Here is a 72,089-nt window from a genome sequence, read left to right on the forward strand (position 1 = left end):
GACATACCTTTACAGGCTATTCATCTAGGACGACCCGTATGGGCAGGTACTCTATCTCTCACTTGTAGCGAGCATAGTAAAATTCTATGGTCAGTATATCTCCTTTGACTCAGATTATGTGCATCCTCATGTATCACCCTCAATGACAGGTACATCTAGTGCTACTCCAGAATGATTTGATCCCTTTTTAGTTCCTGGCTAGAAGGACTGACCTGGTAGATTCATGATTGAGCCGAATGGATCATCGTAAGTTTATTTTGTTATCTATTTGTTAGTTTATTTTATTTATTGTCCTATACTCAATATATTATTCATGAACTAACATATTTATAGCGTGTTTTGAAGGTTACATACAAAAAAGGGTGTTACCTGGGCTTTAAAAGACTCTGTTAGAAGACTTTAAACACAAGTTAATCACTCTTGGGGAGAGATCCCAAATTAGTATATGTGAGGCGATGTTTAATAACTTTAAGGTATATCTTTTTAGTTAAGTTTAGTATACTTTACTTTTTTACCATCGATCTCATTCACGTTACTCAATTTTTTATTTAGACTATGTGTACTTGGAAGTCGAGGTACAATCAGGTCATTAAGAGCACATTTGAGAGGAAGGCATCCTCCATACTGTGTACTTGGCTAAAGAAAGTTCAGGATAGTGTTGAACGTCCGGATTTGATGTTGCCGCACGTTTTTGATGAACTGGGTCCGTATTGGAACACATACAAATTTAAGGCAATATCAGACCAAGCAAAAATGTCTAGATGTAGTCTTAAGGGTGGCTCGCTGCAAACTAGAGGTGCAAAGTCTGCTGAAATAATTACAAGAGAGATAGTAAGTTCTAATGCAAACTTTTAAATAAATAATTAGTTTATTTATAACAATTTGAATTTCAGACTAAAAAGCGGAAAATAATAAGTTCGACGAGTAAGAGAATGTGTTTAACCGATTCAAAGCATGATAAGAGACAGTAACGGTATAACGAATAGGGTAAATCATTTAACTATAAATCACTGATAGTGTAACACCCAATATAAAAAAGAGACCAAAAACAAGCTTTTCAGAAAAAAATATGTAGGTGCAACCAACGGTGGCATCGACTGACCATATCCTGACCCACGGTCCATCTTGCATATCTATCAATGGGGTCAGAAACTCCCAAAAATCTCAGCCCAGGAAAATAGGTTAAGTCTTGATCGATCGACATACCTATGGTCTGTAGGTCGGACTACGGTCCGTATTCCGTGACCGTCGATCGACACCCCATTCATCCACTGTTTGACAAGATCCACGGATGAACAGCACGGTCCGTAGGTGGAACCACGGCCCGTAGGTCTGATCGTAGGTGGGAACTAGCAGCCAGTTAGGGGAGAAATGCAGTAGGGTCACTTCAAATGATTATAAATCTTAGGACAAAATGTGTTGGGTGTACCATGACACATCATCAGATAGATAATTGAATTAGCTTTCCATAGCCACCAACCTTGCTAAAATCAGACCTTCGATCAAAAAGTTTTGCATTGAAAGAGGGTCGATTTATTTTTATCGCACACCACTCTAGGCAGTCTTACAAACGTCTGTAACACTCAGCCTACTTACACCCACGAAATTGACTAAGTATAGAAATACTTAAACAGAAAAGTCAAACAGCAAGCAGAATTTACAGGAACCTGTGCCAACCTTTATTAATCTGTAATTAATACAAAGGAAGGCTTCACGAATTAGTCTAAGGCTAAAAACACTCTGTCTAAGCCTTAGACAAATTTCCACCTTTAAACAAAAATTCTGCACAATGACAGTTACATGCGGCAGTTAGAAATGACACCTGTCCGACACTTGTCATCACAGGGTTCAAAACTAACATTCTAACATCTATATTTCTAACAGATAGAATCTAATTCAAATTACATTTTTATCTACACGAAATACAAATATTCTAACACTTCGAATATTTCAGGCTTCATTCCAACACTTAGAATATTCCTGCCAGCTTCCAACACTTAGAATATTTTAGCTGTCTTCCAACACTTAGTTTTAGTTCACCAATTCGGGTGAACTGCCTTTGTTCTTGAGCCTCTTGAATAGGCCCAACCTACGGACCAACCTACGGACCATCCATAGAACGACATACTGTCAGTCCTGGTTGATTTTTGGACCGAGAAAAACATACCCAGGGGAATTTTTGTCTTTTTCCACTTCGTTTAAACCTTAAGATACGTTGTTTTGATCCCAAATCATGGATTTTAGTTATGTCTGTTTTAGTAAAGGCCTGTTGAACAGTCCCTACCTACGGACAAAACGATAGACCATCGATAGAACGACGGACCGTCAGTCCTAGTTGATTTTTGGATCGACAAAAACTTACCCAGAGGTATTTTTGTCTTTTTCCACTTCATTTAAACCATAAGATACGTTGTTTTGACCCAAAATAATTGATTTTAGTCCGTTCAAGCCTAGAAACATAACTAATATTTACCTAAGTCAAATCATAAATCAAACGTTAGAAAATTAGAAGCAAAAAAGGAGAAAAAGCTCAAGAACCCTAGTTCAAGAATGCAACAAGTTTCCAGCAATTCAAGCCCCAAAACCTAAGTATTTGTTCGTGAATTTCATCACCAGGTATCTGGGATCTTACTAGTGGGTTCCTTTAAACCATTGGGTCCCTAGTTTCAGTCAGTTCTTGATTCTCTTATTATGATTAAACCTAGGGTTTCTAAAACTTCAACAGAACTTCATGAAATTTTAAGTTATATGTTCAAAATCAAATTATCATGTTATTATTTAGTTTATCGCATGAATTTCAGAAACCTAGCTATGTATTTCTTTTGTTCTTGAATTACACATGCTAGGTTAGATATTTCAGTTACTTCAGATAAACATGCCTTAGTTATAAATGCATAATAACTAGATTAATTGTTGCATTCTCAGTTTGCATGTTTAGTTTTGAGCTATCCAGTATTTACAGAAACTTAGTCATAATAATTTATTTACGTAATTCATTGGGAGTAGTATAATACTGAGTTGGACTAGGGTTCAGCGTACCATTAGTCCCAGATCTACTAGCCAAATAGGTTGTGAGTCCCCTTTGTGGGTAATCAGTTTAGTGATCACGCCAACATGTCTTTATACCTATGGAAGGGTATATTGGGTCCTCTCGATGAGACGTATACATCGGACTCCACATTTAGATCAAGTAGTTTTATTGTCGGTTATTAATAGCTCTCATAGTTAAGTTAGACTCTGTTACATTAACCATTTATCAATATATTCAATATTCAATTTTAGCTTGTTATAAATTTGTCGTTACATCCAGTTATCTCAGATTTTAGTATATCATGTACAAATTATTATACTTACTTTAGTGCTTGATCAGTTATGGTATATTTTCAGATTTACTCTATCCTACATGCTCACTACCTCCAAGTATATGAATCATACGTGCGCTACATATTCTCGTGATGTAGGTTCAGGATCTCAGCTTGCTGGTCACGTATAGATCAATTTCTGATCTCCAGTTTAGTAAATTCTGTGGTGAGTCCTCATTTTTCGAGGACAACAGTCATGAGTTTTATTTAAGTCTTTTAGTCATTTAGTTTCACTTTTGCTAGATTTAGTAAGGGCTTCTCCCAGTATTTCTAGTCCAGTTTAGAGGGTTATTTCAGACATAGTTAGTTTCAGCTTAGAGTTGAGTTGATATTTTCTTTGTATTAAACTCATCATTTTTCATCCATCTCAGATTTAGCATATGGATATTCCCCATATTTTCATTTTAAGTATGATTTAGCTTCCACAACAGTTTATTATTCTTTAGTACGCTCATGATCGTGCCAGCAGGGTTAGCTTGGGATCACTTTTGGTCGTAGGTTCCATGTCCGCGTCTTAGAGGTAGCTCGAGGCGTGAGCACTAGGTTTAAGAGTCTTAGGATGTTTGAAAATCCGCACTAAGTAGAGTCCTTTTCATGGGTGTGAAGTGCACCACATGTAATAAGAGGGAGGCTATGAAGTGTTTTAGGAAAACTTCACTTTGTTGTCACTCTAATCGTGCGTAAGGTATGATCAAATCTCATTCTAAAGAGACGTTCTACATTTTAGATCATGCCTCTTTGTAGAGCTAACGCTAGGAATGCAAATTTCAGGAGTGCAAACACAGCTCATCCAATCCCAGATCAAGAAGTCTCCAATGCTGAGTTTAGAAATGCCATAATGATTTTGGATCAGAGTATGACCCATCAGAACAATTGGGTTCAGGCTCCTCCGAATGAAATTGCTGGATAAGAACAAGCAAGGGTCCGTCACTTTGGTAGGATGAACAGACTTTATGCTCTTCAGGCTCGCTGTTATCAGGAAGGTTCTCCTGATGTAGTCACTGGTACGCTACAAGTATTTGACCTTGATGTTTAGATCCAGGGGATACTCTTTCTTTTGTAACTCCTTGCACAACAGTCTAATTAAGTGTCAATCCAGAAACTCTCTCAGAATCTTTCTTAGTATCTACTTCAGTTGGTGACCCATTTATATCTAGACGGCTATACATATATTGCCCTATCACTGTCTCTCAGAAAGTCATCTCGACAGATCTAGTAGAGTTAGAAATGGTAGACTTCGATGTCATTATAGGCATAGATTGGTTACATTCATGTTATACCTCAATCGATTGTAAAAGTAGGATTGTTCTTTATTTGTTTCCAAATGAACCAATCTTAGAAAAGAAAAGTAGTAGCTTAGAGCCTATGGGTTGATTTATTTATTACCTTAAGGCCAGCATGATGATCTCTAAGGGTTATCTCTATCATCTAGCTCGGTTAAGGATTCTACCTTTGAAACCCCAACTCTTGAGTTAGTTTAGTAGTCAGTGAATTTCCAGAAGTTTTCCCGTAGATCTTTCAAAAGTTCCTCTTGAAAAGGAAATCAACTTTGGAATTGATAAAATTCTAGATACCTAGCCTATTCCTATTCCACCTTACAGAATGGCTCTAGTAGAGCTTAAAGAATTGAAAGAAATGTTGAAAGACCTTCTAGATAAGGGTTTCATCAAACCTAACATTTCACGATGGGTTTCACCAGTGTTGTTCGTAAATAAGAAAGATGGTTCTCTCAGAATCTGCATTGACTATAGGCAGTTGAACAATAGTACAATCAAGAAAAAGTATCCCATTCCTAGGACTGATGACTTGTTTGACCAACTTTAGGGTGCTAGTCATTATTCAAAGATAGGCCTAAGATCGAGTTATCATCATCTCAGAGTCAGAGATAGGACATTCTAAAAACATCCTTCAGAACTCGGTAAAATCATTATGAATTTGTAGTTATGTCGTTTGGACTAACCATTGCTCCTGCAGCTTTCATGGATTTGATGCACAGTGTGTTCAAGCAGTACTTGGACTTGTTTATTATCGTCTTCATTGATGATATCCTCATTTATTCTAGGAATGAGAAAAAATATTTGAGTCATTTGAGAATTGTTCTACAGACTCTCAAGGATAGCTAGATATTCTCTAAGTTTAGCAAATGTGAGTTTTGGTTGCAATCTGTTGCTTTCCTTAGTCACATTACGTCTAGAGAAGGGATTCGAGTGGATTAACAAAAGATAGAAACAGTGAAACAATGGCCTAGACCTACCTCTACTATAGACATCAGAAGTTTCTTAGGTCTAGAGGGTTATTTTAGAAGGTTCATGGAAGGATTTTCATCCATAGCCTAACCATTGACTAGGTTGACGGAGAAGATGGTCAAGTTTCATTGATCAGATGATTGTGAGAATAATTTTGTGAAGTTGAAAACTAGATTGACTACCGCTCCTGTTTTTACTCTACCAGAGGGTTCAGATGGTTATGTGATCTATTGTGACAGAGTTGGCCTTTCGTTTTGTGTTAATGTAGTGAAATAAGGATATAACTTATTCTTCTACTTAGATTAAGGTGCAAGATAAGAACTATCCAACTCATAACCTCGACTTTCATCAATGGTGTTTGAACTCAAGATATGGAGACACTACTTGTATGGTGTTCATGTAGATTTGTTTGCTGACCATAAGAGACTTCAGTATGTTTTCAACAAATAAGAGTTAAATCTTCTTCAGAGGAGACTGCTTGAATTCCTTAAGGATTATGATATGAGTGTGCATTATCATCCTTGTAAGGCGAATGTAGTTGCAAACACTCTTAATAGACTATCTATGGGTAGTGTAGCCCATGTTGAGGAAGAAAGAAAAGAGCAAGTGAATGATGTTCACTAGTTTGCTTGCTTTGGAGTTTGCTTTATGAGAATATCAGACAATGGTGTAATAGTTCAGAATGGGGCAGAAACTTCTTTGGTAGTGTAGGTTAAGGAAAAGCAAGGTAGTGATCCAATCTTGCTTGAACTAAATGGTGCAGTCCACAATCAGAGAGTGGAGGTTTTCTCCCAAAGGGGAAATGGTGTACTTCGCTACCAGGATAGATTGTGTGTTCCTGATCTGGGCAAGTTGAGATAGCATATTCTTGCAGAAGCCCATAACTCTGGATATTATATTCACCCAGGTGCTTCTAATATGTAACGTGATCTGCGGGAAGTCTATTGGTGGAATGCAATGAAGAGGGATATAGCAGATTTTGTAAGTAAGTGCCCCAATTGTCAGCAAGTCAAGGTAGACATCAGAAACCAGGGGGTATGACTCAAGAGATCGACATTCCTACTTGAAAGTGGGAATTAATCAATATGGATTTCATCAAAGGGTTACCACATACTCGTAGACAGCATGACTCCATTTGGGTGATAGTTGATCCGATGATTAAGTCTTCTTGCTTTTTTGGCGGTCATGACAACAGATTCGGCAGAGGGATATGCAAAGCTTTACATTAATGAAATTGTGAGGTTTCATGGGGTTCCTTTGTCTATCATCTCAGATAGAGGTCCTTAGTTTACCTCTTTTTTCTAGAAGTCGTTTCAGAAGGGTCTTGGTACTCAAGTTAACCTTAGCACATAATTTTATCTGCATACGGATGAACATGCAGCGCGTACTATTAAGACCCTAGAGGATATGTTGAGAGCTTGTGTGATCGATTTCAAAGGTAGTTGGGATGATCACCTTCCTATGATTGAGTTTGCCTACAATAATAGCTACCATTCTAGCATTCAAATGACCCCTTTTGAGGCTTTGTATGGGCTTAGATGTAGATCTCCTATTGGTTGGTTCGAAGTAGGTGAAGCAAAATTGATATGACCAGATTCACTCCTTCATGTTATGGAGAAAGTTCAAATCATTAGAGATAGACTTAAAAAGACCCAAATTCGTCAAAAATCTTATGCAAATGTAAGGAGAAGGGAACTAGAGTTCCAAGTTGATGATTGGGTTTTTCTGAAAGTGTCACCTATGAAAGGGGTGATGAGATTTGGCAAGAAAGGAAAACTCAGTCCTAGATATGGAGTCCCTTACAAGATCATGAAGAGGATTGGCAAGGTATCATATGAGTTGGAGTTAACAGCAGACTTAGTAGTGGTGCATCTGGTCTTCCACATCTCACTCTTGAAGATGTGTGTGGGTGACCCAGCCTCTATAGGTCCATTATAGTATGTGGCGGTGAAGTATAGTCTTTCTTATGAGAATGTACCAGTTGAGATTCTTGACCGTCAGGTTAGAAGGTTGAGAAATAAAGAAGTCGCTTCAGTCAAGGTTTTGTGGAGGAGTCAGTCTATAGAGGGAGCTACTTGGGAAGCAAAAGCAGCCATGAAATCCAAGTATCCTCACCTCTTTCCTTCCTATTATACTCCATCTTGAGGTAAAAGTTCTTCTTTAGTTTTCCATTCATTCATGCTTGAATTCTGTCTTAGAATCATCTTTCCTCAGTTTGTACTTATATTTCAGTGTATTTGCATGTTCTCGGAACTCAATTTAGTCAGAAACTCAGTTCTCCATTTTTAGTAGTAGGGTTTTCAACTCTCACCCTGTATTCTAGCTAGTTAAGTCTTCATTCGAGGACAAATGTTCCCAAAGGAGAGATAATGTAACACCCCATATCCAGAACAGACCAAAAACAAGTTTTTCAGAAAAAAAAATCATCAGGTGCAACAAACGGTGGAATCGACGGACCGTAGTCTGACCCATGGTCAGTCCTGCACATCCGTTGATGGGGTCAGAAACTCTCAAAAATCTCAGCCTAGAAAAATTGGTTAAGTCTTAGTCGACGGAAGGACCTACGGTTTGTAGGTCAGACTACGTGTTGACACCTAATTTTGACTCTCCTCTATAGTAATTAACTAGCAATCTTCTTGAGTTTAAAAAATTTAAAATAATTAATTATATATATATAAAATAAGATAATAATAATAAATTTTTAGCTTTAAAAATATTTTGAATAAGTTTTTGACACCTTTATATTGTTTTAGCTAATGTATATGTCTTACGTAAATATTATAATTTTATCAATGTTCAAAAATGAAAAAAAGAATAATAATAATAATAATAGTAACATTTTGTTTTATATAAATATTTAGTTAATTATTTTTAGCTTATATCTTGAATCTTTAGTTTATATTCGGATTAATTATTTTATTTTGTTAACCTTAAGTATCTTGTTAATAAATTATATTAATTCTTCTTATTTTTAAATTTGAATCAAATTTTCCAATTAGATTTATTTATTTGGCTAAATTTTCTTAACTAAAAGACCAATTTTGGACCACTTATTGGCCAATTTCCAATCATCCTGTTTTTCCCCATTTCAAATTTTCGGAACCCTATTAATCCCCATCCTCATCCCTTTCTTTACGCCAAAATAATCCAACCTAATTCAATTCAATTCCAGCCCAACCTTTTCCCCATCAGCCGCCCCAACCCAAATATGTTTTCCCTATAAAAAAATCAAATAGATCAAAACAGTGCAGCACCCACCCTCTCCTACACGTTAGTGGCAGCCTCACAGCGTTCCCTCAGCAGCGATGCGTGAGCAGTAAAACGACCCTAGCGGCACTCGCGACTTCGCGCCAGTCACGTCAACTTAAACGACAAGTTCACGTCGCGTGACGATCGTATCCTTCTTCATTTTGTACAGATTTGCAGATTTCTGTAAATTCCTGCTACCCGTTTTGCTGAGCAAGCTGCACAATTCCTCCTTGCGAGCCAGGATATGGTGACACGTGGCTCAACAAAGACACATGATCAATCCGAGCCCTCCATGTGATTTCTAGCCGTTCCATTTGAGAAAATTATTTTAGGGATATAAATTTAGATTTTTTTTGAACGAAAATCTCTTGGGTCTGAATTTGATTTTGGAGACCTTTTCCCTTTCATTTTGAACCCTAAGTGATCCCTATATATTATCTCTTTGGCTTTTTGAATACGGTGTTTCTTTTTTCTGGAGTGAGGAGGAAAATCTTGAATTGGAAAGTTTTTGATTTTTTTTGGAAGATTTTTTTGGATTTTAATCGGAGATGGTTATAGAATATATATACAAAAGGGGTTTGTCAAGAATCCTAAGGATCATTTAGTGTTGGAAAAGAAAAATCACAAAGAGGCTAGCAAAAAAAAAAATCTCACCTTTATTCAGTCTCGGTCATTTTCTTATTTTGTTTGCTCACCCAAGGCAACAAAGTTGCATTCTAGTGCTGTTAAAGTCTCCTCAACTTGTTATCGGTCAAGTTCGCTTCACCCTGAAAGGTAATATCCCCTCCTCATAATGCCTTCCTCATCTTTTCTTTTATTTAAAACTATATTTTTTTTTGTGTGCAAAGAAGTATGTGTTCCATGGATGTATTTGTTTGAGTTACCAGTGGTTTGATTCTTGCTTGCAACATGAGCTTTTTTGTTTGTTATTTTGAGAGTTTCTTTAGTAAAGATTGATAAATTTTGTTTTAGGAGGTTATTAGCTCGAGACAGGTCGATTGAGTTATATGTCGGTGGTCTTAATTGCTGAAATCAATGTTTTTCTTTATCGCCTTACCGTTTGGGGTTCCTCCATTATTGCTTTGTCTCTAAAATGTGATTAAGTTTTGAGGCTCAGGATCTTTTCCTATGGGAGGTTCCAACGTCACTTGGTTATATTTTCTTTGTTGCTCAGCCTTATGGAAATTGGCCAAGTTCTAGTTGTCAAAATGTCTATTTAGAAGGCCGTGACGCTCCATCTCTTTTACTTATCATTTTTATGTGTTTCTGAGATGCTATTTAGCATTAGTTTATTTATTTCCATCCGGATCGACATATCGTATGCCTACTGCATCTACTATAACATTTTAAAATTGATTTCTGTTTTTTTTAGCTTAGCTTAAACCCCTTTTCACCACTAAGCTTCCTTTTTTTAAAAAATGATACATCGTTATGATTAAGCTTACTCATCATGAATATCGTGTTGTCTTAAGTTGGTGTTGTAGGTTTGGCCTTGTTTCATCATGGAAGATGTGAGTTAGAGTACAAATTTTGTTGGTTTTGTCTTATGAGACTAATAATTTATTTATATTTTATGTGTTAAGTATGTGTCCACCATGATTTTATTTCGTCCCCTTTACCTTGATGGAATTTGTAGAACGACATGTTCACTGGTGTTCTAGCTAAATGAAAATTTGTCCAAAATGCATCTTTGTCATAAGTATTGTTTGCCACTTTGCCTCTTATCTCTTAATAACTCTAGGCTTCCTCTCCTAGGTATTATAGTTCTTGTAGACAAATAAAAAGTATACATGAAAAGTACTTCATGATTGTCAGAATTTTGGGACAGCATATATTTATCATTTTCCTTTGTTCTCTCAAGTTCATAAGATGATACACCCCTCTAAATTCTTTTTTTATTTTGTTATGATTTACTCTCTTGTTTACATCTGTTGTTAAACGGGCTTATAAAGAGTTTGTTCAATCCTCGTTTTGTCTGTTAATCATGTAATCTCTTTAGTTCTAAAATAATCTCGCCAGCAGTTAGTCAATTTGTTTAACTTCCAATGATAGGTTTACTTGTTGGAAATTTGTTTAAGTGATATCTAAGTACTAATTCTTATCTTTATTTTATTTTGTTCTCGCATGTGAAATCCACTCGAGCGCATCATAAACTCCCACCTCCTTTGAATCTCGCGAGAGTCATTAAGACTCAATTCCTCTTATTCGAGTAAAGCAACCCAAATCGATGGATAGGTCCCAAATTGAAAGAAATCGAGGTAGCGAAAGTCGAATAATTTAGGCCACAAGAGCCTAAAATTTATTTTTGCCGATTTTGTATTTTGTTGTTTTTGGGGCCTAAGCCATTGTTATATTTCCTTTTGTATTTGTTTTTTTAAATTTAGTTTAGGACAGGTGGAAATGGGCCAAAAAATTAAAACAGGTGGGTCCAAATTCCAGTCAAGACGGACAATACTCGGGTTGGAACTAATCTCTCTCCCTCTCTCTCTCTCTCTCTCTCATCGTATATTTGTTTATATTTATGTGCTATTAGTTCTAAATTTAGAATAATCCAATCCCCGTAGAACGTCGTAATATTTTGGCAACTTAAGATTGAATCAAGTTAAAAAAAATTAAGATAACAAATTTTTCAGTTAGGTATTTCACTTAGATAAAGTGCTAAATCCATTTCAAACAACTTATAATAAATATTCAAATTCAAAAATTTAAGTTAGACATAAAGTTTTAGCCAAATATTTTAGTTGCCAGAAAACCGCAAGTAGACAGATATTTTAGGTGCTTAACACCTTCCTAGAATATAAATGTGAATCCCCGATCCATTTACATGTTTTGACTAGATTTTTCTGTTAAGTCTTTTGAAAACTAAACAAAGGTTTTCTTAATTTTCTCAAAATTTAGTGGCGACTCTAAAAAGTTGAAAACTCTTACAAAAAATATTTTTTCAATAAAATAGAAATGGCAACTCTGCTGGAGATATTAGAGGATTCTAACCTTAATACTAACGTGTTTGGCTATGTGATTTAACTGTTTATCTGTTTATCGCTTTATTGAATTGTTGCATTCATGGCATATCATAACTACGTCAAACGACGATTATTTCATTTCCACTAAAAGGACGTTATGCGGGTTCGCAGTCATTCATTAAGTAAAAAATTTCTCGGGGAACCCTGACGAGTGTAGTTGGCTACTGTATAGTCAACGATCATTAACTGTGCCAGCCCAAGTAGTCCTCTTGGGTTACCCTTTCCACTCTAAATACAAACCACTCCTAGTTAATCTAAGATAGAGCGAAATCCAATCCTAAAAAAATAGCGCATTGGAATAAGACGACCCAACATCCAAGCAGTGTTGAGGCCATTAAAAGGACCGCTTTGAGTCAAAATAGCACATTGGAATAAGACGATCATGTTTGTGTGTTAAATCTAAAGGATGAGTTGCATGTTTATCTGTTTGTTGTATCGTGGGGGGTGGAAATTAACTAGTTGTATGTCTTTTTAGATGTCGAGTCAGTTCCTCCATTTCAACATGGTCACCAAGACACCAGACATCCTCCGCATATAATGGGATAACCTAAAATATTGTCAAAAGAGAGAAATCTCGATTTACCTGGGTCACTTACCTTCAATAATGGACTTCAAGGTTTGGATCATGTTTATCGAGGTTATCACCTCGTTCTGGGATGATAAGAAGATGGGTTTTTGATTTGGAAATGTCAAAATAACACTAACACTAGATGAAATTAAGGATTGTTTGGACTCTATCGGGACATGTGGCAACAGGAGAAAATGTCACGATAATCACATCCTTATGCCAGATAGGTCAACTAGTGGATAACTAAGAGATATGTTGTCACTGGTAAGGGCTAACGAGTTAGATTCTCAAAGTATACCACTAATGAGATTTTTCTAAAGATGGGGGCACGGTAGCTACTTCGCACAATTTCTAAATGAATTTCAATCACAGTACTTGGAGACAAACTCAAGTCATTGCGTTCTCTGCCTGCTTTTTAGGAACAATGGTATTCCCTGAAGATGAATGAAAGGAGATCAACACCAGGGTCATGATGGTAGTAGACACCATCTTCAGAGGAATTTGTAAGAAACAAGAAGAAAAGAAATATTGTAGTTTGGGCCAGGTCATTTTGGCTGACATTTATCTATCTTTGAGTTGGTGTAAGAACGGGTTCCCGTTTTTCCAAGGTTGCAACATTCTACCTAAATGGTGGATGATTGAGCATCTCTGTAAAAGGGATGGTACCCAATCACAAGAGGTGGACAAGCCAAGCCAGACGAGTCCCCTCGATAATTATGAATTATACCTAAGCATCCGCAGATTCCCAATTCATACCACCAGGGGTGCGTGGGCAAGGGTATTTTATGATTTGAGAGAAGGAGATATGCATTGGATGTTACCTAACTTTGAGTCCGAGAGGATAGAAGCAAAGGGGGGCCAAACTTCCATTTTCAGTCCTTCATGGCATAAGAGGATTGCGGCCCTACAAACCAGCTAGGGTGATGCAACAATTTGGTAGAACACAAATCACACCCATCCAAGGGGATGCTAGCTCTTTTGTTGTCAGCTACAGCAGGAGCGGCAAAATACCTTTGGCCAATATCATCCTCCAGGGGTGAGTTAGTCGTGTCAACATTAAATGGAGTATGGCTGAAAATAGATACGAAGCTAGGTATGTTGACGAATACAAGAAATGGTTGCAGAATGATCTTTCTGGTGTAGTGAACCCAACACCATGTGCAGGTTGAGAAATTGAAGACATACAGACAAGGCTTCAGATCCATGCTTACCATTTCAGCAAGAATGGGACCGAAGGGAGCAAGAATTTCAGCGAAAGGAGCAAGAGTGCGAGTCCAAATAATTAGAAAGTCAGAGAGTTTTAGCTGTGACATCACAAGAGTCATCCGATACAAGGGATTATCTGATGCATTTGGATGCGACCTTGGATGATGAGCACTCTACAAGTCGTACCATCATCTTCCAAAGATCTGTCCGCTGAGCGGTACGCGTTCACAAGCAAGTTCATCATTCGTGAAGAAGTAGAGAAATCCAGAAGAGGAGCCGAGCCATCAACCTTTTAAATCCCCTACGTGGGATTGGTTTCTATCTGTATTCATATTATATCGCCCTCCCTGAAATGTACCTCGTTTGATTGAAATTATGTAACGAATGCTATGATTTTTAGTGAAGTTTATTTTTGGGGATACAAAAATTTATTTAAATGATGCAATGCATCCTTGAGATCTCTAGGCCTACCCTTGGTACAAAGGGTCACATGCATGATTAGGAAGTGATATATGTGTTCTTAACTGTTTATGTGTTATGTTGCTACGAAAGATTATATTGGAAACACACTCTTTTTTAGAAATATCCAAAATATACAGAAGTCACTATCACAAATGACTGACCAAAATTTTTTGAGTCTTAAGTTTCTCACTCCAAATTCAAATCTCAGCTCCAAATCCTAAATATTACTCTACTGTCTCAGGAAAGGCAAAATCGCCGCTATGATCAACGGAAAGGGTATTTAAGCTGAACCAAGTGAAGAAGAGAGGATAGATATGCAGAAGCAGAACGGAAAGTGTTTGTATGAATTATTTTTTCCTCCTGAGAGACCCGTAGAGGAAATCAATGAATAAATTTACGAGGAAAAAAGTTATGAGGAGTTACTTGTCTGCCCACCTTCTTTTAAGGGACGTTTGGCAAATGGAGATAGCAAAATTTCTCTCGAGGCATATCTGCACGAAGGCCAGAAGAAGATAGAGGTCATTTCGTGCGCTCTCATTTTCGAACATTATCGGTCTAGAGGCCTTCTAATACCCGTTAAGAAGGCATCCCCCCATGCGGGATTAGGAGATCTCTGCAAGACGTATGAATTTCATTCCAGGGAGAAAGGGCACACAATAGAGGAATGTGTTGGGTTTGAAAACGTAGTCCTCTATTTATTCAGCATGAATATTACTCTGAACACTTGGGGTGACGATGTCATCCTTGCATGTGATGAACCGCGTCTTGACATACCGGTCACAGAGAAGATCGAATTCTATCATTGCTCGTTCACACCTTTCAAGAAAACACTAAGGGAAATCTAGTCGGATTTGGTACAGAATGGCGTCTTTACCCATTAGTACAAGAATGGGGACATGCAATATTATCTTCAACACGAAATCCGAAAGCGTTTTCCCTATTATCATCATGCCACAAACCACAACATTGAAAAGTGTCTCAACTTTTTCCATGACCTCGAATCCCTTATCGGCATGGGAAACATTAAAGTTGAGACCTTTCCGCGTGGCTAGATGAAGATGATGAAGAGAAGAAAATGACTCACATGGAGTCATTAGTTTGTCTTTAAAGATTTGGTTGTTTTTTCCATTTCCTTGTAATTCCAACGAATGGATGAATGAAAATATTTCCCTTTTGCACTCGAACTATGTTGGGCCTGAATTCTCATTGTGAGATACGTAAGCAGACTTTCAAGGCCCGGCCCCCATATTTAAAAAAATTCATTTCCCCCTTTCATATTACAAGGAAATGAGAAGACCAAATCAGCGGACATCGGAGAACAGATGCAGAAGACCATAGAAATGTAATTTAGCCTTTCTGAAATAATGTCAATTTAAAAACAAGCAAACTCCTCACGGGTTGAAGATATTCCTCAAACATAGCATCTTTTGTGTTTATCTGCTCTATGTGTGATATTATGTGTTTGGTATTCTGAATCCAAACTAACGAATCTGCCTTCGAGTTGTTTTCCTCCTCGGGTATTTTCAACTGATCTTGTTGATTAAGCTTGCAGATCATCCTTACTTCACCATATCGAAAGGGCCTGCACATTATTTCCTTATACAAAGCTGAGACAAAGGAAAGACAACAATGGGAAATAACAATGAAGAAGTGAGCCTCACCGACATTGTGGTGGGTAAACCCACTATAGCGGACTAGAATGAATTGATTTTGCAACTGATGCAGCAAATTGAAAACGGAGAATGGAAATGCAAAGGAGACATGATCTTCCTCCGCCAAATTTTGCTGCTACCGTTGCTGAGGGGAGACCTCCTATCAATTTCTTTTCCTCAAATATGGATCCGACTTAGAATCAGCCATCTATTCTTGCTCAGAATTCGTTCATTATAGACCTGACTACCCAAAACCACCAATATGCTTCCATCCTACCAAATTCCACCTCCTTTTCAAAACAACAACCCCAAATAACCTCTCATCCTCAAAATACCCAACCTAAATCCACTCCACCACTGCAAAACCAAAGTCAAAATCCAAATCAGAACACTTTTAATCCCTAAACATCCCACCACCACTTGAATCATAATACCAACCCTCATACTTACCCCCAAAATTACAAAGATGCCCAAAACACCCAAAGTCCTTCCGTAGCACCACCCTTACCCAAAAGGACCACTTTTAAGATTACCATCCCTACTGAGCACGATGTGCACAGTTCTGAGTTGGACCATTACAAGGAACAAGAAATAGAAAGGAGGGCGAAGGAAGAAGCAAAGGTAGTCATAAAAGAAGAGATCAAGAAGTCCATGAAAGATCTCTAGTGCGTCCCTTTACATCGCCGATCTTAGTTATGAAGATCTGTGTATTCACCCAATTTTGGAACTTCTAGATGGGTTCAAGATCCCAAAATTTGATACTTTAGGAGGAGTGGGGAATTCTATGGCTCATATGAGATCCTAGTTTGACCAACTGGTTGGAGTTGGTAGGGATGAAACGTTATTGATGCGGCTCTTCAACGGAGCCTGTGCAGAGAAGCTCTTGAATATTTCACCTCGCATGAAACTAGGCAATGGGCTAGCTGCAATGCTCTGGCAAAGGACTTCATTGAGCAATTCCCTTAAAATGTAGAATCATTCCTAATCGCTACTCTATGGAGACGATGAAGAAGTAGTCTACCGAGAGAGTTTGCCTATAGGTGGAGGAAAGAAGCTTCAACGGTAAGACCGCTTAAGTTTAAAAAGGAAATTGTCAAAGTGTTCGTACAGGTACAACAACCATAGTGTTATGATAGAAATATGTTGCTCGTTGAATCAAAGTTTTTTGAAATAGTCAAGATCGGTGAGACTATTGACGACGGTTTGAAAATACGGAAGATAGCCTCTGTAGCCGCATCACCTTGATCCTCCGGGTTGTTGAAAAAGAAGAGAGAAGATGTGGCTGTTGTTTCATATGAGGGCAAGAAAAAACTAAGATCTTCTTACTCACACTCCCAGGGTCATTCTCGATTTTCTTAAAACTCTTACAAGCTAGTAAGAAAAATAATCCTCCTCCAATATACCAAAATCCTCCTCCAGTCTACCAAAGTCCACCGTCAAATTAAAAAAATCCATCCCCCACTTACAAAAATCATCCTCCACTATGTCAAATTCCATCTCCTCATTATCAAGGTGTTGCTCCCAACTATGCTAAGGTGCATTCGAGCTATAGTGCACCCCCTTCTGTTTATCAAGTTCAAGCTCCACTATACCTAAATCCTCTCCGAATTACCAAGCTTTATTGCCAAACTACCAAACAAATTCATATCCCAGAAATAAGCTCCCCGTCTGAACGAACGGGGTTATCAATAGATTCCTCCCCCACAAGGAAGTTATGATACCCCTCGACCTCGGTTCAAGAAGAAACCTTCAAGGAATTTCACCGCACTCGCAGAAAGTCGAACAAAGTTGTACGAGCGACTGGCTGCGGCCGAATATATCCACCTTTTGGGTCCAAACCTGTGGATATCAATTCAAAATTCTATAGGCCAAATCAAAGAAGTGCTTACCATTCCGACAGTGTTGGGAATGATACTGAGGACTGTATCAACCTCAAGCAAAAGATTCAGGATTTAATTGACCAAGAAGTTGTCTCTCTCCACCAGCTTCATCTAAGGTCAACACAAACCCTTGGCCAAATCATGGATGCGGCAATGTTAATATGATAGAGACAGATGACAATTGGTGTGTGAAGAAAGTGATAACTCCAATTGTTCACGAAGAGTTGAAAAGGGTTGTGGCTTCATTAAACATCAAAGAGAATAAGGAGTTCGTTATTTTGATACCCGCAAAGGTTGTTGCCTTGGTGCCATCTAAAAATCTTATCAAGTAAAACTTTGTTTTAAAGGCTGCTGTTGCTCAAGGCATGACCCGTTCCAGGAGATGTTATACTCCTACGAGCTTGCTCTCGGAGTTTAAAATAAGGATCAGGAGAAAAGGCTAATAAGCGAACGAAAAGCGGAGGAATTCTAGAGAAGAATGCAACTGAAAGAATATTCTATTGTTAAGCATTTGGAAAAGACTCCAGACCAGATTTTTGTGTGGGCCCTGTTGATGAGCTCACAGTTGCATGTTTTGATTAAGGCTCTTGATGATACGTACATGCCCGTGGGTATAAGAAGCGATAATGTGTCCGCTATTATCAACCAAGTCATCATAGGGCACCAGACTAGCTATTGCGATGATGAGTTGTCGTTTGAAGGGAAGTTACACAAGAAGGCATTGCATATCATTGTTGTATGTCGCGAGAAGGTCATAAATCACATTTTGGTGGATTACGGATCCGATCTGAATATTTATCCATCGTTGACATTTAAGTAGTTACGTTTTGACTTGGAAAAGTTGCAGCAAAACCAAGTCAATGTGAGGGATTTTGATGGGGTCTAAAGAGATACCTTGGGAGGGGTAAATCGTGTTATCAAAATGGGTCCGGTCGAGTTTAGCGTGCACTTTCAAGTCTTAGATATTGATACCAGCTACAACTTTATTCTGGGAAGGCATTCCATTTATATGGCTGGAGCTGTACCTTCTACATTACATTAGATGATGAAGCTCGCTTGAAAAAATGAAGAGTTGATTATTCATGGTGAATGGAGTCACTCCGGCAGACAGGCACCAATCATTGATGAGGTATCGCGAGGTACATATTTCTACACGGTGGAGATGGTAAATGCCACCGGTTTAAGACTCTGCACCACATCCTCCTATGCCTGCCGTGTACAATATGATAGCCACCGTGATGCTGCAGAATGGTTTCAAACCCGGTTTTGGATTGGGGAGAAATTCCCAAGGAATTAATGAGCCTCTTCCGGTCCCCATCAAAGGAGATAGATATGGTTTGGGGTATGTCCCCATAGATGATGATATGAATGCAAAGAATGAAAATTGATCAAGCGTTAGCTAAACTAATTCCTCATTTGTATCAATCATCCTCGATCCAAGAGTACGTCGATACTGACGACATTGGGGAAAGAATCTGCGGCCTTTTCGAGCAGATCATTGTTGTTATTGAAGACAAGGTCGAGCTGACAGGATTCCATGATGCTGAGCCTCGAGAAATGCTGTAGAACTAAACCACCACGCAGGTTTTGATTCCATAAAATTCTTGGTACAAGGGAATAATTTTATGTATATTTAAATCGGTGGTAGTCGGAAGAGTCCCGAGACACACCATTTCATTTTTCCCTTAATCATTTGAGTTTTTGAAATTCCCTCGTGATGTCCAAAAAAGGCAACATGGACCTTTTCCATAGCCAAAGTTTGCATTATTTACCATTTTGAATGAAAGCCTCTTCTACTTAAATATTGTTTATTTACTTATTTGCTATATTTTACTTGTCTAACTTTCTCTATTTATAATTTTAGTGATACAAGTTTTAAACCTGCCTATGTCATGTCATGTCATGAGCTGAAGGAACAAAGTGAGGTAGGTGATGACGAGTTTAATGAATATGAAGATGAAAATGGGACACAGGAATATATTGCCTTGGAGTTTGTGTAGTGTGAAAACCAACATAAACCGAATTAAGAGGAAACTCAAACTGTTAATCTTGAAGACTAGAAATGAGTCAAAGAGTCCAAAATCAGTGTTCACTTGAATGAAACTCAGAGGAAGTATCTAATACATTTGCTCAAAGAATACATTGATTTGTTCGTCTAGGAAGTCAGCGACATGTAGGACTGAGCAAAAAACTCGAAAGTTCAAGCCTAAGATGAATTTAAAGATTAAAGAAGACATCACCAAGCAAATAAAGTCTTGATTAGTAGAAGTGACACAATATCCAACTTGGTTGGACAATGTTGTTTAAGTTGCCAAAAAAGATTGGAAAATTAGAATCTGTGTCAACTACAGAATCTGAACAAAGCTAGCCTAAGGATAATTTCTCGTTACCAAATATTCATATTCTTATTGATAATTGTGCTAAACATGAAATGCAGTCATTTATGGAAAGTTACGGAGGTTATAATCAGATTCAGATGGACTAAGAAGATACAAACAAGACAACTTTTATTACACCTTGGGGTGTATGTCATTAAAGGGTGATGCCAATTGGCCTCAAGAATGTTGGCGCTACATATATAGGGATATGACTACCATATTTCATGATATGATTCATAAACAGATTGATGTTTACATAGATGACGTCATAATTAAGTCCCGCGACATTTTGGACCACTTGAAATATCTAAGGAAATTGTTTGATCGTTTGTGTTGTTATAACTTGAACTTAAATCCAACCAATTGCGCTTTTGGAGTTCTATCCAAAAAGTTGTTGGGATTTATAGTCAGCAGAAGGGGTATTGAGCTTGATCCTGCTAAAATTAAAGCAATATAAGAGTTACCTCCACCGAAGATGAGAAAATAGGTGATGAGTTTCTTAGGGAGGTTGAACTACATCAGTCGGTTCATAGCTCAATCAAACGTGGTGTTTGAGCCTATTTTCAAACTGTTGAACAAAGAAGCTCCGACAAAGTGTACTGAAGAGTGTTAGACTACTTTTGACTCTATCAAAACTATTAGTCAAATACTTCGGTATTGGTTCCTCCATGAGAAGGGAGTCCTTTGTTGCTGTATTTGTCCATATCAGATAGTGCATTCAGATGCGTGCCTGGTCAACATGACGAGAAAGGTAAAAAGGAAAGGTCTATCTTCTACATAAGCAAGAAGTTCACTCCATACGAGTCTCGTTATACTATGTTGGAGAGAACATGTTGCAGATGACTTGTTCACCCATGGCGGCTATGCTCCGATATAATTGCACGAACAACGTGGATGAATACATAGCTTGTATTCTTGGGTTGAAAATGGCCATTGACATGAATGTCTATGAGTTGTTGGTTATTGAATGTTCAGATCTTTTTGATTCATCATGTTCAAGGAGAGTGGGCTGTGAAGAACCCGAAGGTCATACCTTATGTACAATATGTACAGAAGTTGTGCGGAACATTTCTCAAGATAGAGTTCAGACATACTCCCAGAATACATAATGAGTTGGCCGATGCTCTTGCCACCATAGCGTCAATGATTAAACATCCAGATACTGATTACATTCATCATTTGGATAAAGAGTTCACAAAACACCAAGTCCACTGTTTCCATGTTGAAGCATAATCAGACGGTTTGTCATGGTATTTTGATATAAAAAAGTATTTAGAGTCTTGAACTTATCCTGAAGATGTTCCGTCCAACCATAAAAAATTGATACGTCGTATGGCTCTCAAATTATTTCTACGTGGGGAAATCCTTTATAGGAGAACTCAAGATTTGGGTCTTCTCAGATGTGTTGATGTTTATGAAGCTACAAAGCTTATTGAACAGATATACGCTGGAGTTTGTGGTACGCCTATGAATGGGTTCACTTTAGCCAGAAAGATCCTTCTAGTCGGTTATATTTGGATGATTATGGAGAATGATTGTTGCAAGTTTGTGTAGAAGTGTCATAAATATCAAGTGCATGGTGATTTGATCCGAGTGCCACCTCACGAACTTAATGCTATGAGTTCACCTTGGCCATTTGTATCTTGGGGAATGGATGTCATCGTTCTTGTAGAGCCGGTTGCTTCTAATGGATACAGATTCTTTTTGGTTGCCATTGGCTACTTCACCAAGTGGGTGGAAGAAGCTTCCTAAATGTTAGTAACTAAGAAAATTGTAGCTGATTTTGTTCGTAACAATCTGATAAGTAGATTTGTAGTGCCAGAATCCATCATTACTGACAACTACGCAAATCTCAACAGCCACTTAATGAGTGAGATATGTGAGCAATTTAAGATTACTCATTGAAACTCGACTGCTTATCTTCGTCAAATGAATGGAGCTGTAGAGGCCACCAATAAGAATATCAAGAAGATTCTGAGAAAAATGATTGAAAATCACCGAGGTTGGCACGAGATGTTTCCATATGCTTTATTGGGTTATCGGACGACTGTTAGAAGATTTACTGGAGCTACTCTATATTTGCTAGTATATGGAACAGAAGCAGTCATACCTGCTGAAGTTGAAATTTTGTCTTTGAGAATCATCCAAAAGGCTGAGTTGAGTAATGTTGAATGGGTTAGCAAGAGAATTGATGAATTAACTTTTATCGATGAAAAGAGATTGGTCGCTGTCTATTATGGTCAAATGTATTGACAGAGAACGATTCATGTTTTTCACAAAAGAGTGAGAGATAGAATTTTTGAAATTGGTCAGTTAGTCCTTAAACGCACCGTTCCTCATTAAGATGAATATAAAGGAAAATTCGCAAATAATTCGCATGGACCCTAGATGGTTCGTAAAGTATTATCTGGAGGTGCTTTGGTCCTGTCAGAGGTTGATGGCACCGCCTGGCCGAAGCCGATAGATGTTTTCAAGAGATATTATGTGTAAAGTTTCATCTTGTATTTCAGTCATTTGCTTGTAATTGTTTTATTTTGCTTGTATTTGCTTTGTTTGAATTTTTTTCTTCTTGTAATGAACTACTTCTGACCTGAATTCTCAAGAATGAGATACGTCGGTGGCCTATGTCGGCCTCGGTCGATCACCCCATTTATCCCCTTTTAATATTTCTTTGTATTTGAACTACGCTCGACCTAAATTCTCAAGAATGAAATACGTCGGCAGCCTATGTCGATCTCGATCAATTTATTTGTAAGTTTCTTATTGTTGTTACCTTTGAGGGGGAACCACGTTTGACCTGATTCCTTCCTCAACGGGATACGTAGGCACCACAAGGGTTCGGGCATATTTCCCGTAAGATTTCTATTCCTCTTAAAATAAAAATTAGGATAGAAATTTTGAGAGGGGCTAAAAAATTCTCAAGAAGAAGATTCATCCTCACCAAGTAAAGATCGAAAAGGTTTCGAGATTTGCAACTGGGACAAAACTTTCAAGAAGATATCGAAAATTCCATGATTTACTTATAGTCAATTGAAGATAAACCAAAAACTTGTAACTGGGACATAAATTGTGAGGATGACCTCAAAATTTCGACATGGGTTAATCAACAGCCTAGAGAGACTCTAAATACTCCCCATCCAATGATCATATATACCTCCAAGTATCAAACTCAAAGAAGTTCGCTAATCCTTACGTGACATGACACTTGGCAGTAACCATTTTTAAAATACTACTTCTCAAAAATATATGTCTTAAAGATTTTCCTTTTATGTTTCGTTTGTTTTGGCATAGAATATTTTGTCTTATCTATCTAAAGTTGGGAGATCAGGAAGATGAACCGGAAATAGCAGGACGAGGAGCAGACAACTGAAGAATCGACATAGATCATTCTGTTTTAAAACTAACAATTCTTCAATGGATTCATGTTTATAGCTTTGATCTGAAACCAACAAACTCCCCCAATTGATGAATATGGAGAAGTCAAGTGCAGAGAAAGCTCTCCCAAAATAAACTGTGTTTTTGTAGATGCAAGAATTACTTCATATTGCTTACACCGGAGACTTGAGAATATGAATGGTTTATAAGGAGCGTCCAACTAGATTCAAAGATGAATCAACCGAAAACCCTTGAATGGGATAGTTCACAGTTTTCATCAAGGACGTCATTTGCATCGCATTATCAAACATGATAGTGTTGCTACCTAGAGGGGTTATTTATTTTATTATCAATCAAGACAATACACTACCCGGAGGGTTCATTTATTTTATCTTTGATCAGGACAATACACTACCCGAAGGGATCATTTATTTTATTATCGATCAAGACAATACATTATTTGGAAAATCATTTTTATCATTAATTTCAATAGAGACCATATGATTATCCAGAACGCACCAAGAAGATCATGCATCGTGAGCGCGGATGATCATGCATCACGAGTCAATATTCATGCATTGTGGAAGACCATGCAATCACGAGTTAATATCCATACATCGCGAGTCAATATACATGCATCGCGAGTCAATATTCATGCATCGCAAAAGATCATACATCGCGAGTCAATATTCATGCATCGCAGAAGGTCATGCATCGCGAGTCAATATTCATGCATCGCGGAAGATTATGCATCGCGAGTTAATATTCATGCATCGTGAAAGACCATGCATCGCGAATTAATATTTATGCATCTCTAGAAGATTTCATGCCTCATATAAATTATGTATCACGAGAAAATATTCATTTCTCACAGAAATTTATGCATCTCGAGAAGATATCATGCCTTGCGAAAATTATGCATCGCGAGGAGATATTCATGCCTCGCAGAAAGTTATGCATCGCGAGAAGATATTCATATCTCGCAGAAATTTATACATTGTGGGAAGATATTCATACCACAAGAAATCAAGCATCACGGGAAGATATTCATGCCCTGAAGAAATCATGTGCTACCAGAGAAGGAATCGTGCATCTTAAGGGAAATATTTACCCCTCAACATCAACTGTATCTTTATTTGGCAATAGTGAATGCCAAGATAATCATCGAAAAAAACAAAAAATAAATATCAAAATTGCATCAACTTTTATTTATTTCGCCATCAAATGAAGAATACATTGTAGATTATATTGCAAACATACGACATAAGCTTTATTTGCTTTACGTCAAACCTAAAGTTGACGACAATATTCAAGCAGAGCAACTAAGTGTCGACGCGATAAATGATACGACTTATAATTTCAATTGCATTTTTATGCTGACAAGTTTATCTCAGTTTTTGTCTAGAGCATCCAAAAGGATAAAGTTCTCCAAAAACAAAACCACAGGTGCGGACGGCATAAAAAAGGATGTAGTACAACGTGGAACTTTTTCTTAGTAGTTACTTGGGACACAGTCCAAAGAGGAATGTCAAACTCTGAGGACGCGAGCAGGGGAGCGACTTCCACCACAATCAAACCACACCCTTATCAGAAGGCATGTGGGTTTTTCTTTGTTTTTTTTTCAGTTTTAGTCTCGCATCCAAAAATTTTGATCTACCGGAATCAATTCTCCAACCCGAGTGACAATGCGCCAAGAGTTTTGGAAATTATGTTCGTGTATGTTCTTAATTATTAGTGTGAAGTGCACCGCATTCATGGCTAAGTGGTTACAAGCCTCCTTTTCATACTCAAACTTAATTTTCCACTCGTCCGTAGCAAAGGTTATCTGGTATGAAATATTTCCTTTTCAACCGATTGAGTCGAACTACAAACAAGATAATTCCTAATGTTTAAGAATATGTAGGCGGGCTCAATCTTAAAAACTCGATTGTATTTCAACATACGATCTCAAATCTTACTCCCAAGCATTTCGGTCCCTTCATAATTTGACAGCGAGATGACTTTTGAATTCTTTAAAAATCGTGGGCTAAATCAAGTGTATCGAATACAAGTAGCCTAAATTCTTATGTATCTTGAGATATGTAGGAAACTCATACAGGGTTCGGCCATAATTCCTAAAGTCTGTACTAGATCTATTTCCTGAAGATTAATATGTAGTCGTTAAAATTGGTTTGGTCAATTTCATTTTTCTAGAATTTCTTGCATCAAACCAAGTAAGAAAAGGGACAGTTGTTGACACCTAATTTTGACTCTCCTCTACTGTAATTTACTAGTGAGCTTCTCGAGTTCAAACAATTTAAAATAAATAATTTTACAAAAAAAATAAGATAATAATAATAATTTTTTAGCTTGCAAATTATTTTAAATAAGGTTTTGACACTTTTTATATATTTTTAAGATAATGTATATGTCTTACATAATTATTCATATAATTATTATAATTTTATCAATGTTAAAATTCAAAAAAAAGAATAATATTAATAATAGTAACATTTTGTTTTATATATATATTTGGTTAATTATTTTAGCTTATATCTTGAATCTTTAGTTTACATTCGAATTAATTATTTTATTTTGTTAACCTTAAGAAACTTTTTAATTAATTATATTAATTCGCCTTATTTTTAAATTTTTATCAAATTGGACAATTACATTTTTTTAATTTGGCTAAATTTTCCTTACTAGAAGACATATATTGGACCACTTATTGGCCAATTTCCAATCATTCAGCTTTTCCTCATTTCAAACTTTCGGAATCCCATTAATACCCATCCTCAGCCCTTTCTTTACGCCAAAATAGTCCAACCCAATTCAATTCAATTCCACCCCAACCTTCTCCCCAACAACCACCCCGACCCAAATCTATTTTCCCTAAAAAAATCAAATCAATCAAAACAGTGCAACACCGTCCAACTCCTACATGTTAACGGTAGTCTCACAACGTCCCCTCAACAGCGATGTGTGAGCAACAAAACAAACCTAGAGGCGCTCACGACTTTGCCTCACTTGTGTCAACTTAAACAGCGAGTTCACGTTGCATGAGATCTTCTTCTTCTTCATCCTGTAAAGGTTTGCAGATTTCTGCAAATTCCAGCTACCCCTTTTGCTGAGCCAGCTGCACGATTCGTCCTTGCTAGCCGGGATATGGTGACAGGTATCTCAACAAGGACGCACGATCCGTCCCGGCCCTCCGCGCGATTTCTAGTCGTTCCATTTGAGAGAATCATTTGAGAATATTCTTTTAGGGATAGGAATTTAGATTTTTTTGAACGAAAATTGCATGGGCCTAAATTCTATTTTGGAGCCCCTTTCCCTTTTATTTTCAACCCTAATTGATCCCTATATATTATCTTTTTGGTTTTATGAATAGGGAGTTTTTTTTTTGGGGGAGAGGAGGAAAATCTGGAATCGAGAAGTTTTTGATTTCATTTGTTTGAATATTTGTTTTGGATTTCAATCGGAATAGTTATAGAATATATATACAATAGTGGTTTGGCAAGAAACCTAAGGATCATTTAGTGTTAGAAAAGAAAAATAAAAAATAGGCTAGAAAAAAAAATCTCGACTTCATTCAGTCTCGGTCATTTTTTGATTTCGCTTTCTCACCCAAATCCACAAAGTTGAATTCCAACAGTGTTAAAGTCTCCTCAACTCTTTATCGGTCGAGTTCGCTGCATCAAGAAAGGTAATATCCCCTCCTCTTAATGTCTTTTGCATCTTTTCTTCCATTTCAAAGTAATTTTTTTGTGTGTGCAAGAAGTATGTGTTCCGTGGCTGTATTTGTTTGAGTTACAGTGGTTTGATTGCTTGAAACATGAGCTTTTTTGTTTGTTATTTTGAGAGTTGCTTTATTAAAGATTTATAATACATTTTGTTTTAGGAGGTCATTAGCTCGACACAAGTCAACTGTGTTGTATGTCGGTGGTCTTAATGGCTGAAATCAATATTTTTTTATCGTCTTACCGTATAGGGTTCTTCCGTTATTGCGTTGGATCTAAAATGTAATTACGTTTTGAGGCTTAGGATCTTTTCTTGTGGGAAGTTCCAATGTCACCTTGTTATATTTTCTTTGTTGCTCAGCCTTGTGGTTAGTCGTCAAAATGTCTATAGTGAAGGTCGTGATGCTCCATCTCTTTTACTTACCGTTTTATGTGTTTCTAAGCTGCTATTTAGCTTGAGTTTTTCAATTTCTAGCCTGCTCGACACATCGTATGCCTACAACATCTACTTTAACATTTTCAAATTAATTCATAGTTTTTTTAGCTTATATTAAACCCCTTTTCAACACTAACCTTCCTTTTTTAAAAAAATATGATATATCGTTATGATTAAGCTTACTCATCATGAATATCGTGTTTTCTTAAGATAGTGTTGTAGGTTTGACGTTGTGTCGTAATGGAAGCAGAGAGTTAGAGTACAAATTTTGTTGGTTTTGTCTTATAAGCCTAATAATTTGTTTATTTTTAATCTGTTAAGTGAGTGTCCACCATGCTTTAATTTCGTCCCCTTTCCCTTGATAGAATTTGTAGAACGACATGTTCACTGGTGTCCCTAGCTAAATCAAAATTTGTCCAAAACGCATATTTGTCATATTGTATATGAAAAGTACTCAATGATAGTCAAAATTTTGGGATAACATATATTTATCATTTTGCTTTTGTCTCTCAATGTCACGACCCAAATCCGGGCCGCGACTTGCACCCACGCTTACCCTCCTATGTGAGCGAACCAACCCATCTAAACCTTAACATTTCAATGTAATATCAACATAAAGTAATGCGGAAGACTTAAACTCATTAATAAAATCAATAACTATTATTATCCCCAAAATCTGGAAGTCATCATCACAAGAACATCTACTTTTAACTACTACTTCTAAGAGTTTCTAAGAAGCTAAAAATACATAAGAAGCTAGTCCATGCCGGAAGTTCAAGGCATCAAGACTTGGAGAAGAAGATCCAGTCCAAGCTAGAAGCATTAGCTCACCCTGAATTTCTGATGTAGTAAGACTGGCTTGAGTTACTGTTGAGTCGAAGATGACGGCACGTTTGCTGCACTCCACAAATAAACAAGAAGAAAACAATAAAAGTAGGGGTCAGTACAAAACACGGGTACTGAGTAGATATCATCGGCCAATTCAAAATAGAAAACAGTATGTATTAAGCAATATCATAAAATCAACTAATATCCTTAGCATGCAGCATTTACAGTTACCATAACCCTTGGTTACAACACCAAACACATCAGTGAGGACTCACACCTCCTCATCATACTCATTTGGGAATTTAGTTCATTAGATTGGATATATTAACATATTTCAAGATTCATTATCTTTATTCCCCTCGTGTCGGTACGTGACACTCCGCTCCTCAATATACTATCCTGGTGTCGGAACGTGACACTCTGATCCTCATTCTATCTTGGTACCGGAACGTGGCACCCGATCCATATTCTATCCTTGTGTCGGAACGTGACACTCCGATCCTCATATACTATCCTGGTACCGGAACGTGGCACCCGATCCATATTCTATCCTGGTGTCGGAACGTGACACCCGATCCATATTCTATCCTGGTACCGGAACGTGGCACCCGATCCGTATTCTATCCTGGTGTCGGAACGTGACACCCGATCCATATTCTATCCTGGTACCGGAACGTGGAACCCGATCTATATTCTATCCTGGTGTCGGAACGTGACACCCGATCCATATTCTATCCTGGTACCGGAACGTGGCACCCGATCCCCTAATCTCACCACTTTCGTTCATCAAGCCTTCTTTTATACCAAGGCATCATCATTAACAAAGTAGATTAGGGTTTCTTTTCAAGATTTGGGATTCAATAGCTTCATCATGCTTATTTATTCACAATTACATAAACACATCATTCATGCAAGCATACAATTAAGCATATAGAAGGTTTACAATACTACTAACACATATCATTCGCTATTAAGAGTTTACTTATGAAGCATGAAAACCATAACCTACCTCCACCGAAGAATTGAATCAAGCAAGAATTTTCCCAAAGCTTTGTTTCTCCCTTCTCGTTCGATTCCCTCTCTCTCTCTTGTTCTTTCTATTTTCTTTATTCAAACCCTCTTTCTTTTACCCTAATTAGTATATAATTAAGAATAAAAGATGGCAATAATACCCCACTAATTAACTTAGGGTTACCTCTTTTAACCCCTCAATAATTTTAGTTATTAATATAACCCCACGAAATCTATAATTAAGGAAAGAATAGTCCAAAAACGTCCCTTAAAACTTCACCAAAAATCTGACTCTGCCTGGGATTTGCGCAACCTATGACGGGCCGTTGTGCCTGCGACGGTCCGTCCTGCAGGTCATCGCAAAGTTCAGAGAATGGATTTTCACTGAAGTCTCTGTGACGGTCCGTCACGCCTGTGACGGTCCGTCCTGCCATTCCGTCACGAAGTTCAGAGAGTCGATTTTCAGTACCCAATTTCAGATTTTCTAAGTGTTCTGAAACGAGACCCTGCGACGGTCCGTCGTGCCCTTGACGGTCCGTCGCTTCTGCCAGTTTTTCCAGAATTGAAGTCTGTTGCTCAAAACGACTAAACAGGTCGTTACAATAGATACCAATTTACCCATCGTTCGTCCCCGAACGATCAAAAGAAGGAAAACAAGGGCGAAAAGGAGTACCTGAATCTGTAAACAGATGTGGGTATTTTTCTCGCATATCCGCCTCCTTCTCCCAAGTGGCTTCTTCAACGGGTCGATTCTTCCATTGCACCTTGATGGATGCAATCTCTCTTGACCTCAACTTGCGAACTTCTCTATCTAAAATAGCAACAGGCTCCTCCTCATAAGACAAGTTCTCATCAAGCAAAATTGAATCCCAACGGATGATGTAGTTTCCATCCCCATGGTATCTTTTCAACATCGACACATGGAATACCGGATGCACTCCGGACAGCCCTGGAGGCAAGGCTAACTCATAAGCCACCTCTCCTACTCGCTTAAGTACTTCAAATGGTCCAATGTACCTTGGACTTAGTTTACCCCTTTTACCAAACCGCATCACCCCTTTCAGTGGTGAAACTTTCAACAAGACTTGTTCACCCTCCATGAACTCTAAGTCTCTAACCTTTCGATCTGCATATTCTTTATGTCTACTTTGCGCCGCTAGAAGCTTTTCTTGAATAGACTTCACTTTTTCTATCGAATCTCTCAAAAGGTCAGTACCCCAAGGCCTAACCTCAAATGCGTCAAGCCAACCAATGGGAGACCTACATCTCCTACCATACAATGCTTCGAATGGAGCCATATCAATGCTTGAGTGATAGCTATTATTGTATGAAAACTCCGCTAAGGGTAGGAAGCTATCCCAATGACCACCAAACTCTATCACACACGCACGAAGCATATCCTCCAACACTTGAATCGTTCGCTCAGACTGACCATCGGTCTGAGGATGGAACGCAGTACTAAGGTCCAACCTAGTACCCAATTCCGCATGCAATGTTTTCCAAAACTTAGAAGTAAACTGCGTACCTCTATCTGATATGATGGATAGTGGAACCCCATGCAATCGAACGATTTCTGAGATATAGACCTTGGCTAACTTCTCGGCATTGTAAGTCACCTTAACCGGAATAAAATGAGCAGACTTAGTTAACCTATCAACAATCACCCAAATGGAGTCATACTTACCCATTGTCTTCGGAAGACCAACCACAAAATCCATTGCAATTCTTTTCCAATTCCATTCCGGAATGGGCATTCTCTGAAGTGTTCCTCCGGGCCTTTGGTGTTCATACTTTACTTGTTGACAGTTTGGACATTTGTCAATAAAATCCACAATGTCACGCTTCATTCTACTCCACCAAAAGTGTTGCTTTAGGTCACGATACATCTTGGTTGCGCCCGGATGTATAGAATACCTTGAACTATGAGCCTCTGTCAGAATAGTGTTGATCAAACCATCGACGCGGGGTACACACACCCTTCCCTTGATCCTAAAAACACCTTCCTCATCAATTTGTGGTTCCTTAGCCTCTCCTCGCAATACCTTATCTTGAATTCTGCGCAGTTTCTCATCATCAGACTGTCTTCCCTTAATCTTGTCAAGAAAGGAAGATCTTGCTTCCACAGAAGCCAACAACCCTCCCTTCTCATTTACTTCTAATCTCATCAAGTCATTAGCTAGAGTCTGAACCTCTCTAGCCAATGGGCGTCTAGAAGCTTGCAAGTGAGCTAGACTTCCCATGCTTCCCGCCTTTCTACTTAAAGCATCCGCTACAACGTTCGCCTTTCCCGGATGATACAAGATAGTGATATCGTAGTCCTTTAGTAACTCTATCCATCTCCTCTGTCTTAAGTTCAAATCTTTCTGAGTAAAGACATACTGTAGGCTACGATGATCCGTATAGATCTCACACTTAACCCCATATAAATAGTGTCTCCATTGCTTTAATGCAAACACCACCGCAGCCAATTCCAAATCGTGGGTCGGATAGTTACGTTCATGCACTTTTAGTTGCCTTGAAGCATAAGAAATCACACTCTTCTCTTGCATTAGTACTGCACCCAAACCAGAATAGGATGCATCACAATAAACAATGAAGTTCTTACCCTCTACTGGCAAGGTAAGGATAGGTGCGGTAGTCAACAAAGTCTTGAGCTTCTGAAAGCTTTCCTCACACTCATCCGACCATACAAATGGAACATTTTGCTTAGTCAAGTTCGTCAGTTGGGAAGCAATAGAAGAGAATCCCTTGACAAATCGACGGTAGTAGCTAGCTAATCCAACAAAGCTCCTTATTTCTGACACATTAGTAGGTCTTACCCAATTCTTCACTGTCTCAATCTTAGAAGGATCCACCATCACTCCATCCTTGGAAACCACGTGCCCTAAGAAGGACACTGCATCTAACCAAAACTCACACTTAGAGAACTTGGCATAAAGCTTTTTCTCCCTCAACATTTCCAATACCATTCTCAAATGCTCTTCATGTTGCTTCTTGCTCTTTGAGTATACCAATATATCATCAATAAATACGATCACGAAGAGGTCCAAATATGGCTTAAAAATCCCGTTCATCAAGCTCATGAACGCAGCAGGGGCATTTGTAAGACTAAAAGACATCACTACAAATTCGTAATGCCCATACCTCATTCGAAAAGCAGTCTTTGGCACATCTGTTGCCCGTATTTTCAATTGATGATAACCGGATCTCAAGTCAATCTTAGAGAAGACACAAGCACCTTGAAACTGATCAAACAAGTCATCAATGCGAGGAAGAGGATACTTGTTCTTTATGGTTACCTTATTCAGTTTTCTGTAGTCTATGCACATTCGAAAACTGCCATCCTTCTTCTTTACAAACAAAACCGGAGCACCCCAAGGAGATGCACTTGGTCTAATGAAGCCTTTGTTCAATAACTCTTGAAGTTGTGCCTTTAACTCTCTTAACTCCGCAGGAGCAATTCTATAAGGGGGTATAGAAATGGGGCGTGTGCCCGGTTCGAGATCAATACAGAAGTCAATATCCCTATCCGGTGGCATACCAGGAAGATCTACAGGGAACACATCCAGAAACTCACGAACTACTGAAACTGACTCAATCGAAGGTACTTGGGTAGTGCCATCCTTGAGATGTGCCAAGAAAGCTAAACACCCTTTACTAACCATTTTCTTAGCACGAAGAAAGGAGATGATACGCACCGGATTGGAAGTGTAGTCACCCTCCCACACTAACAGATCTTTCCCAGGCTTGGCTAACGTCACGGTTTTAGCATTATAATCCAAGATTGCAAAATTTGGAGAAAGCCAAGTCATACCCAGAATTACATCGAAGTCAACCATTTCTTGCAAGGATTTTGCCGTAGCCGCTACCTGTAAGGCTGAAATCCGCAACTCTGACCTCAACCCTTTTACAAAACGATGAATCCGCTCTTGTGGACTGAAACAAAGTTGAGTGGCATATCTGGATAGTGCACGAAACTTAGCCTCATATGCATTGACCTACATCCTACCTTGCTCTAGGCTCAAGAACTCATCCCTTTTCCTATCCCTCAAAGTCTGGGGGATATACTTCTCCATAAACAAGCTAGAGAATGAGGCCCAAGTCATAGGTGGCGCCTCCGTTGGTTGACACTCAACATGTGACCGCCACCATATTTTGGCATTCCCTTGAAACTGATAACTCACGAACTCAACACCAAACCGTTCTACTATACCCATCTTGTGTAGTAGCTCATGACAGTCAACCAGAAAATCGTAAGCATCCTCAGATTCAGCACCCTTGAAGACTGGAGGTTTCAATTTCAAGAACTTACTGAAAAGTTCATGCTGATCACTTGTCATTATGGGCCCAGTAGTCAGACGTGGAAACGTGCCTATGTCCAATGAGGCATCCATACGAGAAGCCATAGTGGTTGCATGTTGTACCACTGAAACCTGAGGTGTTGGTGCAGAAAACACTAGAGGGGCTTGACCCTGATCAGACAACCCACTAAGATAAGCGAGAACCTTATTGATCATCTCTGGGGTAGGTTGGGGTGGAAATTCCTCATTTTGCACTTGTTCATTCTCCCCTTCCTCACCCTCTCTTACCACTTCCTCAGTCGGTGGAGGAGTCACCGCCCTAGTATCAGACGGGCTAGGTGCTCGTCCTCTTCCTCTAGAGGACGTCCTCCCACGACCTCTACCACGGCCTCTTGCCGCTACACTTCCTCGAGCTACAGCCCCAGTGGCTGGCTCAGACGCTTCTTGTCTTGCCGATGTTGGTGTTGGCACAGTCGTTGCTCTAGTTCTAACCATCCGCGAAATAGAGTGAAGATGGTCAGATACCAATTTGTATCACCTAGATACCAATTGGATCCAAGTAATAGCACGAAAGAAAGAAAGAATGGAATTTTTCTAAAGTCTTGTAGCCTCTCAAAGAAAAGTAAAGGCGTCCCCCTACCGTTCCTTAAGACTCTACTACACTCGTTCTTGTGTGATGAGACCAACGACCCTAATGCTCTGATACCAAGTTTTGTCACGACCCAAATTCGGGCCGCGACTTGCACCCACACTTACCCTCCTATGTGAGCGAACCAACCCATCTAAACCTTAACATTTCAATGTAATATCAACATAAAGTAATGCGGAAGACTTAAACTCATTAATAAAATCAATAACTATTATTATCCCTAAAATCTGGAAGTCATCATCACAAGAACATCTACTTTTAACTACTAATTCTAAGAGTTTCTAAGAAGCTAAAAATACATAAGAAGCTAATCCATGCCGGAAGTTCAAGGCATCAAGACTTGGAGAAGAAGATCCAGTCCAAGCTAGAAGCATTAGCTCACCCTGAATTTCTGATGTAGTAAGACTGGCTTGAGTTACTGTTGAGTCGAAGATGACGGCACGTTTGCTGCACTCCACAAATAAACAAGAAGAAAACAATAAAAGTAGGGGTCAGTACAAAACACGGGTACTGAGTAGATATCATCGGCCAACTCAAAATAGAAAACAGTATGTATTAAGCAATATCATAAAATCAACTAATATCCTTAGCATGCAGCATTTACAGTTACCATAACCCTTGGTTACAACACCAAACACATCAATGAGGACTCACACCTCCTCATCATACTCATTTGGGAATTTAGTTAATTAGATTGGATATATTAACATATTTCAAGATTCATTATCTTTATTCCCCTCGTGTTAGTACGTGACACTCCGCTCCTCAATATACTATCCTGGTGTCGGAACGTGACACTCTGATCCTCATTCTATCCTGGTACCGGAACGTGGCACCCGATCCATATTCTATCCTGGTGTCGGAACGTGACACTCCGATCCTCATATACTATCCTGGTACCGGAACGTGGCACCCGATCCATATTCTATCCTGGTGTCGGAACGTGACACCCGATCCATATTCTATCCTGGTACCGGAACGTGGCACCCGATCCATATTCTATCCTGGTGTCGGAACATGACACCCGATCCATATTCTATCCTGGTACCGGAACGTGGCACCCGATCCATATTCTATCCTGGTGTCGGAACGTGACACCCGATCTATATTCTATCCTGGTACCGGAACGTGGCACCCGATCCCCTAATCTCACCATTTTCGTTCATCAAGCCTTCTTTTATACCAAGGCATCATCATTAACAAAGTAGATTAGGGTTTCTTTTCAAGATTTGGGATTCAATAGCTTCATCATGCTTATTTATTCACAATTACATAATCACATCATTCATACAAGAATACAATTAAGCATATAGAAGGTTTACAATACTACTAACACATATCATTCGCTATTAAGAGTTTACTTATGAAGCATGAAAACCATAACCTACCTCCACCGAAGAATTTAATCAAGCAAGAATTTTCCCAAAGCTTTGTTTCTCCCTTCTCGTTCGATTCCCTCTCTCTCTCTTGTTCTTTCTATTTTCTTTATTCAAACCCTCTTTCTTTTACCCTAATTAGTATATAATTAAGAATAAAAGATGGCAATAATACCCCACTAATTAACTTAGGGTTACCTCTTTTAACCCCTCAAGAATTTTAGTTATTAATATAACCCCACGAAATCTATAATTAAGGAAAGAATAGTCCAAAAACGTCCCTTAAAACTTCACCAGAAATCCGACTCTGCCTGGGATTTGCGCCAACCTGTGACGGGCCGTCGTGCCTGCGACGGTTCGTCCTGCAGGTCGTCGCAAAGTTCAGAGAATGAATTTTCACTGAAGTCTCCGTGACGGTCTGTCACGCCTGTGACGGTCCGTCCTGCCATTCCGTCATGAAGTTCAGAGAGTCGATTTTCAGTACCCAATTTCAAATTTTCTAAGTGTTCTGAAATGAGACCCTGCGACGGTCCGTCGTGGGGTCCGTCGCTTCTGCCAGTTTTTCCAGAATTGAAGTCTGTTGCTCAAAACGACTAAACAGGTCGTTACACTCAAGTTCATAAGATGATGCACCCCTCTAAATTCTTTTTTTAATGATTTACTGTCTTGTTTACATCTGTTGTTAAAACTACCTTACAAAGAGTTTGTTAAATCCTCGTTTGTCTGTTAATCAAGTAATATCTTTAGTTCTAAAATAATCTCGTCCGCAGTTAGTCAATTTCATTAACTTACAATGATAGGTTTACTTGTTGGAAATTTGTTTAAGTGGTTCTTTTTTTTGTTTTTTTTATTATTTATGTGTATTGGTGAAATTCGCTATCATCTGAAGTCGCGGTTTAAGGTGATATCTAAGTACTAATTCTTATCTTTATTTTATTTTGTTCTCGCATGTGAAATCCGCTTGAGTTCATCATAAAGTCCCACCTCCTTTGCATCTCGCGAGAGTCATTAAGACTCAATTCCTTTTATTGGAGTCAAGCAGCCCAAATCAATGGATAGGTCCCAAACTGAAAGAAATTGATGTGGCGGAAGTTGAAGAATTTAGGCCACAAGAGCCTAAAATTTATTTTTGCCAATTTTTTTATTTTGTTGGTTTTGGGGCCTAAGCCCTTGTTGTATTTCCTTTTGTATTTGGTTTTTTTGTTTTGTTTAGGACAGGTTGAAATGGGCCAAAAACCCAAAACATCTGGGTCCAAATTCCGGTCAAGGCGGAGAGAACCCGGGTTCGACCCAATCTCTCTCTCTCCCTCTCTCTCTGTGTGTGTGTGTTTTGCCCTTTGTCTATTTGTTTATATTTATGTGTTTATTAGGTTTAAAGTTAAAAGAATTCAATCCCCATATAACGCTGTAATATTTTAGCGACTTAAAATTGAATACAGTTTAAGATAATAAATTTTTCAGTTAGGTGTTTCCCTTGGATAAAGTGCTAACAATCCATTTCAAACAACTTCTAATATATTTTCAAATTCAAAAAGTTATGTTAGAAATAAATTTTTAGACAAATATTTTAGTTGCCGAAAATCGCAAGTAGGCGGATATTTTAGGTGCTTAACACCTTCATAGAATATAAATGTGAATCCCCGAACCCTTTAAATGTTTTACTAGATTTTTTGTTAACTCTTTTGAAAACTAAACAAAGGTTTTCTTAATTTCCACAAAATTAAGTGGCGACTCTAAAAAGTCAGAAACTCCATTAGAAAAATATTTTTTTTTGAAAAAACACTATGGTTTGTAGTCCTTGACTGTCGATCGACACTCCATTCACCCACTATTCGGCAAGAGCCACGGATGACCAGCACGGTCTTTAGGTGGACCCACGGTCCGTAGCTCTGACCGTAGGTGGGAACTAGCATCCAGTTAGGGGGGAAATGCAGTAGGGTTAATTTCAAATGATCATAACTCTTAGAACAAAATTAATTAGGTGTTCCAGGACATATCCACCGAGCTTGCTAAAATCAGACCTCCAATAAAAACGTTATGCCCGATTTAGTAAATGTCTATAAAACAGGTCTAACCTATGGACCAAATGACGGACCGTCGACGAAACAACGGACCGTTAGTCTTGGTCGTCGTTTGGTCCGACAACAACTTACCCAGGGATCTTTTGGTCTTTTCCTACTTCATTTAAAATTTAAGATACGTCATTTTTACCCTAAATCATCATATTTTAGTCAGTTTAAGCCTAGAAACATAACTAAAACTTACCTAAGTCAAAATCATAACTCAAAAGTTAAAGAATTAGAAGCAAGAAAGAGAACAAGCTTAAGAACTCTAGTTCAAGAATGCAACAAGTTTCCAGTAGTCCAAGCCCGTAACCTAAGTATTTTTCCGTGAATTTCATCACCAGGCATGTGGAATTTCACTAATGGGTTCCTTTAACCTTTTAAGTCCCTTGTTTTCAGTCATTTGTTGATTCTATTATTATGATTAATCCTAGGTCTTCTAGAACTTCAACAGAACTTCATGAATTTATCAATTGTATCTTCCAAATTAAATTATCATGTTATTATTCAGTTTATCGCATGAATTTCAAAACCCTAGCTATGCATTTATTAAGTTATTGAATTACACATACTAGGTCAGATATTTTAGTTACTCCAGATATACATGCCTCAGTTACAAAAGCATAATTACCACATTAACTGTTGCCTTCTCAGTTTGCATGTTTAGTTTTGAGTAATCCAGTATTTACAAAAACTCAGTCATAATTAGTTATTTACTTAATTCATTGGGAGTAGCATAATATCGAGTTTGACTACGGTTCAGCGTACCTAATTAGTTTTAGAACTACAAGCCAAATAGGTTATAAGTCCCCTCTCTGGGTAATCAGTTTTAGTGATTATGCCAGCATGTCTTTATACCTCTGGCAGGGTATATTGTATCCTCTCGATGGGGCGTATACGTCGGACTCCACATTAAGCTCATGTGGTTTTATTGTCGATTATTAATGGCTCCCATAGTTCAGTCATACTTTATTGCATTGACAATTTATCAGTATATTTAGTATTCAATTTCAACATGTTATAAATTGGTCATTGCATCTGGTTATCTCAGAATTCCGTATATAATGTACAGATTATTATACTTGCTTTTGTGATTATTCAGTTATGTTATATGTACATTTTATTCTATCCTACATGCTCAGTACCTTAAAGTACTGACTCATACGTGCGCTACATCTTCTCGTGATGTAGGTTCAGGATCTCAGCATCCAGATCACGCATAGATTTATTTCTGATCTCAACTTCAGTAGATTAAGATGTGAGTCCTCATTCTTCGAGGACACTAATCATAAGTTTCATTTCAGTCTTTTAGTAATTTATTTTTTGTTTTTCTAGATTTATATAGGGCTTTTCCCAGTATTTCGAGTCTAGTTTACAGGCTTATTTCAGAAATAGTTAGTTTTAGCTTAGCGTTGAGTTGATATTTTATTTGTATTAAACTCATAATTTTTCATATATCTCAGATTTAGCATTTGGGTATTCCCAATCTTTCCAGTATAAGTATGATTTAGCTTCCGCAACAATTTATTATTCTTTAGTGTGCTCATGATCATGGCAGCAGGGTTATCTTGGGCTCACTTTTGTATCCTAGGTTTCATGTCCGCATCTCGGGGGTAGCTCAGGGCGTGACGAGTAGGACAAATAACGTTTGTGGTTTGGGTTCACTTATAGAAGTGGAAATCCGACCTATATTAATTTCCAACTAAAGGTAAATACACTTTTCATTTCATCGGAATCCGATGTCAATTGGTTACCAGTTGGTAGTTCCTTATCATGCATTAGGTGACTCCTCACGGGGGTTGAAAACAAAGCTCTTAAATCGGTGGGAAAGAAAAGTGCAATTCATTCATGTGGGTAACAAACCTTAAGTGGGATTTATTCGTCTCTAATGAAAAGAATCATGGTAGGAAACATACCCTACATTTGGTAGAGTTTAAATCTCCCTCATAGATTTGGAAGAGTTGAATATGAATGTGTGAATTACATAAAAAAGTACCTCTATGGGATTTTGGTTTTTAGTGTCAAGGGATAACCTCCTCTTCTGGGCTCTTTCAATAAAGCAATCGGGGCTGAATTTGAAGAGGATCATTTTGGGATTGATGTCCTCTTGGAATCAAGAGAAAAATCAACGAAAACGGGTAATGTTGGTGGATCAGCCTGAACTAGAACCAGGACATGTGCCGCCTTCTATTCAAGTAGCTCCCCGGGGGAACGAAGTTGTTCCATCGAATCAACCCCCACGAGTGGTCCCCTATTTGTATCAACTGGATGTACTAATAACGAGATTACGTTCAATCAATCTAGCAGAGTGTCCTAGACAAATACTCCTATAATACTGCTATCAGGATCATGTACCTAGACAAAATAGAGGCAAAAGACCTATTCGAGGTCAAGGTTGAGATTCTAAGAATCATGGTGATCCTTGATACAATGAGAGATCGGTTGGGACGGGGATGTCAGACCCTTGATAATCCACGTACCACCATGGGAGAGAATTCCTTGGATTAACTCCATACCCTTCTTTTAAATCACAAATCTAGGGGAGTCAATTTCGAGTCTTTCTCTCACTTAAAAGGGAAGGTAACTCTGCGAAGAGGTTGGGACAAAGACTCTACAACATAGTGGAGTGGTTAGCTAGGACTTATAAAAGAGAGATCATGTATAACAACAATTCTATAATTGATGTCGATTCATCCAAACTTTTATTCATTATATAGGAAGGCTAACTGATTGCTCGCTGGGAGTTGTATGATTGGTAGCGTCCATGTACGACTCCATAAGAAGGGCAGTGGATAGAAATGGCCTTGTTGTTACTCACTTTCACCTTCAATGGAGTCTGCTCTTTCTTTTTTCGGAGAGTATGACAATGTGATGTTAATGAGGTGTAGAGATTTGCATATGACATTCATTTGGCTTCTCTCTTTGGGAAACTGCACCCCGACCTTTTGGTAAATAAACCCCTCCGGCCGTAGACTAGTGGTAGGTGGTCCTGCCATCTTTCTAGAAAAGGGTAGCCTTGTGTGTATGTAAAACAATGAAGCGAGGCGAACCCTCAAATGAACTATTTAAGATTAGGGGGGATCCTCAGTAGTTGTGACCCTTTCACTCTTCCATGGACTAATACATGTTCCTAATGCTCATACAGGAAAGTTGACTCATAAGTCTTGAAGCTGGGGGTTGCTTCGAGAAATCCATTCTTTCTAATCCACTCAGGAGGTGCAAACACACCTACACAGATTACAGGTCACCGTTACAAGAATGGAAAGGAAGTTAACAGTACCTAATAACATTAAGGAATGGATGTAAACCCATCGGGAGGGGATAATCAATCTTGTCCTTGTAGAAGTGGCGACCATTCTCATGAACGAAAAGGAATGTGCTGAGGGAAGCCCTATGATTCACTGAAACAACAGCAGGAGTGACTTTTTTCTATCATGTAAAAAAGATCATGAAAGAGGAGACAACCTATTTATGATTACAGCCGAGAAGACTAGTATAAGGAAGGATCAAGAATGTTATATATTTCAGGAGCTAGATTAGTTGGCGATGAACAAGTAAAAATTACCTCAACCAAAATTGATGGAATTGTCCCTAAAGAGGACATTCAAGCTCATTATCGATTAGGTATCAGTGGAAACATAAAAAAACAGTTGAATAAAAAAGAAATATGTTGATGAAAATGTATTTTATCCCATATCGTACGGAAAGGGAAAATTATAGTTTGTTTGATGCCCGGAAATGCTTCTTATTTGTTACTTGACCCCTATCGATGTGAATGAAATTTTAGACTATACCCTAGACCACTCACTTCCCTTTTGAGTCTGCTCTTAGGTGACCTAGCCCAAATAAGGAAAGACGAGCAATAGAAAAGGCTAAGGCAATGAAAGCAAGACTGAGTCCCGATGAGGATGGAACCAAAGTCTTTTCGAGACATTCGTATAATGATTATAACCTTATTGATTTTTCTGAAGAAAGGGCATACTATTTTCAAGAATTTGGCCTCCCTCTACCTTATTCTTTTGAAGGTATGAGACCTTATTGAGGAAAGATCGATACAATAAAGAAAGTACCGACTCACGAGGCCAATACTATAGAAAATCAGGCAAACTCAAGCTCACTTCAAGTTCAAAATAGAATTGTCGTACTTGAAATGAAATTGGATCACCAGCTTGATTTCCTCACTTTCTTTATGTCCCACCCGATATGATCGACGTCACATCTCGGCCTGTTCATGCTGCGGAGCGAACACATTCTTTGATGATAAATAAATCCTTTCCTAAAGTGAAAGCGAATTCAACATGGTACATCATATATAAAAAGAAAGGCTTTTGTTTCTTGCTTATCTATGGAATATCACATTCTTACTCGCCCCTCCAAAAAAGAATTTTACTCTTAGGAAATAAGGGAGACTGTGAATCTACCCCTTTATGTGTTCTATATCAAAGTAAAATAGGGTCTTGACATCTTTCTTATTGGTTTCTTTCAATGCCTTACAATTTGTTCACATTAGGAACCTCTGGTGTTGGATGTAGATTTGAAACTTTAGGATGGACTTCATCACTTTTATTTTAAAAGGAAAAAAGAAGCCGCAGACTTTAACTTATTTGATGATGACCAAGAAGATATTTCCCAATAGCGGTCCTTCTTTTGTCAAAATTATAAACTAGGTATTTATTCCTCTCCTTCAAGTTTAAGGAGGGAAGGGGCGCTACACCTAACATAACAGCCAGCTGAAAAACGTTAGCTAGCTAGGCTAGCGCGTAATGGCTTTCCCTTATAGGGGCTGGCTTCTTTAAGCTTCGTGCAACCTATACAAGGTGTTTGTTGCTTTCTCTTAGCCACTAGTGGTCGGCATTATTACGTGCTCCTCCTTGCCCCCCCTCCTTAAGAACCCAAAGGTCACCTTTGGATGTTGTCGTGACGCTTTTGTTATGAAGTTTACCGCAGTCTAGTTTTATGTATGGACTCAGTCAGCGAAAGTCCAGTCCCTCCAACTCAATCAACATAAACAACATGTTGTGACCTCTTAGTATTGGTTTATTTTGTTATAAAATAAAGTTGGTTTCGTGGTTTCATTGATTAGTACACCTCCATGCTGGTAAGGTCGGGACCGTGGTAATTCGTCTCCAGTTTGCCGGCCGATAAGATCTCTAAGATTGACCAGCCAAATCGGTTAGTTTGGCAATTATTTTCTATTGAAAAGTAGTCAGTTGCTTGAGCGAGTCACCTTTTTCTAGGATCCGCTAGACGACACGACATTTCCGTTCAAACATATATAGGTCGGCCGTATCTGTGACTGTTCCAAAGGATCTAATATGACCACTTAGGTATACATTGCCACGATATTATTCTATAGAAGTAGGAAATTTAGAAGTTCGGCTAGGTTTTTCTATTGTCGTATAGGAGAGACTAATGGTTATAACGCATATTCAATTATACCGGTATGGCCCCACTGATTCTCTTTATATCGGATCATCAGAAAGTGCAACCCGGTTCTACTTGACTAAACATGTGCTCCTTCAAGGAGAGAGTTTTCTTTACCCAACTCCCTTTTTATAACAATGCAGCAATCCCCGACCCGAATCGACACTTGTTAGTTTTGAATGAAGAATGAAAAGTGCTCTGCCCTCGCAAGCACCTAATCCTATCAAAAAGTGAGACTTTACAAAACAAGCAAGAAAGAATCTTTCTATCTTATTAGTCAAGGGCTAACGAGCAAGAAAGTGGATGCTCTAAGAAGCAAGGGCTTTCGTGCAGCTGTTGCGCTCTTGCTTCTTCCCTTATTTTACTTAGTATAACAACATTTCGCGCTAGTCTCTCACCTTTTCCCTATAATAGAATGTTTGGAAGTTGGTAAAGACCTTCTCCTTTTTTCAGTCAAAATGAGTCCGCGAGACCCAGAGATATTGGCTTCCACTAATAGTGGACTATTATGGATCGCATACCGCGCATATTCTACATTATAGCCTGTAACTTATTCAGCTTCCGCTTCTGGGAGATCAAACGGAGCTTGATTAGTTTCTTCTAGACGATATATAACGAACATAACCAATACAAGGAACATGAGAATACTGGACCATATCTGCTTAGGCACCATGACAATCTCACTCAAATTACGGGAACCTACACATATTAGTACAATATACTGGGGTCCCCATCCAAAACCACACGTGCAAGTTTCCCTGCATGTGGTTCGCCCGTGCTTTTTGAGGCATTTTATGTGACTCAACATAGGATAAGAGGGACGAACTGCACACGTTCATATTCAGATAATTGTCCTAGTGAATGGGAAGCGTCTACAAAGCAAAACATTCTTGAGGAGGCAGGGTTGGTTCCTTTTCGGAGCCTACCTTTATTTATTTAGATGTTGAGGTAAGGCAAGCCCCAGGAAAGTCTAGGTTTTTTCCCAGCTCCATTTTGGTTGGCATCTTGCTCTTTAAGGGGTGGGGTGCTGGTGCCAACTACTCATTGATGTGTTTCGCCAACCCAAGGAAGGTCATTTGGTGAGGAGCATTGTTTGAGGGGACAAAGTGTGATCGACAAGAAAATCATCGAAGGCAACTTGTGTGCTTTTATCGAATTATTCATGTGGGATGATCCATTCTCAACCCAAGTGGTGCCCCAATTTTTCCTAGACGATCGTGAAAAGATTCACATAGAGACTGCTGCTATCCGGGAATCTCTTTCAATGTTAGCTAGCGGGGCGGCTTTCCTTTGGTAGTCCCATTGGGGCTATAAATGGACGTCCCATATCATCTTGATTTGTCTATACTTGTATGTATCCAGCCATGTTAGCTCCACATTGAGCTTTTTAAATAAAGGCTAAAAGGGAACTCATCAGTCAGCATGACCCCTTTCCTATTTCGCTTTGCCGCCTATTAAGAGAATAGGTCCAAAAAAAGCAGCCCGCCTTTCATCGTCTATACTATCTACCATGCAAGAACCAATAGAAAGTATTTTTATGTCCCTCTTCTTACAATCAAGTGGTTTAAAGCTCCTCTCTAGATAAGAAGCAGAACGCGCCATCACTTCCTCTGTCGGGGAATTCCACAAAATGAAAATTGGAGGCATCATCATATGATCCATTTTTGTTGCCCTGTTTTATATCCCGGAGTACCCCTACGGACGATCTTTCACCTAACCTATTTAAACAACCTAAAGGCTTAGCCCTGTCCCATTTTGAAAATGACCCTTTATGGTACGATTTAGTTAGTTATTCTTGCAGTTTAGATAAGATTCAGAATGGGTTGGATTAGGTTTCTGAAAGCATGGTTCTTTACTCCCTACCCCCTTCGATCTCGTCCATTCGTTGGGTGATCCCTTGCTCTCAAATTCGAGTTTTTGCTCATTGTTTAATCCTGTGGGTGAGATTTATGCTCATTGCAGTCACCTCTGAGGTTCTTCCCTCGTGGATAGCACTAGGACATTTGTGCCCTGGCCCTTGATCATATAAACTTGCTCGCCTTATGACCCACAATGAAAAATGAGCCTTGCGATGAGACCAAACATTACCCATTATGTGGTTCCCTCTGATTCGTTCCTGGGTCGGGTTAGAGGAACATCCTAGCGATTTCCTTCGTGGATCCAAATGCACTCAAAACACGTACAATAAGAATATAACCAATAGAGACTTTATAGGAGGAAATGTATGAGCATGTCCTGGGTCACCCCTAACCATGCTTAGGGCTATATACCCCAACCCCAACTTGATCTGGCCCTGGGTCCTATATCTACTTTTGACTAATAAAAATTATCTCTTTTTGTCCCTCCTGACTGAACTCTCCAAAAAATCATAATAAAAAAAGTTATACTTGTTGGGTGAGTAGCTTCGGAAACATTTTAATCTGTGGAGGAGGCTTTGTAGTCCGGATCCTCATAAATGATAGGATCATCCGGCTCATCCTCGAAATCTGAAAGAAATGAGAGACAGAACGGAATCACTTTGTTTCAGTGATATATCTAATCAAACTAAATAGGATTTCAAGAGTTGTCACGATTATTCACATAAATTTCAGTGAACTATTGAAGCTATTAGTGTGATTGATCAGACAAGTACCAAGGGATTTTGGTAGACTTCTTGCATTTCTGAATTAGTTTGCAACAAGTCCTAGTATTAGTATGAGTTTGTTGACCATGTAAGGGTGATCCATCTTGATGACGAATTCCAAGAAAACAAGAAATCAAAACTAATAGTTTTATGTCTGCTCGTTCTCCCCTCTTCAAAACCCAATTAACAACATGATTTTGGCCGTAATTTGTTCAATTTAGCTGATTTAATAATTAGTTAGTTCTTTTATCTTTATGTTTCCAGTGATACCTTATCGATAACACACATGAATGGCTTTTTTAGGGCCAATTCCATCGATTTTGGTTGAGGCAATTCTTACTTGTTCATCCCCAACTAATCTAGCTCCTGAAATATATATGATTCTTGATCACTCCTTTTACTAGTCTTGTCGGCTGGAATCATAAATGGGTTGCCTCCTCTTTCATGATCCTTTTTATAGATCGAACTACTGTTAGAGGTCTAAACTTCGCCCTTATTTTTTTCCAAATATTTTAAAGGGGATCAAAACCCCTTTTTTTCTCCCTCTATTGATAGAAAAAGGGCACTCAAGCTGTCGTTTTAGTGACTCATAGGGCTTCCCTTAGCACATTATTTTTCATTCTTGAGAATGGTCGCCACTTCTACCAAGATAAGAATGATTATCCCTGCATAATGGGTTTACATTTATCCATGAATGTCGTTGGGTATTTTTAACTTCCCCTCGATTCTTGTAAGTGTCACCTTTAATCCATGTAGGTGTTTTCACACCCCATGAGTGGCGTGAAAAAAGGAATTTCTTAAAGCAACCCCCCTAGTTCTAGAACCAAGAGTAAACTTTCTCGTATGAATATTTGATACATGTAGAATTTCTTGGAAGAGTGAGAGAGTAAACACTAATACGGATCCCCCCCCCCAATGTTAAATAGGTCGTATGAGGGTTCACCGTGGTTCATTGTTGTTCTTACACAAAAGGCTACCCTTTGCCGAAGATCCGCAGCACTACCATGTAAGATCCCGAAGATGACATAGGCGAAATAGAGTCTAAATTGTGGTCATGATGGTCTATGGTCCTAATATGGTCTATTATGTGGTATTTAGGCAGTTTTTAAAGTATTGGGTGCATTGCAAGTCAAATCTCAAGGGATGACCAAGACGTTCGACGACTAAGTCACCTAAATGTCTCATATGTGGTTGTATGTGTTTATGTGTAATTCATGAGAATGTGAATTCGTTAAATTATTTTATATTATGTGTACATGTAGTGTTTCAAGTTTTGAGAAGTTTGGAGGTCAAACACTCAAGAATGATCATGACGTTCGAAAGATGAGCCTTGAATGACCTTGTGTGTCTAAGCATGTTTCATCAAGTTTCACATGTTCGTTTTGAGTGAAATTCATGTGAAAGGTCCTAAAATCTTATGCGTCATGTTAGGGTAGGAAACATTTGGGAAAACATCCCTAAGGACCAACCAAGGGTCCTTGAGGAAGGACCCATGTTGACGGCCAAAACTTCCCAAGGCAGTCTCACCGACATTGGAAATTGATGGCCAGTGGCCTGGTCGACGGGCCTTAGGTGATGGGCGCGGTCTGGTACATATACTAGGGAGATAATATACTACTTCCAAGTCTCTCAACCCATCGGTGGAGAACAGCACGACTCGTGTGTGGACCTACGCCCCGTCGATGGGCAACCGTCGATGGACAAAACATTAGTCCTAGACCACGGACCAGAGAATGGACCATAGGTTAAGGTAAGAAACTTTAATGGTTCCTTTGGTAGGGACTTAGGCTGGGAAAGGATGATGACCACAATCAACCTCTGAACTAAAGGACGGGAGGACCGGATGGTCCGTTTGTGGACAAATGGTGCGTTGACTACCCAACCATCGATGGTGTGGGTCCCTGCGTAGGTTCACTGTTAAGTTGGGAAGAGAAGTCACATCACTTCCAAATATAGAGTTTGGCGGTTCTTTAAGGGTCTTTTTGGTATTTTAAGTGTGTATTTAAGTCATTAACACTTAGAAGATTCCGTTCTTCAAAATCAAAACCCCTAAATACCTTAGAAATTCCCCAAGACTTCATTAAAGCTAAAACTCAAGTAAGATCTTGAATTGGTGAATTGGGTGGAGATTCTTAATCAAAGTGAAGAATTCTTAAAACCCGTTTCATCAAGGAACGCAACTTTCAAAGATGTTTTCTGAACTTTTCTAAAGTTGAATTGACCTATTTCATTATCTACCATGGTTTCTTGCATTAATGGTTTTTAATAATTGTTTAGCGATTTAATTGTGGTTATTAAGGTTATTTTAACTCAATTATCCTATGAACCCATGTAATTGATGAACCCTAGTTTTTGACTAATTTATGGGTTACTTCATATTGGTCTAATGTTTATGGATTCATATGTAGTTTCTTATGGGATTTCTAATGATATAAGGGTGTTATTCAATTGTTATCTAATTGTTCTTAGATTTTTGAATATATATTGAATTGGTTTATATTTCATTTAGTATTATAGTTTATGCATTGAATTGGTGTTCATTGCTATGGGTAAGGGACTTATGATGTTGGATTGGATAATTTGCTATTTGCTTGAAGTGTTGAGAATGAAGAGGTAGTACTCTTCCATATTTATATTTAATTACTATTATTTAGACTTCAATTACATTGTGATTGGTTTGTCCACTTATGGTGGAAGTGCTATGTCAATTGATGTGGCCTTGTCGGCATTATTTTAAGTATATTGATGATCATGGCCTTGTAGGCACTACTTGAAGCTATATGGATATTTTTTTAGGTTAATAGGTGATTTATGATAATATGTACTTACATGTGAAAGTATGTGTAAGTCTATTGATGATATTTAGGTATTCATGTAATGCTATGACTATGTATTAAGTGTGTAGTCTTAGACAGGATACATGGTTGTTCCTAACTTGGCAATATGAATGTATTATGGTTATTTTCATTATGTTATGATGATGAGTATTTTGACTAAATTATGGTAAGGGTCATTCCTAAGTGTCTAAAAGATGATATGTTATATGTGCTAAAACGAAGTATGTTGTGTCTTATTTAGGTAGACTTGTTTCCCTTACTTGATGCATGTATGAATATGAATATGTGATGTCTTGACCTAGGAACCTAAAGAGTCTTAGTCTTGAGTGAATGAATGATAAGTGACCTTAAATGATGAAAAAAGGGTCCTTTATGTGAAACCTTGAACCAAGTGGTAAGGTTATGAAACTTGAAGTCGAAAGTTGTAATGGTATCCTTCATGTAATGAATCAATGCCTTAAGGTTGATTGTCTGTAATGACATCATATCAATCCTTAGGAAAGTCATGATGGGCTTCTTGTCTCCATAGTGAAATAGCCCTACTGAACCTTTCTTTTGTAGGGGAAATGTAATTGGGTCATGACAATTATATAGGACCCATTTGTATGAACCTTAGTGTGATTAATCTATGAGAACAAATGCTAGCACCGGTGAGTATGGAAAGGGAAGTAGTTTTATTTAAAAATGAGACTATAATACAAATAATCCCTTCATATTTCCTTAAGCTACATGGGATGTGTCTAAGTTCTACCATTGGCAAGTACAACAACCTCATCGGAATAGGTTACAACTCCAAATTCCATGTTTTGCTACCATGGTCTATGTCGGTTATTGCATATTATAATCATATGGGATACATATTAGCATTAGAGAAGTTTTATGAGGTTTAGGTGGTGGTATGGGATGCTATCTAGACATTGCACAATAGGCTTTGAAGATGTTAGTAAGAGCCTCTAGGTCTTGTCCAAGACCATTATTTGTATATCTTTTATGTGATGTATGTCTCTTAAATGAACTAATGACTTAATGATATATAATATGTAAAAGAATGAGTACCTAATCTAAAATGACTTAAGGATTCCATAGGTAAAGTGTGAAGAGGGCATAAAGGATCATCTCTTATCTTTGGAAGTCTTGAGAATGACTCTAGTTAGGGAAGTTTAATTGTTATGTTTTGACATGCTCTAAATTTATGAAGTCTTAAGGATTATTTAGGTAGCCTTGAAGAGGGTGTATGGGCGTTCTGTTCTAGGAGTACTTAAGTAAGTCTTTGATAGCCTTGGTAGGGAGATTGTCATATTATGTATGACTTGTATGTTGATGTATTGTAGGTGTGTAGGTGTCTCATTATGAGTAATCTTAAGGATCGTTTAAGCACATTTAGAGAGTGTGTATGGGCGGTCTCTCTTTTTGTGACTTAAGTAAAGCTTAGGATAGGTTTAGTGAGAAGACTACATGTTAGAATGTGTTAAAAAGGAAGTAGGGTAACTCCAATGTAGCAGTAAGTAATTCACTGTACAGTGAAGTAAGTTCACTGGAAAGTGTCTCCTTAATTTGTGATATTTGTTTTAAATATTTTCTTATGTGATTCTAAGTTTTTAAATGTTGTTCTTATGATGATATTATGATGTTTAAATAAAAAGATGCATATTTCCAATAAATTTCCATTTTCATGATTTTATACATAAGCCATACTTAGTACATGTGGTTGTAATAATTCCATACTTTTATCTATCTATATAGTTATTGGTAGGTGAAAAGCTTCGGGAAGAATACTTGGACTAGAAGATCGTTCAAGAGAAGTTTGAAGTATGTCCTCACTTGACTTGAGGTCATATATGTCTTTTATGTTTCTTATTGAAGTATTGTAATAGACTTAATAATACTATGTTTTCTATTTCGTATGGGCCGTGTCCCAAGTACTCTTGTTTTTTAAGATGATGAGATTGAGACTTAGTATTTCCTATTACTTTTATATGAAAGTATTTATAAGACTATGATATTGTTTTACGAAAAGTTTTAATTTCGCACTACTTTTTATTTATGCATATGCGATGAATGATATGAAGGGATTGTATGAGACCTCTGAGAGGTCGAGTATGCCGGTCGCAATCCAAGATTGTGCCCTTACTTCTAGGGTGTGGTCTCGGGTTGTGATACACCTACCACTAGTCTTTGGCCAAAGGGTTTTATTGCACAAAAAGGTCGGGGTGCAGGTTTCATAACAGAGAAGCCCATAGATTGTCATATGCGAAGCCCCGCAATTCATTAAGATCATATTGGAATACTCTCCCAAACAATAAAGAGTAGGCTCCATTGAACACAAGAGTGAGGTACAATAAGGACAATTCTGTCCACCGCCCTTCTCATGGAGCCGTATGTGGACGTTACCGCTCATACATCTCCCAGCCAAGCATGCTGTTAGCATTCCTCTACAAGGAATGGAAGTGTGGATGAATCGATATCAAATGCGATTGTTGTTGTACACGATCTCCATTTTTAAGTACTAGCTATCAACTCCATTATGTGGTAGAGTGTTCGTCCAAACCCCTACGCAGGGGTCCGTTTTAATTGAGAGGGGACTCAGAATTGACTCCCCTCAATTCGAGATCCAAAATATGGGTATGGAGTTTATCAAGGGATGCTCTCCCGTGGTGGTACAAGAATTCTCGAGGGCCCAAGCTCCGCATCCTAGCCAATCCCTCGTTAGATCAAGGACCACCATGATCCTTAGAATCTTGAACTTCACCTGTAATAGGTCTTTTATATATATTTCGACCCGGTACATTATCCCGATAGGGGGAGTATATGAGTATTTGGCTAGGAGCCTCTATTGGACAGACTCAACGAAATCCCCCCAATCACTTTATCCAATGTATATGGATAGGGGATCACTCATAGGGACTTCCTTTCCCCGAGGAGCTTCTTGAGTAGCAGGGGGCAAATTTCTTGGTTCTGGCTTTGGCTGATCCACTAACCTTCCCGTTTCCATAGATTTGTTCCATTATTACAAGAGTACATCAATCCCAAAATGATCCTCTTCAAACTCTGCCCCTCTTGCTTGCTCGGAAGGGCCCGGAAAAGGAATTGATATCCCCACACTAAAAGCCAAAATCCCAGAGAGAAGCTGAGAACACAAAATCCCTACATAGGATAGCAACTAGTTCCTTAGAAAAAAATATAAATAAAGAGATACCAAATAAAATAAGAATCAAAATAAATGTAATAATAAACCGGTATTCTCTTTGAATGAAAACAAAAAAATCTAAAAATAAGGATCAACCCCTTATCACTAAAAGGAACAGCATGAGACACTTACCAGTTATTAAAATTGTCATTACTCTTAAAGAGCAATTCCCCATAAAGGTTGCAATAAGAGAGAGAACACCTCTAAAGAAAATATGTGACATAATAGGTCAAAATTTATTCTCTTGCTCCTTGTCGGAGGAGCAACATACCGGAAAAAAAGTTCCTCGGGTTCGAACCGATGACTTTCTTAGCCTATTTCTAAAGAGTGAATTGATCAACTTGCATGTGTTAAGCATACCACTGAAGTAGCATGATTATCTTATCACTTTTTTGACTAGTTATAAACTTCAACCCTCCTTATATTACTTAGACGGAGAAATAACTAAGCAAGACTTTCTACCCTGCCTTTATTTCATAACAAATTGCGAATTACAAAAAAGTTTACCTTAAACCAAGCCTTTTCGTTCAAAAATTGAGAAAGATTAGTATGAAGAGTAAGCCTTTTCTTATTATATGATATATTCATCATGGATGATAAAATTCCTCTTGAAAGCGAAGGCAGGAGAAAATCCTATTGATTCACCAGTTTGCGAACCTATTTGTTGGATACCCTCACTCTGTAACCAAATTTGCGCTCTGTACTTAAAACCACCTACTTTTAGAAGTTTAGCAGGTGGCGCCTGAACTAGTAAGACTTTCTTGAATCAATAGGCTTACCAGGCTTCTCTGTCTATTAAATTGATTTTGTTGCAGACTCTTCCCCACACCTATTTCTTGCCATGGCCGTGTAGTGGAGCGTCCCTCCCCCCTAGGCGTATTGAGATTTTTCCCTATGCGAGTAAATTTGGTCTCAGGAGGGGAATACGCAGTTCATCGAAACTTTAACCAGAAGAGATAGGGTCGGGTTCCTTGTATAGGTATAAGAAATCTAGTAGAGCTAAATAGAGGTAGACTCTAGTTCTATGCGTACTGAGCTGAGTTCCTTCCCGTTGGGATAAACTATCTTTGCCATACTTCATTGAAAGGTGAGACTTCCACAAAAGAAAGCACGGATAAGAATAATCTTAGTACGCAAGGACTAAGGAAAGAAAAGTCACATGACTGTAAGGAAAGGGGTTTAGCGAGGAAATTGGCTCACATATATCTTTGATAAAAGAAGCCGCAAGTTTAGGTAGAAAGAACAAACAGTGTCAGAGACATGTATACTTACTTTTTTTGAACATTTCAAGGTTTTATGCTCTAACTCACCTTCACAACTCTAGGTGTTGTTGTGTCTAAGTGATCATTATTTTTCCATTATCTGATTGCACTAGGGAGTCACGTAGGATGGTTAAGCCAAGAGCATGAGCGATACTTTCCTTAGCCAACAAATTTTTACATTGACTTCCCTCAAAATATGTCTCTATTCACACCTCCAATACCTTCTCATTATCTTTCTGGTTCTTAGGATAATATTGAGTTGTGGATCCTCAGGAAAATCCATTGTGCAACTTCTAAATATAACCTAGAAAGTCCTTCTCTTCGTTAAGAGCTAATGAGTGTGGGATATATATTCAAAACAGATATGGGTGTGGTCTTCTTGTACCTCCACCTATAGGTCTGTATGTGCCCACCATCTTTATCTTCGTATGCCCTTCCTACCGTGGTCCGCCTCTTAATGATTTCAAAATCTCTCAATATATCACGATTACCCTATATTATCAAGTCCATTGCCTAGTCTTTATTTTTAAAAAAGTATTGTAGGATACTTTTAAACAATTATTTCCTGTCTTTCTGGTCCGCTTGCCATATTAGGTGACGTGGAGAAATCAGCTAAGAGCAAGACGGAGTTGTTTTGTCCTCAACACTACAGGGGTGCTTGAGATATCCATGTCAAAGAGATAAGGATAGGCTAAGTGTGCCTTGAACCATACCAAGTTCTTCCCACCTATTTCTTCTCCCGACCTTGTAGTGGAGCTTGGCCCCGACCCTACTCCTATTGAGATCTTTCCCTGTGCGGTAAATTTAGGCTCAAGACCGGAATACCAGGTTCATCAGAAATTCAACCATAAGAGGTAGGCTTGAGTTCCTGGTATATGTATAAGAAAGGAAGTAGAGATAAATAGAGGTAGATTTTACTTTTATGGGTACTGAGCTGAGGTCCTCCCCATAGGGATAAACTATAATTGGCATACATCCTTGATAGGCGAGACTTCCACGAAATAAAGAATGGACAAGAATAATTTGAGTACGCAAGGAATGAAGAGTGGAAATCCACATGACTTTAAGGAAAGGGGTTTAGCGAGAAAATTAGCTCACACCTATCTTTAACGAAAGAAGCCACAAGTTTATGTAGAAAAACAGTCAATGTCAGAGACATGTATACTTCCTTTTTTGGAAAATTTTAAGGCTTTACGCTGTAACTCACCTTTAAAACTCTAGGTGTCGTCGTGCCTAAGTTATCATTCTTTTTCCACTGTCTGATTGCAGTAGGGAGTCATGTAGGATGGTTAAGACAGGAGAAGGATTGAGGCTTTGCTTAGACAACACATCTTCACATTGCCTTCCCTCCAAATATTTCTAAATTCACACCTCCTATCCCTTCTCGTTAGCTCTCTGATACTCACGATAATATTGAAATCTGGATCCTCAAGGCCAGCCCATGTGGAGCTTCCGGATAGCACCAAGAGAGTCCTTCTCTTCTTGAAGATATGATGAGTTTGGATATAATTTCAAGACCAATATGAGTGTGGTCTTCATGTACCTCCTCCTATAAGGATAGATTCGCCCACCATTTTTATCTTTGTCTCCCCGTCCAACCGGGTTTTGCCTCTTATAGAACATTCCTATACTAATCTAATTTGGATTAAGACTCGAAAATCATTCAATATATCATGATTACCCTATATCGTCTATTCCATGGCCCGGTCTTTATTTTGAAAAAGTCTTGCAAGAGCATTTTAAACAGTTCTTTTCGGTCTTTCAGGCGTGGTTGCCTTATCAGGTGACGCTGAGAAAGAAGCTTAGATCAAGATAAATTTTGTTTGTAATCAACACTGCGGGGGTGCTTGAGAGTAACCATATCAAAGAGATAAGGATACACTAAGTGTGTCCAGTGCACTACGAATAAAGAACGAAATAGAAGGGGCCTAACCTGTCCTTCCTTGTTCCGGTTGAGGGATATAACTCTCCAATGAATAAGGTTATACATCCCAACAAGAAGGAGACTAAGAGAGTGATTTGGATCTCACACCTTCCACCAACCTCTTACAATAGGGGCTTTTTTTTAATTGCTTTCCTTCATGTCTGTTGTGGTACCTACCTGCTAAGCTATCCCCTTTTATTCTATACTCTATTTTTTGCATGCCTGAGGAGGGCCTAACTTTCAAGGTGAGTGAAGTAAGTGGATTTAGGATGTCACTAGGTTCCTAACTCACCTTTATGATACAACTTCTTTCTGCTTTCGAATCTCGTAATAAAGGAAGAAAAGAACAACTTGATCCGCTTAAATAGTTTCCAACCTGGACTGTGAGTTCTTTTTGATTCCCCAATGCATCTTGGACTTCCTCATGTAATGAGTTTTTATTCCAAATTTGTATCATTCTATTTTAGACTGAGACTTCTAAAGTATAGGCGTAGAGAAGTTCATGACTCCAAAGATTTGTAGTTAGAATCCGCATATGTTATATGTGAGGCTTCTTGTAGAGGCACAACTTTTATTCCACGGGTTTTCCATCAACTTATCGTGTTCCAGTAGCCGCACTTGCTACTGTCTTGGTGTTATAAGGCATTATATCTGGCTTAGTAACCCTTTTTCTTCTGGTGTACCATGATGGTATGGAAGATGCATTTTGTTTGGCTGTCTGAGGGCACTTCTTCGTCTAAAGCAACAAGGGTTTTAGGAGTTACACCGGTTTGCCTTTTGGCTTGAGTGAATGGACTTAGACAAAGGAACAACTATCGTGCTAGTAGCTTTTAATTGAATTTCAACTTTATGGATTTAGCTTGATAACCTCTATCGAGAAGCTTTCTCTGTCTCTGTCTTCATTCCAACCAATTCACAGACGATGAAAAGAAGTCCTCAAATTCTAAGTACACTAAGTGGGTAAAGACAAAGAAGTTGCTAGTTAGCTGGATCAACGCCACCTCTGGATGGAAAGGACAAGGAGTTGTTGGATGTCAATCTCTTTTCTTTTATGTTGCATGCAACTACCTTCCATTGTCACCTTATTCGCTCTGCTACAACGAAAGAACTAAATAGCAGACCATCGAGAGAGAGTGAACGGGTATCCAAAGCTTCCCGTTTGGAGAAAAATTGTGGTTGAAATGTGGTTGAAAGCAGAAAATAGACAACCAAACGAATGAAAGAAGTTATTTAAATGAAAGACCCTTATTTTATGTTGGACAACATGGTAGTGAAAACTTGGTTTCCCGTACAACACACACAACTATTAACACTCTTTCTCAATCAGGTCTGGAAACCCATAGTGTTGTTCAACCTTTCCCTTTGTCTTTACTACTCGATCGGAGGGGTTATGACCGCTTCCCTATTTCAATATATTTTATGTCTCTACGGCCACTTTATCTCCTAGTTCGTACTGTTTAGGATAAAGAAACAGACAGTGCCTTCGCTTCGTAAGGCATGGCCCTATGCCTTACTAACTTCGGGAAGTTCTTCTTCAATGTAGCTTTATAAAATATATCGTAATAAAATATAGTTTTTTATTTATAAAAAAAAATTTGGGCGTACTCGCATTGCACCGGAGGTTTTAAGGAAGACTAGTGCTAGGAAGAAAGAAAATGAGTCAAATCTCGATGTGTGTGTGGAGAAAAGAGAGGAACGAACTTTTGTATGTTGTTTAATTTGAATATACTTATAATATGTATATATATTGATGTCAATTTTTATATTTTATATACAGAATAAGTTTCAGGAGTACGTCACTGAGAATATAGACAGTTCGTTTCAAATGACACTTGAACTTTCCACAATATTTGGAAAGAAAAAATGGTGGGGATGGGCACACCCGAGGATAGAGTCTATGGTCTAGGCTCTCGAAATAATGTAAGACTACTCTAGTTAGGCTTAAAAGGAGTTGGATCGTCAAGTCAAGTCAAGGAGCTTGATGGTGTTCAAATTTTTGCTATGTCGTATCAAATAGCTAAGCATACAAAGCCACTGGCACAGTCGAAGAAGAGAAGAGTAGATGAAAAAGAAAGCATGAGTACGACCATTTAGAAAATCAAAGAACAATAGATGAACCTCGCTCGTCGACCTACTACTTTAGCTCCCAATGACACCAACGAAAATAGTGATGAGAATGATTATGTAGAACCCCGTATTCCCTAAATTAGATATTTAGACATTTATGAAATTTATGTTATTTTTGAATGACTTTATAAGTCTTTATATTTTGGTTTTGATGCTTTTGAATGTTATTTTAAATTTCTTTTTTATTTTATGTGTAGATTACTATAATTATGTGTGTTTAATTAGGTTGAAAACTCTACATTTGAATTGAATTAAATTTTCAGGTGGGGCAGCGGAGACGTCACAAAAATTACATAAAGAGTAACGAATAACTTTGTTTTTCTAGCTAATCAAAAATAATATTCCATTAAAGCAACGGACGATGGCCTTTTGTGAGTCTTTTTTTGGAATTTTCAAAATATTTTCCAAAAAGTGACGGACTGTGTCGCAATTTGGCGATAGAAAAAATGAAAATTAAAATTTATAGACCGAGTCGATCACTTCTTCAAATAAACTTAACAAAATGAAAATGTGACGCAGTCGGTCTCTTTTAAAAAAGCCTTGATAAAAAAAGCAACGGAAGTAGTTGTGTCACGTCTCCATCTCTTTTGGCCAAAAAAATGACGGAATGCGTCTCTTGTTTCCATCTTTTTTTGTATTTTTTTAGTTATGATTTCTCAACCTGTTTTATTCTTTTTTGCATGTAAGTGTCCTTTCTTTGTTCGTCAATCCATACTACTGAAAATAAAGGATTTGATATCAATTATTAGCACAAAATAATCATTTGACGACACTAAATCTATATAAATAAAACCCTAAATGAGCCTAAATACAGGACTCATCAACACCTCCAACATGAAGTTTTGGTTGTCATCAAGTAAAACTCAAGCTCAACAGTTCAAAATGGATGTCTCAAATAGTGTTACAAAAGACTCGATCATTAATGCACACAACAAGACTCAATTTACTCATGCAAGGATCAATAGTGCACTCAAAGAGTCAAATTGTGACTTACCAAGATCAAAGACACTGAAGTTCACAATACTTGCTTCAAATGCAAGTTCACGCTCAATAAAGTACTCAATGACCTTACAAAAATGATGATTCAATATTCACACACAATTCTTCAAAAATTTATAATTCTTGAATCACATACAACTTTCATACTAACAATGATGAACACATGCATGACTTCTCTCATAGGTTTGCTCTTATTTTGCAATAAACATTTGTTTCAACTCACCAAAGGTGAAAAAGGTATTTTCAATGCTCGTAACAGGGCTGAGTGTGAAGGTATGGCATTTAGTCTCAATGGCTACTATCCTAATGAAATTTAGTATGAACATTACTTTTCTTCATTTTCTTCAACATTTCTACTCATGCTGAAAATTCACCCCATTATTCAACTTCCAATAGAATATTGGACACCCTATCTCTTTGAAAATTTCACAACTTTATCATTATTTTTCTTTTTTTTTTGTTTCTAATTTCTTTTTTTGTATGGAGGCATTCCATCTTTTTCAAGACCATTTGCTCAAAGGGGAATTTTCACACTTCTTGATTTACCTTCTCTTTTCACCACAACCGAAAAAAGGCTTTTGGCCTAAGTTGGTTATTCAAACAAACCACACTTCATGAAAATGATGTGTGAATGGATAAAGAGGGGTCACAACTGCTCAAGTTTCTTCCAAGAAAAGGGTAAAGCTCAAAGGGGTTCAAACAATGTACACACATCTCACAAGGTTGGACACAAAAAGAGGTTTACTATAAAATTATTTAACTCTTCAAAATTGTTGCCTAAGATCATTTCAAAAGCTTGCATCACTAAGTCAACTAGACCAAAGGCGCGAATTTTAGGTGTCATCACACAAGGTTCACAAAAATCTCTTCACGCAAAGAATTGGCAGCAATATCAAACAAGTGCAATGCTCATCACAAGAGACTATATTCGACAACTGATTAGTAATAATGAGATGCAAAAAATCCACATAGTGTCTATGCAACTTCATTTTTCCTCATTGTAGCCGCGCATTCATTTTGATCAATTAAGATCACTATTTAAGTCATTGGTATTTATCATAAATGATACTCAAATTTGCACAAAAATAGACGCATTAAGATAAAACAAGAGGTGGCAATATTTTTTAGAAGGGTCCCATTTTCATTTTATAACAAGGAGACATAAGCTCAAACATCCATAGGATAGTTCAAAATAGGGTTTAAACACAAAACCAATATATACACAAGAGGTAGGTATAGAGATACATAACCCCTAACATATATAAAAAGAAGTTATCCTCAAACGCAACAAAAGTACTCAAAATTCAATTAAAATGATAAAGAGGGAGATAACGAAAAATAATGTCTACACAGTCGCTCAATCTGTAAGGGCATTAATGTTCAGAGTCACATCAGCACTAGCTTCACCTAATCTTCCATGTGTGAGTCTTCCAATGAAATCTGCACGGCTGAATCCACCATAGACTCATCCACCTCGGTAAGGCTCTCATAGGTGGTCTCCTTTTGGATACTAGGTTTTTCCTTATCCGTTTCTGCCTCAGACTCAGCAGCAGCCACCTCCTCAGCTTGAAACTCATCTTCGGTGCTAGTTAGCGGAAAATCCACATCAGGTGGCATGTTGGGGATTTCGATGTCACAAAAATAATCAATATATCCGTGGTCTTAAGCTAGTTCACATATTTTCTCAACTTGACAATATAAGCCTTTAGGGTTGTCACCTTATGAGTGAATCCCTTGCCTTTCTCAAACCTATATCCTTATCGTGAGGGCATCAATAGATACACTAAAAGGTGTTACAACAGTAGTGATGCATCTCTTAATTCTCCCACGGAATGTAGCATCTAGTCTTGAGGAACTCTTATTAGCAAAATGGGATAGCTACCCCATTCGTAGTATCACGGCCTAGGTGAGTGCAAGTCTTAAAGCAATAGAATTAGATCCAGACCTATGGGGAAATGGAGCGGTAGTGAACTCAATGTCATGAAAGGGGAAATAATAGATATACTTGAAGGGCCAGTGGCCGGAGTAGTCTATCCTCTCTTTGTAAGTAGAGTCTAAATGTCCATAGTTGGGGAAGAATCCCCGAGGTTGTCTTCTTTTTCTTGGCCTCATCCTTTAAATGCTTAGACTCGATCCGTCGGATGTCAGTATAAGAGATGGGAATAACTTTTACATCCTTCTTTTCATCACAAGGCACTAGGGCGCATTTGCACAACTTGGTGATCAACATCAGAAAGGGGAGGGATGTTTGGCGCTGCTTCACCCTCATGTTCATCTTATATGCAACAATTATGACTAAATTTATGTGCTTCCCTACAATAATCGAACAAAGACAATTCGTCTTTATGTGGTGGAGGAAGACTCATTTTGACACAGCATAATAGAATTATTGATGAAGCCCAACCAGTGCCTCTCTGCCACATTCAGGTCTTTCTTTTAAATTTTGACTCCAGCCTCGGCCCACCTAGAATTACCATCAAATGAAATAGGATCCAACCTTTCTTTCATATCTCAAATGACTTATTCTTTATGATGTATTGGTAGTCATTTGCAATTTTGGCAGTGCATTCCAACACAACATTTATGTCACTACTGTCATCCTTCACCTTCATTCCCCTGACAAAAACATAGTTGTCCATTTAAAGGTTGCAACCTTCCTCTTTACCTGGGGCATTAGAGCTCCAAAGATGTTGTAAAACTCCTGAACCCAATAAGGATGTAAGGGCCACGAGGTTTAGTAAATTTATAAATTTTGTGGGACATTAATGTGCTCTAGATTTTTTGATTTGTCTACCACACCGTGTATGGACAATATTTTCTCCTCAATGATGGTCTTCAATCCCTCGCCCTTAAGTCTATTCATAGGCCAGGAAGGAGGAACCTGTGCAGATGGTGTTGGGACAACAATTTTATCTGGGACAGGAGGAGGAGTTGTATGTGGTATCCAAATCCTAAATAGATCATTCAACCTTTTGGAGAGCATATCATCTTTTGGGATAGAACTAGCACATCATCCTCAGCCTCAGAAATGTCAATCTCGGGCTCTTGGTTATCATTCTCGCTTTCTAAAGTGGTGAGCTGGGTAAGGTACACTCCTACACTGTCTAAGCTAATCTCTCATGACGGTCATTGCTTTGGATGCAGTTGAAACCTTGTTGATAGTGATTCTATTTGCCCTCTTATGGGGTAGAATGTCTCGTCTTTCTACTTTCGGTCTATTCATATCTGTAAAACCATCGGAATAGTTAGATAAAAACAATAAAAGTGAGTAATATAGGTTGCCAAAAGACTCATTGAATAGTGAGTCACTTAGGCAAGCAAGATCGAGCTCGTCAAAAGGACTGGGTTGAAAAATTCCTAGAAAAAAATATTAATTTGGTGATATGCAGGGCCACTTGATGTATCGTTGACACCATTCCACAATCTCAGATGAGTCTAGTAAAAGTTACAGCATGTTTTAGGGGTTAAGGGAGCAAAAAAGTCGACTAAGGTATACTTTGCGTGAGTCGCCGAATTCACTCGGCGAGCCCAGGCTTCTCGATGAAAATTATAGACTCAAACTCGACTAAAACATGAAATTAAGGGCGATAAATGGGGATATTGGTGAACCACTGAGTTGTTTGGCGTGCTCAATACACCTCGCCGAATTGCGAAACATGCCAAATTTGAAACCATTTCCCAGAATCAATCCCTCTTCCCCCAAAAATAAAATCAAACGACACACATATACAATTAAGCGCAGAACCATTAGACCCATGCCACCGGGTACTCAGACTTCCCCCAATTAAGCCAAAATTGGTCATTTGACGAATTTTGCCTTTAAGAATGACGTTAAACACTCCATCCTTGGGAAAAGTACATTTATAAAAATTGGTATTACTCAGACTACACCCAAATCGACCCAACAACAGTGCAACACAACCCAACAAGTTATGATCATTTTAAAGCACGAATCTCGAGAAATTAATAATATAAGGGGTCATTTTGTTGGTAACTATTTATCCCAATTAGCTTGGGAATAGTTATCATGTGATAACTTATCCCATAACTATGTTGTAGGTGATGGCATAAATTGTCCCAAACATGTAAACCAAACAATACATGTAAATTTTATCCCATGATTATTTTTTATTCCTAGGACTATTAATGCTTATCCCTCATACCAAATTATCCCTAAGAAATTTAGGCATGATTTCAAAAATAACATAGGCAAACTAGAATAAAATAATGATTTCAAATGAGACCCAACACACATCAACAAAATTTATATAGATGCATTCGAATACAACTGCTATTTTAATGTTTTGGGTTTGGAAAACTAGCCATTAAGCAAAATACAAAGTTATAAAGTTAGGTGTCAATGAAATCCTACTCCGAACACAAAATCAAAAGTAAAACAAGTACAACATAAAAAATAGTGGAGAATGTGATATGTGGGTGTGATTGTATGAGGTTGAATAGAGGGAATATGAAAAAGTTTGAAATTTCGAACCGCTGGTCTCTTGAAACCATTTAGTTTGCTGCCCTCCGGCGAACTTAGTCATCCTCGTCAAACCATATGGAAATATATTGAGTGTTACTTACATCATCAAGTTTTATACGACCTCCTGTTAATTAGGGGGTCAAAACAGCTGACAAAGTCGGGCTCGCTGACTCGTCCTTGAGCTCACCAAGTTTCATAAACTTCAACTTGATATTTTTTAGTCCAATCGTGGTACAAATTGGACTCGCCTACCTCTTCAGTGAGTCGATGACTGGACTCTTGGCTCGCCAACCTACACTTTTCAAACACATTCCACACTTCGATCTTCACAATAAACGCCCATTATTTGAAACTAAATAAAAATCAATTAAAAACATGGTTGCCTCCCATGAAGTGCCTTCGTTAACATTGCGACATGACGCAAGTACCAACTTAAGATTCATTCTTGGGGTTTGCCATAGTGCCAATGGAAACCCTCCTTATTCTCTCGAGTAGATATGAGACAACATATGACCCATTTTGGGTCTCCAATAGCTTAATAGATATGGAATAAGAAGTAGTCATTTGATTTACCATTGAGACATTCACTTTAATCTCTTTCAACACTATGTCATGTTTTTGACTTTTTGGAGAATGAGTGAGAGTATCTATTCTATCTTTCCATCCTCGTAATCCTTAGTCTTTCACCTCTCATGAGGAGGAACATACCTATCTTTCTTTTTGTACATTACTTCAAATTTTATGATATTTTTGGCCAAGAGATCCAGCGAGGTCAACATATTTTCCAAATTCTGGTACCTTTCTTTCTTCTTGTTTGATATTGTCATGCGATCGAGGAGTTGGGATACTATTGCATGAGGTTGTCATATTAGACAATCCAAAGAAAGTTGGTCAGTCACTCTTCTTTTCTTATGACCAAGCCCTCTACAGAAAAAGTCAAGTAGCATCTTATATGTTATTCCATGAGTTTGGAACTTCATCAATAGTGTCTAAAATCTCAGTCACAACTCATGGATTTTCTCACTCTCTGGGTGCTTGACTAGGATGTTATCCCAAAGAATCATAGTTTTGAAGGAGGTTGGTTCACTTGGTTACTATTGCTACCATATATACTCATTTCCTCTAATATAATAGCAACAAAAAAACTAAAACTAAAAGTAAATAAATTTAACTATGACTAACAAGAATGTAACTCAACTTCACCAAAAGAATTTCAAATAACACCACTCCCCGACAACGACGCTATTTTGATTTAACATTTCAAGCACACCTCATCCAATTCTAGGTGCTCAACATCGTAAATAGGTATAGATCTCAACTGAATGAATTTATATCAAATCTTATGGTGAGTGATATCTGTTTCATATTAAATTGGAAAGTATAGATGTGGTCAAATCAGTCATAAAAATAAAAATTATCCAATAAAAACATCATTCAAATGGAGGGGTGACACGAGTGTGAAATGGGGGTTTTGTTTTGATTATCAACTACAAACAACTGTCACAAACAATAAGAATTAACAATAAAGAGACGAATTCTTGAACTGTGATTCATTATAGAAAAATATAGACATACGGGTAACTGCAACTATTAGTACATAGTTAGATATTAATGAATAGGCTAAGTTGTAAGAAGGTAGTTTTATTTTGAAATATTTACCCAAATGAAGTGACTTTTCTCAAACATCGACAATCATGCAAAAATAAAAGCAGCCCACACCTTATTAGATTAGGTTTAGGATTTACTCTCTCAAGTTGAGCCCATGTGTCAAGACTGTGGAGCACCCCCTAGAAGTTACATGGAGTACTTAATTTCTTGTAGGTCTTATACAAGCCCATAGACACCATTCATTGCATCATCATAGAAATTTAGCGGAAAATTTAAAACTTTTCATAGCATAACATAATGCTAGAACATCACTTCATATATATAAAATCATAAGTACATAGTTAGACTCTAAGTATCTTTTGCCATCCTAAACTTGACAACAATATAATAGGTTAGGACAATACCCTTAACAACATAAAAATATAATCTAGACTATTGCACAAACTTTGAATAACTTCTTGACATGGAAATTCTTGAATATTAAGGACCGCTTTTGAACTTGGGATGCATCTATCCAAGCTCATCACTTTAAGAAACATCCTCTAGCTATCATCACCTATACTTTGTGTAAAATATGAAGAAGAATGGTATTAGAATAAGAACGCACTAAGTATGATAACCATACAAAAACATTCATTTAAAGAGGACATTTAGTTAGAAAACATGCATCATGTCTTTGTGTAAAACTTCCTGAACATTGATACAATAAGCACAATACAGTTCACATATTTCATATAGACACGAATACCATTCATAACATCACATAATCCACATATTACATTTAAGGCACATTGATCATCTTCATACCATTACTTTTGTTTTATCTTAACTAACTTACCTGAGGTAATCCATAAGTAATACTTGGTACAATACATGAATAGTATTCCTTTCCTCCGTCAACAATAAAGAATCACCTTAAAGTAACCTAGGTTAACATTCGTACTACCTTCATCATTTTAATAACATGCATACGTTAAGACATAAAATATCAAGAGATCTTAGACATAAGACCCACATATTTCATAGATCATCACATAAGGACTTCTTCTTTCATTACATCATAGTCATAACCTATTTTAGTCTTTAATCACAACTCAAGACAACATGCAAGTCAATACTAACAATATCATCATAATGAAGTAATAGACAACATTGCATATAGAGAGAGTTCAAATCTCAACTTAACAAGTAAAGCCAGTAGCATGCATATTAAGCAAGACCTTTATCATATAATCAATAAGACCAACATCATACATATCATCATACAAGTAGGTCAATACTATAATGTCATGCATAAGAGACATATACATATAGATATACATATAGAACTCCATTATAGAGTTTCCTTCAAGAGCTACTTGTGAAATATAAAGGTAAAGTTTCATTTCCTAACCTACAATTAGAAACATCCCTTGGTAGTCCTAGTTAGGGTTTATCATCCTACTTCCATTGTTCATTTTACATTAAGATAACTTCACTTTAACCGACATTATACCATGTGACCTAAACATGGAATCTGGTGTTATCCCCTCACACTGAAAGGAGAGAATCTTACTTGCCAAGGTAACATTAATATTCATATAGCATCTAGGTGGACCCACTTGCTAAGGTTCCAATAGGGGCAACAAAGTTAAAGAACAAGGAGGTTGTTACTAGAATCCCTCTTTATGCTAAATAGCATTGTAGTTTCCACCTTATAAGAACGTTAGTGAACCTATCTTCCATTTTATTAAGGGACACCACATTAGTGAACCTAGTTTCCTTTTTGTAAGGGACACCTCTCATTGTAAAGTTTACTGGGCTCTAATCTAACTTTCCCTTTTTGAAAAGCCTTCAAGTCTTTATTCGCATTTCCTCATAAAATATGATTTAGGAGATTAACCCGTCATATGCATAAACATAACTCATAAGTCAATGATGAGAATGTCCTTTCATCAAAACATATGTGAGAATACCCTTTCACATAAACATAACAGATTTATAGTATAATCTAGTTTAGAGTACAACTGAGTAACACCTTTCAAGAGACACTATTTTACTAGATTATCATAACATGCTTCATTAATACATTTATGTGTGTAGGTGTACATATATGAGAAAACATTTCATATAAACACATTTAGACACCACATGATCATACTTGATTAGTCACATGCATTACATCATAACATAGTATTAAGATGCATAAAAGTATTACTTCCAATCCATCATAATCATATACTTGTCATCATCTCATATACATCATGTTCATAGTTCAACCATACATTCATAACTCATGTACATAAAGAAACTACCATAGGAACTATATCAAGGTATACATGTGCAATGCATAGGTAAAATCACATAAACTTACCTACACAAGTACACCTCTCAGGTCATCCTAGTTAAAATGCATCCTTTTACTTTCATTAATTCATTTGACATCATGAACATATTAAATTTGTAGTCATGCATGAGATGTGTGTGTACATATTGGTCATCATGATCATGTAAGAGCAAGAATCTAGTTACTTAGGACACCACCCTTTATCGGATAACAACACATGTTCAGATCCCTCAAGTTATAGACTACCCTCATATAGAGTATTAGGGACTTCCATTATACACTCACATCACACCATAGGAGAGAAGAGCACATCCAACATTTGAATAGAAGACTCCTAACATGTATAAGACCACACATTCATATAGGGTTACATAGGAAGGGGTCATTATAGAATGGCAGTTATCACAACCAAACATGTAGACCATTCCTAACCCCAACATAATCATTCACATGTTCATAACATTACCAATAACACCCTAAATCATGAACTAGAGTGGAAGATATGCAGATAACTTCATATGTGTGATCATCATACCATTCTTCAGAATACATCAATTTCCTCCAAGGCCATGATCACAATATATAAAGATGGACAAGAATATAAACACCGCCACTATAAATGGACCATACAACACAATGTCAACTCTAGGATTACAATAAGGAATTTAGGTCAACTTACAATTCTCCAAGATATCATCATCATTGATAATTTCCCAATAATGCATAACAAATTGATATAGATAGCAATAGAAATAAACAATGCATTACAATCTAATCACAATTCAATTAACATGAAATCAAGATTACAAGACCCACATCATATCATAAAATGAGAGATTAAGGAGATCATTGGTTTTTTTATAGAATTGGATTGAAAATCATCATAAAAGTATTTATTCATCATAAATCCATCATTATAATGATTTTGAAATCAGTTTGACAATGAACCCATGGCTAGATTGAATGATGACAATCTTTACCTTAGAATCACATTGGGAAAGCCTTTGAAATAACATTTTAGATGAAAGATTAATTAAGGATCAAGGGTTACCATACCTTAATATAATAGACTCCAAACAACTCATAAAATATGCAAAGAGACACTAGCACATACACACAACTAGTTTCTAAAAGTCTTGGTCGTTCATTGATGTTTGACTTCCAAACCTCTTCAAATCAACTATACAAGTTGTGACACACTTTATTTACATGTTATTAAATCTTTATGGCACAATTGAGGCTCTAGATACCTTAGTTTATTTTGAAGGTCTTAATACCAGGTAAACCCAATACCCACAAACCATCAATCAAAATCTTAATTCTAAAATCTCTCTCTCGAGCAAGCCAAGAACATAACGGAAGAATTGCATTTACAATTACAATTCTTAAATTAAATCACAATTCATGATTGAAATCACTTTTAAATAACATTTAAATTAACAAATAGCTATACCCATAAGTTAAATTAATACAAATCATATAATCAGACCCCAAGAATGGGGGTTTTTGCTAAACATTATAAAAAGGTAAAAAAAAATGTTACCAAATTAATTATCCATCAATCAGGTAAGAGTGGTTTCGTCTTTATAATTCCCCAATTTGATAAATCTAAAAGACATGTTGGGTTTTATTTGCCCTGATTTCTTACCATAAATAGGTTTTCCTTTTAGGAAAAGGTTTTGAATTGACTATTCTTTTTTTGGTAGGAAAAGGTTTAGGACTCTATAAATAGAGACATGTTCCTTCTAACTTAATTAGCAATCACAATGTAGTTTTAAGGGCTTTGAGAGTTATGGTTAGAGGGAGAATTTGTGACTCTCATGTATTCCGAGTGAATTGGTCGAGGTTGTTTCTCTCTGTATTTTGTACTCTCATATTTATAGTGGATTGCTCATCTCCTTTGTGGACGTAGGTCAATTGACCGAACAACGTTAAATCTCTGTTTTTTTGGTATATTTCTCGTTGTCTTCTTACTCGTGGTCTTTCGAGGTTTGTATTGCTAGCTTACGCGTTTACACCTGCTTATTTCCGGTCCTAACAAGTGGTATCAGAGCCTGATTCAATAACGTAGTCAGGTTCAGTGGTTCGATAATCGAAGATTGAACCAAGTTAGAAAAAGGTGTTCATCTTGACGGGTGTAGTTCTAGCCGCAACCTTTTTGACAGTAATGAAGATTTTGTTGGAGAAATTGTTTCAGAGAGGTTCTCTGTGTTGAGACTTAAATTTTGTAAAGGAGATTATGGAGAGGAGAAGCAAGTTGTTGAAGATTAAGTAAAGAAGGTGGACAAATTTATTTTGTCAGAAATTCAGGCCAAGGGGGAGATTTGTTGGGTTTTATTTGCCCTGATTTCTTACCATAAATAGGTTTTCCTTTTAGGAAAAGGTTTTGAATTGACTATTCTTTTTTTGGTAGGAAAAGGTTTAGGACTCTATAAATAGAGACATGTTCCTTCTAACTTAATTAGCAATCACAATGTAGTTTTAAGGGCTTTGAGAGTTTTGGTTAGAGGGAGAATTTGTGAACCTCTCATGTATTCCGAGTGAATTGGTCGAGGTTGTTTCTCTCTGTATTTTGTACTCTCATATTTATAGTGGATTGCTCATCTCCTTTGTGGACGTAGGTCAATTGACCGAACCACGTTAAATCTCTGTGTTTTTTGGTATATTTCTCGTTGTCTTCTTACTCGTGGTCTTTCGAGGTTTGTATTGCTAGCTTCCGTGTTTACACCTGCTTATTTCCGGTCCTAACAAGACCCACTTTCAATTTCTCAAAAGTGAATTTCTTCAATCTTTCAAAGTTAAGGAAAAACTATTGAAAACTGTCTCCAGATACTCCAAACTTAATAATAAAACTATAGTAAAGATTATTTGATAATAAACTAAATGTTGAAATATGTATTTTATAGTCGCAAAATAAGTTACGAAAACCCATTCAGTGAAGTAAATTTGACTCGGCGAGCCACCATTTGGTCTCTTCCATCGCCCTTCTTCTTTGACATTCTTCTTTGACATTCAACATCCTCAAGGTTTGTAACTTTGGGCAACCTATCTTGGCTTCGCGTAATCACTCGGCCATCCATCTACTGCTTCTTTTTATTGCCAACTTGATTCATTCCTCAGGGCATGGGACAATGAAACATTAAGCGGTTTGATAAGCCATTCGGCGACACGCCGAGTGTTCTTGGCGATCCTCAGTCTCGCCCATCTTCATTTCTTCAGCTCATTTTGTTCCTTTTTTCCTGTTAGTGTCCTTACTTTGTTCCTCAATTCATATTCCTGAACATCAAGGATCTAACATTAGTTATTAGCAGAAAATAAACATTTAAAGACACTAACTCTATGTAAACAAAGCCCTAAATGAGTCCAAATCAAAGACTCATCAATCTCCTTGCTTCTGGAGAATTATAGTCTCAGTATTAGTAGCATTTTGAGTAGTCGTGGGTCTTGTCTTGAAACTCATTTTTATATTGTAGATGCTTCACATATAAACAATTTGAGGAGTTTATCCTTTTTGAGATGTGTTATTCAAAACTTATGCTTCATATTCAATATATTCAATTTAGTTTTGAGAGTCAATAAAGTGTTTTTTAACGTTTCTTTCAATTTGATGCTCATGTATGCTTGAGTTAGTCTTCCGCTTGTAGTCAGCAAGTATGAGGATTCGCTTGAGCTCCATCATGGTTCGCGAGTTTTCGTCACGCTCATGGTGTAGGCTCAAATCATGATAGTTAATTTATTCCGAAAACACGAGATTCAGTTGATATAATTTTATGACTAGATTACACTTAATTCTCTATACGATAAAAATATTGCATTTTTTGGTAATATTTTTTAAGTATGACTGTTAATCAGCCAATTTTCCCATAAAAATACCCTCAAATCTTCCGAAAAGAAAAAAAAATGCATTCGGTCAATTCATCTTAAGCACATAAAATTTTACTGACAAACTATTACGTTTCTCTTTTTGTTTGGTTTATACCAAATTACCGATAGACTACTTTTTTCTTTTTAATGAGATAATTAATATAGGGAAAATATGCGATATAATTCTCAATTTTGTAATTTAAAGTTAATATGCCTCACGTTATAAAGTAACATATAAGTCTATACCGTTATATTAACGGCTTACATATACCGTTTCCCTTTAACGAAAGTAAAAAAAGATCAATTTTAATTTTAATTTTTCAAAATAAATATAATCTCATACGGGTATATTTTGTCCTCCCTCACACATATTTATTGGTTTAAAAATTATATTAAATTAATTATTTTAATGGTCAAATTTATTTAAAACTAATTTTTCACTTTCGTAAAGTGAAGGATCTATGTAATCTCATATCGTTATGATAGAGATACGTGAGTAACTTGTATAACAGCATATATATATATATATATATATATATATATATGAATCACTGTCATATCAAGAGTATATCAATTCTTAATGACAAAGTTGAAGGTAGAGTATGTGAGGCCCTTTTTCTATTAATATGTATTATATCGCCCTTTCTTATCAATAACAACAACAAAAAATGAATTGAGAGCAAGAAATGGATAAAATTAATATTTAAACAAACTCAAATGTACGGTCATATTAACGTGAGTGTAAAAAATTTTTCTTAATTTTCCTATGATGAGACTTGCATGAAGCTTGGTTTCTCTTGAAGATCATTGTCATCCGATTATTCCCCGGACCTCGCATATAGCGGAAGCTGACTTGTACCTTTTTAGCTATGCCATAAAAATGGCTCCTCGAGCCAGAACCCAACATCGGCTCCAACAAGATGCCAAGTCGAAATCGGATAACATTAACTGTCAATTTGATCCACTTTATTGATGGAAAGATCTGGTAGATCGAGAAATGTATTATCTTTATCAGTCGATGCGGAAGTTATGAATGTCTCGATGTGGCTTGACTCAGCTTCATTTCAGCTGAATTTGGTGGCCGCAGCTTTTGCAGCCACGATTTGAATGTCCTTTGGTGAAGTAGAAGTTGGACGTGGGAGTTGATCAGCTAAATAAGGGATACATTTCTATTACATAAATAATTATCTGGTTTAATTCTGCACGAAGTTTAAGAGTATAAAGAAATTTTTTGAATTTTGTGGTTCAAATTCAAGTTAGGTCAAATGTCTAAAATTTCGCTTTAATCTTATGACCTTAAATATGTCACGTGGAAAGTTGAAATTAAATTGTTACCAATAAAAGAAAGATGTTATTTTTTTTAAAACAAACTAAAAAGTAAATTGAACAAAAATACATTGTACACGACATTTAACTTGATATTAGCTTGCAATAATGATATTTAACTTTTGGTATGCACAAGCAAACCAAGGCCTCACCCAAGGGTAAAATCATCAACGAAACATTTAAACTTGTATAGAACTTTTTAAGTAGACACATTCGTCCTACGTAACATCCTACAAAGTAATATTGTATTACGTGGCATCCAACATGCAGGATTATGTCATATATGATACGTGTGTTTATTTATTCAATTTTACA

At 37.6% G+C, this 72,089-nt stretch overlaps 2 pseudogenes; one reads left to right on the forward strand and one right to left on the reverse strand.

Moving 5' to 3' along the window:
• The first annotated feature begins 223 nt into the window (after positions 1-223).
• LOC138338707 (uncharacterized) lies at positions 224-57,246 on the forward strand (annotated as a pseudogene).
• Positions 40,458-41,074, reverse strand: LOC112942263 (uncharacterized; annotated as a pseudogene).
• Positions 57,247-72,089: the final 14,843 nt, after the last annotated feature.

Source organism: Solanum lycopersicum, chromosome 10 (genome assembly GCF_036512215.1).
Source record: "Solanum lycopersicum chromosome 10, SLM_r2.1".
NCBI classification, from domain to species: domain Eukaryota; kingdom Viridiplantae; phylum Streptophyta; class Magnoliopsida; order Solanales; family Solanaceae; genus Solanum; species Solanum lycopersicum.